Source organism: Nicotiana tabacum, chromosome 23 (genome assembly GCF_000715075.1).
Source record: "Nicotiana tabacum cultivar K326 chromosome 23, ASM71507v2, whole genome shotgun sequence".
Classification (NCBI taxonomy): domain Eukaryota; kingdom Viridiplantae; phylum Streptophyta; class Magnoliopsida; order Solanales; family Solanaceae; genus Nicotiana; species Nicotiana tabacum.
Window position 1 is genome coordinate 15,304,719 of NC_134102.1, and position 72,089 is coordinate 15,376,807.

The window sequence follows — 72,089 nt, forward strand, 5'->3', positions numbered from 1 at the left end:
AAACACATGGGTTATATATGGATTTTAACATGAATAATTGATAGAAATTATGGAATTTTTGGAAGAAAACCTAGAAATTGTATTTTTAGATTTTGACCACAAAATTGGACATGGAATTAGGAATAAATTATATATTTGAGTTCGTGGTATTATGGGTAATGTTTATTTTTGAAAATGTTTGGAATCCGGGCACGTGAGCCTGAGGGTTGACTTTGTTAATTTTTCGAGTGGAGTTGGGTATCATTATAAATTGTTAAATTGTAAGCATTGGAGTATATTTTGATTGATTTGCAGGTTGTTTGACTAGTTTCGGAATGTTTGGTTTTGAGTTGAGGTGTTAGAGAGGCGTTGGAGCCGGTTATGGAACTTCGGAGCGAGGTAAATCTCTTGCCTAACCTTGTGAGGGGGAAACTACCCCCTAGACGATGTAATTATTATGTGCTACTAGTTGTGGGAGCTACGTACGCACGAGGTGACGAGAGTCCATACGTAACTAAAGCATGTTTATGTCCGGGTAGACTTTGGACTGTATCATGTACTGTCTAACCTTGTGAGGAGGAAACTACCCCTAGGTGATCTCTGTGTGTGTGTGTGTATATATATATATATGTCAAGCCTTATCACCTTGAGTTGTTGGCAAGTTATTTGAGAAACGGTAAAGGTTATATTCACTTTATGCTCATGTACTATATTGTAAGCATGTGTCTCGTAATTTGATAATTTCCTTCCTTTTTTGTGGAGTGGGCCGAACGTCTCGGCAATATAATATATGCATCTATGGTTCATGTCGCTCGACCCTCAGGAGTGTACACATTATTCTGGATCGGGCCGAACGACCTCGGCATAATCGTGCGTTATATCGCTGGCAGTCCGAATATTCACGAGATTATCCTTCTACTGATGCCTGGCATTTTATATGGTATTCCTTATCCGTTTGATACTGGCACTTGATACATTTGAGCTATTAAGATAGAATACAAGACTAAGAAATTCATACCTTTAAAAGAAATTTTTGGAAGATTATGTATTTTATAGATTTACCTCATTATTGATGTGTGCTTCATATCTGCATATGATTTATTATATTGCTTTATTGGATCTCTAGTAAGTGTCGATGTCGAACCCTCGTCACTACTTATCTGGAGTTAGGCTAGATACTTACTGGGTACACGTTAATTTACGTATTGTTGATGCACTTCTGTACTAAGTGTGCAGGATATGATAGGTTCAATTGGTAGTTATCTTGGCACGTAGGCGTAGCTGCTGAGGAGACTTTATGGTGAGCTGTATTCCAGGCCATGGATCGCAGCCCACAGAGTCTCCATCGTACTATTTACTCTATCCTGTCTTATTTACATTTCGGACAAATGTTGGATCATTATTGTACTCCTTAGTAAAATGCTCATGCACTTGTGACACCGGGTTTTGAGATGTTCTAGATGTCATTGGTGATTTTGCATAGCATTTATACACTCTTATTATCTATTCTATTTAAAGTGTAAGTTTCCATAATTGTAATGTGTTGATTTCTGTATCAAATAAGATTCACGATTTCGAAAATAATAAAATGCCTAATCAAGTTGGTAGTTCATTGTTGGCTTGCCTAACGGCGACGTTGGGCGTCATCACGACATATATTGAGTTTTGGACTATATGTACTCGTCACCTCGTGTACACGGATTTTATATTTCACAAATAGCACAACGACTCAATTCCTAAGGGGGAATTCCCCTACACAAGGTTAGACAAGATACTTACCTTTACGAAGCTAGGTCGATACTCTAAAATGGCCTTCTCGTGTGAAACAACCTCCGGGCGGCTCAAATCTAGCCAAAATAATTTTATAACATAAATAAAACTCATAGGAAACAATTCCATATAATAAAACTTTGATTTTTAATTTAACACTAAAAAGTCAACTTGAAAGTCAACCCCAGGCCCACACCTCAGAAGCTGACATAAATTCATGAAATCCGAATAACCATTCCTACATGAGTCCAACCATACCAAAATCATCAAATTCCGATATCGAATCGCCCTTCAAATCTTCATTTTATATTTTTGAAAGATTTTACAATTTTCCTAATTTCTACTAATTTAACGATGAAAATAATTATGAAATCATGAAATATAATAAATTTCGGATAAAGAACACTTGCCAAAATCAAACTAGTGAAGAATCCCTCCAGAATCGCCCAAAACCCCTGCTTCAAACCCCAAAAATGAATAAAAAAGGCAAACTACTGAATATAAGCTTTTGTCCAGGCTTCTACGCATTTGCGCACAAAACTGTTGCGCCCCGCAGCCTCGCCTTTGCGAGAAAAATCAATGCACATGTGGCCTTCACTTGAGAGCCCAGAATTCGCACATGCGACCCAATATTCGCATCCACGATTGCCCAAAAGCGTGACAAACACCGCAGAAGCAGACATCCCCTAGAACACCTATCGCGCATCTGCGATTCAACCTTCCGCATATGCGATCGCGCACCTGCGCTCCCCTTTCCGTAGAAGCGACGCAACATGGCATGTACCAATGTCACAAAAGAGACCAAGAATCACGTGGAATCGGTCACGCACCTGCGCTCCAAAATTTCGCAGGTGCGACGCACTAAAACCATACCTGCCCTCTTGACCAAAAATGATCTCAGACTCCTCCGAAATTCACCCGAGCCACTCGGGACCCCGTCCGAATATACCAACAATTTTAATAACATAATGTGGACCTACTCGAGGCCTCAAATCACATCAATAACATCGAAACTACGAATCTCGCCTCGAATCGAACTTAACAAACTTTTAAATTTTCAAATTCTATAACTCGCGCCGAAACATATCAATTCAATCTGGAATAATTTCAAATTTTGCATGTAAGTCCCAAATGACATAATGGAGCTATTCCAACTCTCGAAATTTCAATTTGAGCCTGATATCAACCAAGTCAACTCCCACTCAAACTTACGAACCTTCCAAAACTATAACTTTCCAATTTTGGCCAAAAATGCTTCAAATTATCCTACGGACCTCCAAATCCAAATTCGGACACACGCCTAAGTCCAAAATCACCATACGAAGCTATTGAAATCATCAAAATTCCATTTCGGAGTCGTCTATACAAAAGTCAAACTCCAATCAACTCTTACTGCTTAAGCTTCTAAAACAATAATTATTCTTCAAAATTGATCCCAAATCATCCGAAAATCAAACTCGACCACACACGCAAGTCATAATATATTATACGAAGCAACTCAAGGCCTTAAACCGTTGAACGGGATGAAAATTCTCAAAATAACTGGTCGGGTCATTACAAAATGAAGTAACAATTATAGAAAATTAGGACAAAGAATCAACTGATGAAATTGAAACAAGTGAGGACGAAGAATTCTCGGACTAGTAACAATACGTCGACGAGGATTAAAAAGTTGGTTTTTTAAAAGCATTATCGTGTTATAACTAGTTTATTTTAAATTTCATCCTAAATATGTATTATATTATGCAGATGGCTGGCAAGGGTCAAGGTAACAATGACCCTACTAGTTCTCGGGGTCGAGAAAAGGCTAGGAACGGAAATAGGAGGGTGGAATCTGGGGATAATACTACTCCCTCATTTCCATCCTCTTCAGAGATGTCTATGTCTTATCCTCTACCACATGGCTATACTGAGCTGCCACAGCATCACCAGGCCTATACTTTCATCCAGACACTAGATCTTCCATCACAGGGCTATAGGACTATACGTCAGACATACAGTCCAACTGCCTCGCATCTACATGGATCGCAACCATCTGCATCACAGCCACGTGGATCACATCCATACATATCACAACCACATGGATCGCATCCATCCATATCACAGCCATACAACCATTTGTATCACAGCCACATGGATCGCATCCATCTATGTCGCAGTCACAGGGATCAGAGCCATCTTCATCATCTACTCCATCAATTTCAGGACATTGCCTACGCGACTGTAACTCTAAGCCCCCATCTACACCATCTACATATTCCTTTGATACACATATTGAGAATGATGATCCAGAGGTAGTGCATTATGATCGCTATGGAAGGATCATCATAATCCCTAAGGGTAATGGGTAAGAGTTATTTGTTATTTTTGCGTTTATTATTTTATAATAATTTTACTAATATTTTCATGTATTTTTATTGTTAAATTGCAGGTTCAAGATGGGCAAGCAGACTACAAAGATAATCATCACTGCGATCAAAAAGCTTTATGATGGTCCCTATGCGACTTGGAGTAATTTCCCATACTCGCTGAAGGAGCACATTTTCAATTAGTTTAAGGTATAAATATTTTTTTAAGCAGTTTAATAATTTATATTTATGATGTTTCCATCTAAAATTTAACTTTTGAAATGCAAAGTAAGTGTGTATGGGAAGATCGCTATATCGAAAAAGTGGCTGCAAATTTTCATCATAAAGCCCGCAAGAGATTGGCGGATCATTTCTCGGATGATAGAAAGAAGAACAATAGGCCTGACTGGTATCTGCAGCATTTATGGGATGATTTGTTAAGGCAATGGCAGACATAGGAGTTCTTAAAGAAGAGCAAACTAGCAAGGAAAGCTCGCTCATCCGAGAAGGGAGGCTCCTTGTACACTAGGGGTGCTATCAGCATCGGGATAATAAGAAGAAGATTGGTAATTGCTTAAATTATTACGTCTTTACTTTTCTAGGTATATCAATTCTATTTATTAACCAAATTAATTTATTTTCAGGAAAAGAAGTATGGGCGTCCAATGAACCAAAATGAGCTATTCAAGGAGACGCATATTTTAAAGAAGAAGAATAGGGGGATGCAGATAGGTGGGTCGAGGACCGGGCAAGGACTACATATGTAAGCTTTCAATTTTCCTTAAGTTTTATAATTTACTTTTATAAGATTTTTTTTATATACTAATTTAATTTAAAATAACGTAGGGTCGCTACCAAAGTACCGTGGAGGACTTCATTCGTAGTCAGCCAGCTGGTGAATCGGGCGAGCCAACCCAACCTTCGGACAAGGATGCTAAAAGAATATGGTTGGAGGTTGTTGGCGGTCCAAAAAAAAGGGAAAGATATATGGGCTTTCTAAGAAAAATTCCATCGCTACAGGTGTGGAATACAAGGAATAGGGACTTCCTCACAGGGCGAGGCACTTAATAGGAAGAGCCTCTCGGCTATGCACGAGATGGTGACAAGGCTTACATCCGAGCTAGAAGCGGCCAAGGAAAGATAAAGGCTTAGAGATGCTCAATTCCTTGGTATGCAAGCTCATATCATAACTCTCCTTTCTACTAGAGCTTTTCCGTTGCCCCGGTCTCGTGAGTAATCGCCAGAGGCTCGACCTCTACGTGATCGTTCCTCCCGTCATCTCATGATCGTTCTGCACGTCCTCCACAAGACCGTTCTTACTGTCTTGTAGATGAAAGTTCATCAAATAGTGGTGATATTGTAGAAAATACCCCTTGGCTACTTTGATATACTTTGAACTAGACTAATAGAACTTGTTTTGAATTAGAATGAACATTTCTGAAATTGTTGTAATTACTTAGTTTTTGATTGGTTATGAATTATGATATTTAATTGAACTTGCTAGTTTTAAAGTATTAATTGGATGTTTGGTTGGATATGGATGTAGTTGGATTTGTGGTGAATTAGGGGTTGTTTGTGGTGAATTGGGGGTTGTTTGATGTGAATTGGGGGTATTGGTATGCTGAAAATATATGTTTTTTATTTGGCAGTTGGTGTAACTACCAAAACATGTATTTTTTGCCAAATTTATTCCCAGAAAATCGACCGACCTCGGTCGGTAATTAAAAAAAATTAAATTATAAAATACTGACCAATGTTGGTCGGTTAATGCGCATACAATTCCCAGAAATTCAACATTACCGACCAACTTCGGTGAGTAAGTTGGCTTCCATGTCTAGATTACCGACCAACGTTGGTTGGTACTGTTAAATTTTACTTATTTAAAAAAAAATCTAATACCGACCAACGTTGGTTAGTAATTAAAATATAATATGATTAATTTATTTTTCTTTACCGATCAAAGTTGGTCGGTAGCCAAAATTATTAAATTTAGCACACCGACCAACGTTGGTCGGTAAAATTAAATTATTAAAATAATATTCTGACCAATATTGGTCGGTTAGTCAATTAAATTGTCAGATGGTCGTGTAGAGCATACCGACCGAAGTTGGTCAGTAATTTCCGACTGACTTTGGTCGGTATGCTCTATCAAACGGTTATTTTCCATTACCGACCGAATTTGGTCGGTTTTTTCGGACGGTTTTAAGCGAATTTTTGGTAGTGAATGACACTTGGCTTTTTGTAGTTATGACACTTGGCTTAATGAGATTTCTTTTTCTTCTACTTTTAATTATAAATACTAGATAGATCACATTTGTACTTTGATATGCATTAGAAAGAAGAGGATTATGAAGGTTGTACGCGGTGCTTGCGGCGTTGTAACTAGCCGTTAGAATCAGTTAAATAGATAGGAGGTATAAGTTTCAGAGTAATACACTTTAGTCCCAATTAGTTTATTTTATACCTTTGGGTGTTTACAATTGAACCCACGTAATTATCCTTTTTATTTCCATTTAGTCCCATAGAGTTAGTTACTAGATTTGTCTTTTAGTGGAGAGTGGAAACATATATGTCCTGGTACCCACTTCGTTTGGAATCATGAATTGAAATTATTCTCTTTGCCCTAGTTTTATCTTCTTAGCTGTAGCTTTTATTCTTTTCCTTTTACTGTTTTATCGGCAGTTGCAACATACTTAATTCTATGAGTCATATAATCTTAGTGATGAACACAATTATTCTGCAACAAAAGTTTTGTGTATTAAAATATAAAATTCGAGCTTTTTTGTTGGGACCTATGTGGGCTCTAAAGGAAGAAAAGAATTTTAAAATTGAGGCGACTAGCGCATGTAAAATACGTGCTATATATAAAATGATACTCAACTCGTTTTTCATCTATTTTGATTTATTGAATTCAAATACAGTCAGATTTTCCTATAACAGCATCCTTATATAACAATCATTCACTATAAAAGCCAAGTTTTCCTTAGAACGGTTTTTTTAAGTAATATTTTACCTCTCTATAACAGAATTTTACCTATAACCGCAATATTCATATTTATAACAGAACGTTCTTTGTAGAATTACCCCTCTATAATAACCATATAGAATTTTTAAAATTACTAATAATAATTCTAAAAATATATACATAATCTTTTCCTTTAAACAAAGTTTTTATCTTGCATAAGATATAAAATTTGAAGATTTACACATGATATTTTTTTCATTAGACAAATTTCAAAGAATATTTAGATAGAAAATTTAACTATTAAGCTCTTATATTGTCTTCAAATGAAAGCTATTGGATACCTTTTTGTTAAAAATTTGGACATGAGTCTTCAAAAATTCAAGTGTTATATCACTATTAAGAGAGTGAAATCTACTAAACAAGCTACAATTACAAAGTTCTTCCATCAATCTTGAAAAAATTTATTTTTTTAGGTAGCTTTAAAATGTCTGCGTTTGAGTTTAAATCTTTATACATTTAGTTATGAATTTATTAATAATGTATTAACTTTTTTCAATATTTAACTAGTGAAATATGCATATCTTTTAAGATTTTAAATTTGAATATTTTTTTATCTTTTATACGTAACACTAAAAAGGAAAAATAATTAATTTTTGGATAATTTTTTCTATAACATCCAAAAAATATTTAAACGTCAAATGTTGGTATAGGTGTATAACAGTCATTCTTTAGCCAAAAAATATCGGAACAAACGATATTGTTATAAAGAGCGTTGACTGTAGTTGTTATTTAGGTTCCGGACTCGTTTAAAACTTGATTGGGCCTTTAGCACTGGGCTGAAAGTCCGATAGCAGGGAACTACCATCTGTATTTGGAAGAAAAGGCACTAAATGAGTGGGACTATTGTTTACTGATTACTAACATTTTTTGGCTTCATTAATGGTACAAATAAATGTTCCATGTGTTGGCTGCAGTTGGAAGATACCCTCATTTAATTTTCTTTCCTACTTTTTTCGCTTTTCTTATTCTTAAATACATACCATTTTGATGTATATGTACATAGGCGGATTAAATCTATCATTAAATTTATAACTCATTTAGTTATTGATTTGTAATTAAATATTTATATATATTTAATAAATTTTCTAATACAAATTTAAAATTTAAGCAAAAAAATTAAGAAATTCGTCGGAACACATATCTAATACTCTAGCTATACCCGAGTCATAAGCAAATTGAGGACGGTCCAACTAAACTCATTGATTTCATCTCGAATTATGTATATATGTACAAAAAAAATAAAAATAGATCACGTATTAATATTCATTCTGAATCACTAGCTTTAAATTTTGATCCCGTAACTTTAAAAGTATAGTATGTTCAGTGCTAAGAACTTTAAACAATGAACGCATTAAATTCAATTCCTGAATCTATCTCTCCTTATACATACCACTGTGACGTATTATGTATACAGTGTCACGTACTTATATTTGAATATTTGATATTTTATAGGACTTGTATTAATGTTTTCATACTGTTTATAATATACTCTCAACGTCTCAAATTATCTATCGTGATTTCTAAAATAGTTATCTCAAATTATTTGTCATTTTAGAAGTTCAAGACAAACTTAATATTTTTTTCTAATTTTACCGTTAGTAGTAATTGTTCATGAAAATTACAAACACTTCAATTATGGGGTAATATTATGATTGTTCAAATACCAATAAGACGTGAATAAGGGGAAAATAGTCAAAAATACTTCCTAATTATTATTTTCTTAAGACACGTGTAAAACAAAAACACGACATATAATTTGAGACGGAGGAAATATAGTGGAGTAGAAAGTAGTAGGCTCTCACTCAAAACTCTAAGGGGTCGTTTAGTTGGAAAGAAGTTATCCCAGGATTAGTTATCCCGGGATTAGTTATCTCGGAATTAGTTATTTCACATTTTCATGGGGATAAAAAAATACTACAATCCCGGGATAACTAATCTTAGGATTAATTATACCGCAATTTTCTCTCAACCAAACATGGGATAAACTCTTCTTAAATTTAATCTCAAGATTAATTATTCCTTATCCCTCGTACCAAACGAGCCCCAAGAGTATATCTTTTTCACATATAGTCTCAATGAATGGATCGATGGAGAAGTACATTTACTTCCTAGCTACCTAGCAAACTGGCAATACATATTAATCCTTCTCTGCTTTAATTTCCTATCTGTATTGAAATATGACCTTTACACTCTTTGGATTTATTACTACTTCCCAACTTTCCTAAGCTATCACTACTTGGACCCTTTTTTTCCTCCCATCTAAGTTGGTCAAAGTATTCAGCAGAGTTTCTTTTCTATCTGCTAATATCAAGGTATGTTACTTACTGCATATTTGATTCAAGCAAATGTACAACTATTCAAAATCTTCACTATTTGGGTGTTTTCTCTCAAGTATAAGTGTATGCAGGGGCGAAGCTATGTACGGCCAAGGGTGGTCAACGAAACACCCTTCGCCGAGAAATTATACTATGTATAGGGTAAAATAATACATACTTGTTATTGGTTAAAGAATACAATTTGAATACCCTTGCATAGCCCATTGGCAAAGGGTGTTCAAATTTTGAATACCCTTATGGAATTTCCTGGCTTCGTCACTGAGTGTATGTGTACATTCAAATGGCAATTAGGGCAGATTCTATGAGTTCAACTGAACACATTGCTTTTATCTTGAACTATATACATCTGCTGCAAAAAAATTAAAATATACACATATAATAAAATCACACTCATTTTGAGACAACTGACTCTAGATCCTGAATTCGATTTTGCATACATTGGGCTCTAGGCAATGAAGGAAATCTTGGTAGGATGTTATTCAACGAACTCTTTCCTAATCTTGACATAATAATCCTTACCAACTTTCTCCTTTTTGTTTCCAGTGTTGGTGTATATGTATGAAGTGTGTGTGATAAAGAAAGAAGGCAGGGGAGGGAACTTGTAGAGTTGAAAGGATGGGAAGTAAAGAAAGGGAAATCAAATCACCTGAAGTTCAATTGGGAGAGAATAATTCTGATTCAGGAAAACGGGGATCGAAGAAGTTGGGCATCTATTTCATTGAATCGGATAGTAGGAGAACACCTTTGGGGCGTGGTTACAGTGGCGGAGTAGGAGGAGCTACTCCTGTGAACATACATGGGAAGCCTATCCGCGATATGTCCAAGACGGGTGGCTGGATAGCTGCATTGTTCATATTTGGAAATGAAATGGCTGAAAGAATGGCTTACTTTGGCCTATCTGTCAACATGGTTGCCTTCATGTTCTACGTTATGCACCGCCCTTTCTCTTCCTCTGCCAATGCAGTTAACAATTTTTTAGGTATATCACAGGCATCCTCTGTGCTTGGTGGTTTCATCGCTGATGCTTACCTCGGTAGATATTGGACTATTGCCATCTTTACCACCATTTATCTTGCGGTAATCAATGATTTACTAATAACATTTATGCTAATATTGAGGATTTTTACATATAAATTTATGGTCGATTGAACTCATTCCTCAAGTTTTGCATCTGCAACTGCTAGTGATCACTTCAATCAAGTGAAGAAGATAAAAGGTTAACTTGTTTGTTTTCTCCTCTACTTTATGGTTATGTAGGGATTAACAGGAATAACGTTATTAGCAACGATGAAGGTATTTGTTCCAAATCAAGATGGGTGTGATCAGATTGCTCTTCTTCTAGGCAACTGCGAGCCAGCTAAATCTTGGCAAATGACGTACCTTTACACAGTGTTGTATGTGACGGGGTTTGGAGCAGCAGGGATAAGACCTTGTGTTTCATCATTCGGGGCTGATCAATTTGATGAGAGAAGCAGGAACTATAGGTCACACCTGGACAGGTTTTTCAACTTCTTCTACCTGTCGGTCACAGTTGGGGCGATCGTGGCCTTCACTGCAGTCGTGTATATTCAGATTAAACACGGATGGGGAGCTGCCTTTGGTTCTTTGGCCATTGCAATGGGCCTGTCCAACATGTTGTTCTTTGCTGGTACCCCTTTGTATAGGCATAGGTTGCCCGGAGGTAGTCCTCTTACGCGTGTGGCCCAAGTCCTCGTTGCTGCCTTCCGCAAGAGGAACGCTTCCTTTCAAAGCAGTGAGTTTGTGGGCTTGTATGAGCTTCCAGGGAAAAGATCTGCTATCAAAGGAAGCAACAAGATAGCTCATACCGATGATTTCAGGTAAATTCAACAGTTGCTCCTTTTTTTTCACTTCTTCCATGCTTTTAAATTGTGTGAGCGTCTCATCTCAAAGCTTAAGTTGTTTGTTAGAGACATTTAATTTATGAAGGAACACATACATTTAAATAAATTAGATAGCGCGTAAATGTAAAACGAAGAACTTGTTCTTCGTGTAGCGGGAGCGGAAGATCAGGAATAGACCGCAACTGGAGTTACTGGCCAGTGGTGGTCGTACGTTATGTCGGAGCAACCCCCTTGAATCACAATCTAAATCTAATGGTATGTGGTAGAGATGTGAGCGTGGGAAAATAATGTATCCCATATCTCTTTAGCCGTCCACTGTATGTGTACTTATATAGGATAACTAGGGGTAACAGTAATCACTTAAATTAATGGGTTTTCCCTAGTGGGACTCAAGACCATCCCCTTATGGGGGTAGAAATGCTATTTAAGAATTAGCCAGTGCGTCCTGAATTTCAGTTTTTCAGTTCAATTTTTTCAGGACAAAAATGTCCTGAATTGTCTTTAAGTTACGATTTTTAATTTAAAATTTCAAAACAAAATAAATATTGGTTAATCTTTGAATAGCATCCCTCATAATGATTATCTGTGCACTTTCCCCCCTTATGGGTTGAAACTTTTCCAATAATTTACTTATCTATATCTTCAACACAGTCCAACGCTCTTTATATGTGTATGCTCAATGCAGATGTTTGGACAAAGCGGCTCTGCAGCTAAAGGAAGATGATGGTACAAATCCGTGGCGGCTTTGCACAGTGACTCAAGTAGAGGAAGTTAAAATCCTACTGAAACTTATTCCAATTCCATCATGCACTATAATGATAAATGTCATCTTAACAGAGTTCTTGACTCTATCGGTACAACAAGCGTATACATTGAACACTCACATGGGACATCTAAAACTACCTGTCACATGCATGCCAGTATTTCCAGGCCTCAGCATTTTCCTACTGCTCTCACTCTATTACTCCGTGTTCGTTCCAATATCCAGGCGGATCACTGGCAACCCTCACGGTGCTTCTCAGCTACAACGAGTTGGGATCGGTTTGGCTGTCTCAATCCTCTCGGTGGCATGGGCTGGAGTCTTTGAGAGGTACCGGAGAACTTACGCAATACAACATGAGTACGAGGCTAGCTTCTTGACTCCTATGCCTGACCTCAGCGCGTATTGGTTACTAATCCAGTATTGCCTGATTGGGATAGCTGAAGTTTTTTGTATAGTGGGATTACTTGAATTCTTATATGAAGAAGCTCCTGATGCAATGAGAAGCATTGGTTCAGCTTATGCTGCTGTGGCTGGTGGTCTTGGTTGCTTTGCAGCCTCCATTTTGAACACCATAGTCAAGTCTGTCACTAGGGGAAAAGGCGAAAGACGAGAATCATGGCTTTCACAGAATATAAACACTGGCAGATTTGATTACTTCTATTGGCTCCTCACAATCATGAGTGTCATCAATTTTGCTGCTTTTCTTTACGCGGCAAATCGTTATCAGTACAGAATGAAGGATGAGATTCAGACAACCGACAGACCAAGTGAGAACGAGCCTGAATCCGATCATACCAGCACTAACGCATCAGATGCCATCAGAACTCCAAAGTTAAGCGTGTTTGGTCGGGAGTAGTACTAAAAAGTGAGAAAGGGCTCTAACGCATCAGATCCCGAACTCCGAAGTTAAGCACGTTTGGTTAAGAGTAGTACTAAAAAGTGAGAAAGGGCCAAAGTCTGCCAATATCACTACCACTATCAGTCAACAAACCATATAAAATATAGTTGTTCCTTAACAAAGAAGAAAAGAAAAAAAATCCATTCTCCAATTGTTTGAAGCATTGTGTTTGACAAGTTCTATTCTTGCAAGTGACATAGCAATAGCGTAGCAATAGAAAGGAAGAAGAGATAAACTCAGTTCCTAGATATAGGATATATTTATATGCATTGCTTGATCTTAATTTTGTAATATTCTTGAAATTGTTAATGTTCTAAAAATTCAGCTGTCAACTAAATCATTTTTTCAATGATTTAAGTTTTTTAAATCATTTTAGGCGAATTAAATAGATATGTTTGTGCTCAAGAACTAACAGAGAAGGGAAGAGTAGAGAGATTGAATAGCTAAACATGTAGATTCATTAACCGCGATAAGAATAAAATTATAAAAAGAGTACAACTCCAGGATTTATTTCAACATTAATTTCTATATATCTCAATTTTGTTTTTTTTCATCTTTTATATTTGGATGGATTTATAAATGGCGGCAACTAAAGAGTTAGCAAGACTAACCGCAATTTCAGGAATAGGTTGACTTTCTTTTATTTTTGTTATAAGTCATTTCGTTTAGTACAAGATCCATTCACACAAAGGCAGACCCAGGATTTGAAGGTGGCAGGGCACGTGAGTGAACTGCTCAACCAGTGCCCGTTCGTACTTTTGATCTAAGTAAATTCCAAGCAAAATATACGACCCTTTTTACAATATATACACTTATATATTCAAAAAATTTACCAAAGTTAACAGGGTCCGATGACCCCTCTTCTACATGCAATCATGCATAGGTCCGCCTCTGAGGTTAGCTCAACTGATCTTTTAGGATATTAACTAACAAATCTAGCCCGTCCAATGCTGCAATAAATCCATAATTCCGGAAATGAAACAAAGTTGTTCTCTTTCTTCAAGTAGGTAAAGTAAGCAAACGAGTCATTTAGTCTTAAACTCTATTAGGACAAAGCAAATAATACAAGTCTACCTTCCGCCATTAACGACCGGAAGGTAGTGCGAAATTGAATGAATTGATTGAAGATAGTTGTAGTGTTAGTACCGAATTGGGGGTGGGTTTGAAACTAAGCTTGTTAACAAGGAATGTGAATTCTAGTCTATAACTATATAGATTTAAGCTGAGAGATGGTTAATATCCAACATGGGCGGCCCAATGATATTTGGGGCCTAAAGCCATACTTCAACGAGGGGCCTTAAATTTTCGGCATTACAAAAAATAATTTAGTAAAATTTTATTTAAAATTTATTTTTCTACCTTTTTGAGATACAAAATTATTAATATTTTAATTATAATCGATCTTTTTACTAGGATCATATATGTTCTAGGATATTATTTCATTCTCTTAGAATTTTCTGATTTTCGATAGATTTCTCACCAACTTCTTCTTCTTCTTGGATTTCATTATCGTCTAGCTCAATTTTGTTAGTGATTTGTTCATCTACCATAAATTCTTCCATATTTTCTGATTCAAAATTTTTATAGTTCGCTAAAAATTTACCAATAACTCATTTTTGGGAAAGTATTAAAGTTTTAACTCTTCCTTTTTTGGTGTTTTACCTTTTTTTGGTGTTTTAAATATGGGAATTCATATTTTCTTGTTGATATATATATTAAAATTCTAATAAATAAACAAAAAGACAATATATAATTAAGAACAAAAGATGTAACGTGGGGAAAGCTTGAAATAAAAGAGTGTTGGCAATTGCTTTATGCTATCTTATTTGAGAGAATGATTTACGAGACAATAAACTTGTGAGTGTAAAGAGGCAAGTGGTAAAATTAATGTAGGCCATGTGATAATGATGATGGTGTATAAATGAGGTAAGAATACACACGTGAAGTTTATGCTGAAACTTTTCGTGTTGCAGCAAAATAGTGACTATTTTTCAATGACTTTGCAAACGTTGGCTATTTTTCAACTATCAGTCCGAAAACTGGCTAGCCCATGCTATTTTCACCCCAATATCTCTAGCGGTCCCAAATTATTCTTTTTCATGAAAAAATATACTTTTTCTTTGATATACTAAATATTTTTAAAAGAAAAATTATTACATACAACTATTTAATATTAGAAATTTTGGGAAATTTGGGGGCCTCAAGCAATTGCTTGACTTGCTTTACCATTGGGCCGCCCTTGATATCTAGCTAAGTATTATCTCCTATATACGTTACAGAATTAACATAACCGACATAAGGATAAGGCAACTAATAGCGTATTTGGCCAAGTTTCTTTTGAGTCCAAAATAATTTTTCTTGGTCAAAAGTGTTTCTTTTCTAAAATTAAGGTGTTTGGTCAAGCTTTTGAAAGGAAAAAAAGTGCTTTTGAAGAGAAGCAGGAGCAGTTTTGGAGAAGCAGAAAAAAGTAGCTTCTCTCCAAAAATACTTTTTTGAAAAACATTTTTGAGAAAAATATACTTAAAAGCAGTTTTTTTAAGTTTGGCCAAAACTAATTGCTGCTCAGAAGTACTTTTCAAATTAATCAGTCAAACACAAACTGCTTCTCACCAAAAGCACTCTTGAGAAAAGCACTTTTGAGCTTCTCAAAATAAGCTGATTTTTACAGTTTGGCCAAACGGGCTATAAATTGAGCATATTAGTACACGCAAGTTTAACTAATAATATATCTCTAATTGAGTTTTCTCTAACTTAGCATGATTTCCTATTCAAAAAGGGCATGATATTAGAAGTACTTGAGGATTATGAACTTGCATATGTGGGATCAAGCGTAGGGGAGTCTTGGAGCAACGATAAAAGTATCTCTATATGACCTATAAGTTATGAGTTTGAGCCATGAAAGCAGTCATTAATGCTTGCATTAGGTTAGGCTGTGTATATCACACCTTTGGGTACGGTCCTTTTCCGAACCTTGCGTGAAGACAGAATGCCTTGTGCACCGAGCTGCACTATATGTGAGAGCAAGCATATGCTTGCCTTATAACAACAACAACATACTTTTCTGCTTCAAATGAAAGCAAACATAATCAAGACGAACAAGTTTCAAGGAGTTTTCACTAAAATAAATATGCCAAACGATCTTTATCCGACTCAATATTTTTCATTTTTGCCTTCCAAGATCTACAATTGCGCTATAACAATAACAACATACTTCTCTTCTTTCACACTATCAACTACAAGAACAAGAAATCTAACAACTTCACACTTCTACAAAACCCGAAAGAAAAACCTACACAACATTAGGAAGTACTTTCAGGTATGTTACTAAAACTCAGAAGAATACCAAGATTTTCACCAGACATTAAGAGCTACACAAGAATAAGATTTTCTCTAACGCCATCAACTGATTAATCACGTACGAGGTCAAACTCGTAACCATAGCAACATAGAGAAACCAAGGGCACATAAAATCCATAAATAACAGAACAATTTTCAATGGCAAGAAAATCTTTAATTTCATTCCTCACTTGAAAATTGCTAAAACATATAGTACAAAATTTTTGTGTTCGACTAAATGTACTTCAATCCTGAAATATATTGTTGTCTAGAGATCAGATACTGGGCTAAAGAATATATAACTCCAAGGAGTCCCAATATCTTAACCTTGATAATGTCCGTCATCAAAACTGATGGCAAATTAAGAGGTATTGTCAGCAACGGCATAGATTCAGCCTGTTTTGTGTAGCTCCACACGAAGCGATTAAAAAGGATGTGGCTTGGGAATGTTAGAATGAGAAGTGCCAAATTCTTGACTGCGAAAAACCAATCTGGACCTCCCACATCTAATCCCCACCCTGCATTCCCGTGCCATACATTTTCCCATATGCTATACAGGGTAGTTAACACCAAGTAGGAGGAGATAACAACTACAACGGGGAAGTACCTTTGCTTGTCCCCAAAACCCGCAACAAAGTCAGAATCCTGATTAAGCAGCAGCAGGATAGGTGCCAAGAAGAAAATAGCACGGTTTGAGCCACCAGTGAGATTGACATTCAAGATCAGGCATATAGCAAAGCACATGATCGTAGCAACATTACCAACAGCAGGCATCCAGGCACCCTCAGCAGCCATTCTCTTGATTGTAAAGCTTGGAACAGCAGAGGCTTTGCGTTGCTGCATGAACCTTAATCTTGGGGGAACAGTAGTAGTAGAGCTACTTTGACCTGAATGGCTGTGTCTAACTCCACCCCTATCTACTACCTTTTCTCGCATCAGTGAAGCAAGCTCAAACTTTACTTCAAGTGCAATAAGCATAAAGATTGCAGCATATAAGCCAAGAAGGGAAGTCCTTGCACCTTCAACGGCCAGAAGGGTTGCCAGTTTGCTGTCTTCTTCTCCCATATCCTGCACTGCACTATCTCCAAGGATGGTTTTGTTTATTCTGACCTGGCCCTCCAATAAATATGTCACAGGAAAGAGAGCCACAAGAAGTGCAAATACCCATGGCAGAAGCTTTGTGCTTGAAGCAGATGGGAAGTGAGTGAAAACAACAAATACTGAAGCACAGACCATGGTGACAACAATGAGAACGTGGAGGATTGCAGCCTGGAGAAAATATTCTGCTGATATGTAAATTCCAAGAGAAATGCCTATAGCAATGGCATAAAATGTCCTCAATTCAACGACGTATTTAATGGGGATGGTGGAAGTAACAGATGCCAGGGTGAGCAGTATTGCAACAATAAGCAACCATGAGGGCCACGTAGACTTTGATGCGAAGAAGCCATAAATAGAAATGTCATCAGCAGATTGACGAGCAGCTTTGATTACGTCCGAGTGGTAAGTCCATGACAAGGGGATTGGCGGCTGCATTAGGATAAACAACAAACCTGTTGCAACCACCAGCACCAAGCATCTCTTTGCAGACTGCAAGATAAAAAGAAAAAGCTCCTAATTAGTTGCATCCAGTCAAGCCCTCCAACTAAAGCAACCAGAAAAGTGGTTCTTTACACAAAACAAGAAGATACTTATCAGGATGTTGCACTTCCACGCGTTTGTAATATAAGTATCCCTATTCTATGACCATGAAATGTTTAAAGAACAGTTAAGAGCAAAAGATAACATGAACTAGACTTCCCAAATAAGGTGTAGCAAACTAACAGAGAGTGGATACGCGTAAGCAAACAGTCTTGATTTGAAGATTCACATTATTCCATCCCAATCCCAGATGTATAAACACTTAATTATTCTGGATATCTGTAATTATAGTAAATGAATTATCTTTCTCATTAAGAGGAGGGTTCAGAACAGAAAATCAACATGTTAGCACATTTCCTTTTAGAGTAAAAAATTTTATCTATTAACAATCACTGTTCTAATCATCAACAATTCTATTAAAAAGAAAGCATCAAATACAACAACAAATAAGTTGGGGGGAATACCATAACATGTGAAAAGTGAAGTGCAACAATCGGGACGCAAGCCAATCCCGTCAAGAGCAAGCAGGAGCCTAAAAGCAAACCATCAGAAGGAGGTCTACCATGCCACCATTGAAGAGCTTCAAATACTGTTTCACGACAGAACCAAACTGATAAAGCAACAACAGCAGCATGAGCATAACCTTGCCAAGGTTTCATTTTTGAGGCAGTTCTTGACTTATCCCTGCAAGATAAACAAATTAGGAATCTGGAAGAAGGAACCCAATCTTTTTAGTGCTGGTGAATTTCGTTTTTTTTTTTGGTTGGTGGGGGGGGGGGGGGTGTTGCAGATAACATCAAGCTGGACCAGGGAGATACCTGTAAAGAAGCAGGGGAGGAGAAACAGCCAGCAGGAGGATAGCTGACACCCACAAAACTCCCTTTGATGTGATAAAAAGCACAGCCAGCTTTGAGGAGTATAGGCAAGTTAGAATCCAAACAGCCTTTGATCCAATGCGGTTGTCCACGGAAAGTCTCCTCACAACCGCCAAACCAACAAAAGTAGTTATGACTACCATATAACTTGGGTACATCACATCATCCTCCAACCCATAATAGTAAACGCTAGAGTAACTAAAGAAACAATTCTCAATATAGCATAGCAGCAAAGCATGGCCAATCAAACCAATCTCGGTCAGAAAGCGAAATTGCGCTGGGAGAATAGCTAAACCAGGAATGGCCATTGCTAGGATAACACTACCAACAATGAGCTTGCAGAAGGATTTTAAAGGCATGCCCGACATCCAAATGTTTAGATCCCAGTAATTGTGCATTACGAACCATATAACCATCAAGCTTCCAAGCACAACAAAAGCAAAGTATGACGAGATACTCTTCCTCGCGAAGAAACGAGCCAAATAAAATCCTGCTACTGCTGGGAGTGGAACAAACTGCATATTGAAAAAAGATCATTGACATATGTCAAATATTCTTTTTAGTTTTTCATTGGTTAAACAAAATCAAATGTATGGAGCACTAAAATGTGGTCTAATGCCTGAGAGCTTCTCCGACACATTCAAGCTTTATGCTGTTTCAATGTGTTAAATTTTTCGAATATCCATTTTTAATATTTAATGGCAAAGATTCCACAAGGAAAATAGATTTAATTTTCTTTCACGGCACCACAAGGATATGCAACAATAATTCGCCAAAATTTTTGCTTACCTTTTCATTTCAAGCTCACAGAATTAACATTGGGTTCAATTATATCCAGTACTGCCATAGAGTTGTATCTGCCACTAATCAGTGAACTGGAGGTTTTCCTTTTTTTTAAAATAAAATTTTTTGGTTTCACTTAACATTCATCAATTTGGTTTTAAATGCACAGCGGATATGCCACAGCGCCGCAATTCTAGGGGAGAAAAGAAAAGGAATGACTTCCCTCAAGTGACTCTCCAATAATGCTGCAATTCTGTTTCACAACACTAGTGCAACTAGACACCAAATGCAGTCACAAGCCTTAATATCCTGGTCATTATGGATTGACCAAGACATAGGCCACATAAAACCTTTTTTTTTTTATGAAGTAATAATATTATCAACATATTTGGGCACAAAAACACCCGTATACAGGAAGTATACCAACAACAACAGCAACATACCCCGTATTATCCCACACCGTGGGATTTGGGGAGGGTAGTGTGTACGCAGACCTTACCCCTACCTTGTGAGGATAGAGAGGTTGTTTTCAATAGACCCTCGGCTCAGGATATTATAAATACCACATTGATGAAAATATAGGCAAAAAGGGACAGTATCAAAAAGCCATATAAAAGCAGAATAAAACAACAAGACAATAAAGTGATCAACAATGAAAGAAAACAACGGTTAGTCATAAAAACCTACTACCAACAGAAAACGAGACCGTGTGCCAATACTAATGTTATGAACACTCTGCACTACCTACTCTACTACCCTAATTCTCGACCTCCAAACCTTCCTATCAAGGGTCATGTCCTCGGTCAGATGAAGTTGCGCCATGTCTTGCCTAATCACCTCTTCTTTGGCTTACCTCTACCTCTCTGTAGGCCCTGCAATGTCAACCTCTCACACCTCCTCACCGGGACGTCTGTGCTCCTCCTCCTCACATGACCAAACCACCTAAGTCGCTCTTCCCACATCTTGTCCTCAATAGAGGCCACACCCACCTTATCGTGAATAACCTTATTTTATACCAAAAAATAAAAAACTTACAAACATATAAGGTTTTCTACAAACAACACCCAATCTTCTATACATACATTCTTTAAGCATCTTCACTTACCTCTATTAAAAAAACATCTTCCCTTGAATTTCTTTGGATATTTCATGTTTATCTCACATTACGTATCATTTTCTCAAAGTTAGCAAAGTTTAAGAATTTATTGTCAACAACCAAATTAGCTTTAGATTAAGGCAAAGTGATTCTTTTTTTGGTGACAGGTGGTATCCAACCTAGCTTGTGTGCACCTCGACTATTCCACAGGCTACCTGCTTTCCCACCAGCACAGGTACCGGGTCCTTCAACAAACAATTTTCTGAAACTACAATGGGTTCACCATGTTGAAAGGGGTAAATGCAAGCTAACTTCACTAGTCAATAATAGAAAAGGTCAAATAACAAAAGCGCAGCATGGAAATGGAAAGAATAACAGAAAAGTAAATTTAAGAAGATCAAAAACATGCCAATACATACCAGAACAGGAAACCCCACCACGATCGCTCCAGCAGAACTTACAATGACAGCTGAAGCAGTGAATCCTAGTGAGCTAAAAGCATCAGAAACCATACCAAGAGCATAAGCACCAGCTGCAGCTGCCCCTCCCAGCATAGTTATAGTGACAAGCAGGTAATTCAACGGCGGTGGCACTTGAATGTATCGTCCAAACGAATGGAACACAACCCTAACCTCCAAACAAATGACAACAACAAACAAAGCAATAGCTCCATTCACCACGCGAATGCTCTGCAACTGATGCTCATTCTTCGTCACCCACCATAACCCCCCTCTCGTCGAGGCATACAGTTGAAACAAGAAAGGAATGAAGAAAAGCAGAAACAGATCACAAATAGAAGCCGCAGAGACAAATATAACCGAGTAATGCGATGCAATATGAAACAAAAGAGGGAAAAACAAGAGATTCAACGTATGCACACAACTCTCAAGCTGCCCAAGGATAAAATTTTCATCTGGAACCCTACCACCGTGGTAACTCACTTCTTGCTTCAGTTTAAACGACGATAAACGAGGCACCGAAAAAAGCCAATAGAAAATGCAGTTAAACACCATAAGATAATAAGCAGCATTAACCATACCAACTGCAGAGACAGTTGCCCAGGTAAAAACTGTAGAAGCAATAATCGGACAACAAGCGAACAATAGCCGCTCGAGAGCAAGCACAATCGTTGGATATTCAATTTGAATCCACTTGAACTGAAGCGATACCCACACACCGATTAAGAAATTCGCTAAACTACAAACTGATACAGCGGATAGGCCGAGAATGATCGAATTGAAAGTTCCGAACAGTGATGAGCTGAAGAAGAAAGCAAATTGAGAGGCGATGAGTGAAAACCATACGGCGAAAAACGAACCGGACTTGAAATTGAGTGAATCGAGGATGTAAGCTATCATGAGACCTAATGTGAGCGTAGCGACGACGGGAGTGCCGCCAAGGTCAAGAAGGAAAGCAGCGCAAGGAACTAACGCGACAGCGATTCGAGCGTTGTGAACGAACGCCGACGGCGAGAATCGAGAGCTTCGTAGAGATCTACTGTTCAGGGAGCTGCTGCTGCTACCACCGTTAGGGTTTCGTTCGGGACTGTAAATGCCGTCGAAGGAGGTGGGGAGAGACGGAGCACTAGTTGAAGCGGAGATGTACGGACGGAACGTCCGCGGATGGAGCTCCGGCGGCAACATTTTCGTCGTCCGATCTTCCGGCCGGCGATTGTAACAGAGATTTTGCACTGAGTTTTCGTGTGTGATCTGCTAAGGGTTTAGCTGATTGAATGATCTGCGTTACGAGTTTCCGATTACTGAGTTACGAGTGACAGTGTGTAAAATTGAGTTGACGTGTTTGAGACTCTAAGGACCGTTGGATCTTTTATTCTCGAATTTGATTGGCTGATTCAATGATCGAACCGTTTGTGACACCGATAAGATCAACTATATAAGGCTGGATTTGACAAGTTTTTTAATCAAAACGGCTTTTAAACCACTTCACTTGAGCTATTGGTCTTTCGCATAGTAGCCCTCCCCCTCATTTTATGTTACATTATTTTTATTATATAATTCCAAAACAATAGATATATTTTATACTATAGAATAATTTTAAATTTTAAATTATTTTACCCTTAATAAAAAAAATATTATAGCCATATAAATATTAGTATGATTTATTTAAAAACCACAAATATCAAAAAGTTATATAATCGCACTAGTATCATAATACGTTTATGACAACGAAGGCATCATGATATCTTATTGAGGTGATCATACTTTTTTTTAGTGGTGGATCCAAAATTTTAAAATAATGGGTACTTACGGGTAAAAATATCGAAAAAAGAGGAAAAATAAATTTAGTAATGGGTGCTCACTCAATACTTATCTTAAAAAAATTATAATTACCTATGTAAATCTATTAAGTTTGATCAAAGGCAATGGGTACTCACAAAACTTCTTGTGGATCCGCTATTGCTTCTTTCGGTAAATATGTTCTTCATGCATTTGAACTTGCTCCGATTGCATTTATACAAATTGTAAGCACCTAATTTTTTACTATCCAAGCAAAGAGTGGCAGTTGTGAGCACCTAATTTTTGACTATATTTAAATTTTTATCACCTTCTACAATGTAAATATTTTTAGAAATTTAATATATATATTTTTAGCTTTGTTACATTTTTTTAATATAGAGTAAGAATTAAAAATAATTTAAAAGGTCAAATTATTATTATTAGTAATATTTTTATATTTATATCTTTATTTTAAAATAAAATAAATTTTAAAAAACGAAAAAAAATAAATATATTTTTTAATTTTCGGATGGGAATAAAATAATAAGAAAATTAAAAGTATGGAATAAAAAAAGTAAAAGTAAAAGTAGGTGAAAATTGTTTTTTAAAAAAAGTAAAAGAAAGTGGAAAATTAAAAAAAATAAAAGTAAAAGAATGTGGAAATTTAAAAAATTAAAAAGTAAAAGAAGTTGGAATTAAAAAATAAAAGTAAAGGTAGCTAAAATTTTAAAAAAAAAAGTAGAAATTTTAAATTAAAAAAAAGTAAAATAAGTGGAAAATAGAAAAAGAGTAAAGTAAAAAAAGTGAGAAATTAAAAAATAAAAGTAAAGGAAAGTGGGGAATTATTATTTTTGTTAAAAGAAGAAAAATGGGAATTGGGAATTTTTTTTAATTAAAAAATAAACAACAACATCAATAACCCAGTAAAATTCCACTAATGGGGTCTGGGGAGGATAGTGTGTACGCAGACCTTACCCTTACCCCGAAGGAGTAGAGAGGCTGTTTCCGAAAGACCCTAGGCTCAAAAACAAAAAGACAAAAGGACAAAAAGGGGAGACAATATTAGTATCACAACAACAATCATAGGATAAATAGGAACACAATGAAATCCAGAAGAAAGATGCAAAGCAAAGGGAGACAATATTAGTAAATATTAGTATCACCACAACAGTCAACCACTCCAAACCTGCTCTCCCCACACACTTCCAAAATTCCACCGGAATCTCATCTGGCCTGGTCGCTCTGCCCCTACTCATCTTACGCATAGCTCCCACGACCTCCTCAACCTCGATACGCCTGCAGTACCCAAAGTCACGGTGACTCTCGGAATGCTCCAATTCGCCTAGTACAATATCCCGATCCCCTTCTTCATTCAGAAGTTTATGAAAGTAAGCCTGCCATCTCCTCCTAATCTCGGCATCTTCCATCAAAACTCTACCATCTTCGTCCTTGATGCATCTCACTTGGTCCAAATCCTGAGCCTTCCTCTCTCTCAACTTGGCCAGCCATAATAACTTCTTCTCCCCGCCTTTTTCCCCCAATTCCTCGTACATACGACCATAAGCCGCAGTCTTAGCCTCTGTGACCGCCAGCTTAGCCTCCTTCCTAGCTGCCTTATACCTCTCCATGCACACTCGCCTCTCATCCTCACCTATGCTCCCCACTAACTTCAGGTACGCCGCCTTCTTTGCTTCCACTTTACCTTGGGTCACTTCATTCCACCACCAGTCTCATTTGTGCCCACTAGAGATGTCCGTCGAGACCCCTAACACCTCTCTCGGAGCCTCCCTAATACAGTCTGTTTTCGCTGACCATATAGTGCTCGCGTCATCACTGCTCCTCCAAGCTCCCATAGCCGACAACCGCCCCTTCAACGCTTGGGCTTTTTCCTTAGTTAAGGCTCCCCACCTGATTCTCGGTCTTCCTCGAGTAGACCTTTTCCTCCTCTTTAACATAATACCAACGTCCATCACCAAGAGCCTATGCTGCGTCGCGAGTATCTCACCCGAAATCACATTGCAATCCTTGCACAACCCTCTATCACACCTCCTAAGGAGAAGATAGTCAATATGGGTCTTCGCCACCACATTTTGAAAAGTAACCAAATGCCCCTCCCTCTTCCGAAAGCTAGAGTTCGCAATCACCAACCCAAAAGCCTTAGCGAAGTCCAACAACGATGTACCTCCTCTGTTCCTCTCCCCAAAATCGAAGCCTCCATGCACCTCGCCATAACCACCTGCGGTCGACCCAATATGCCCATTGAAATACCCTCATATGAATAGTTTCTCAGCAGGCGAAACCTGGCGCACAATTTCATCTTACCCTTCCGAGAAGCACCGTTTAACCTCCTCATCTAGGCCCACATACAGCGCATAGTCATCAATCTATCATTCACTCGTCTAACCTCAACCACAGACTCTCTAAGTTCCCTATCCACCAAGATGCCCACTCCATTCTTACCTTTCTGGACTCCTGAGTACCAAAGTTTATACCTATCCACGTCCCTCGCCCTCGACCCTACCCACCTTGTCTCATGGACATACGCTATATTGACCCTCCTCTTCTGGAGGATCTTCACCAACTCTATAGATTTACCCGTCAATGTACCTACGTTTCATGACCCAATTCTCAACCTACATACACCCTTGTTCCCTTTACCTCCCTTGCCTCCATCCCCACTCCCTAAACCCTGCCCTACCTCCCGCCCCACCCCCGTTCCCCCCGAGGACATGACCTCACTCGACCATCCCAGACCACAGCCACTCTACCTACGGCAGAGTAAGGGGAATCATTATCATACAAGGCAACAGACCAAACTAGAAGAATATAAGTTGCAACAACAGGCATACTAATACGGTAAATAAACTAGCACGAGGTAAGATGTCAGCAATTTAACTCACACAACAAAGGGAAACTGGAAAACGGGAGGTACCAACTCCCGCGAGCAGAAATAATACAATAAAAATACCGATACCACGAGTACCAGATATAGAACGAAAGAACCCGGAGCAAGTTTTCCTGAAGCGTGCCGGATTTGCTCAAGAGCACTGGCAAGTCCTGCTGTGTCCCACCGGAAAGCTGTTCGGAAGTCGCCGGAATTTACGAAACTTGCCGGCAATCTGAACACACCGGAAAATAGTCTGTCCTCGCCGGGAAGATGCTGCACCTGTCCAAAGAAACAGATGCACCCACACACACACAAGGGAGGGGGAGAGAGAAAGGGAAAGAGAGAGAGAGGAAGGAGAAGATGGAGCGGGGGTTGCCGGAAAAAACAAAACCAGAAGGGTCGCCGGAAAAAGCAAAACCAGAAGGGTCACCGGAAAGTAATACAGGTAACTGGTGCATAAAGTGTTATTTCCAGAACAACAAGTAAACTATAAAACTCCTTTTTTTTTTCAAAATATCAGCAAAAAGTTAAATGAAGCCTGAAAAGTCAAACTTTAATAAACTAACATAAAACAGGCACAAAATTGATATTGAAACAAAAATATTATAACAACAAAAAGCTTTAAAAAAATTATTTTAACAATAGAACACAATATATAGCACACATTTACACCAAAACATAAACATAAAACTAACATAAATATCAGAGACAGATCTTCACACTAACACAATGAAACATTAAAAATATATGTAAAAAGGGAAAAATAAATCAAATCTGGAATGAACAAAAGGAAAACAAGTGAGAAAATATTTTAAAAAGCTACTATACCTGAAGAAAAAAAATGATTTTGGGCAAAAACCCTAATATCAAAATTCGATTTTGAGCAAAGCCCAAATACCAAAATTCAATTTTGAGCAAAACCCAAATACCACAATTCGATTTTGAGCAAAACCAAGATAACAAAATTCGATTTTGAGCAAAACCCAGAAGAGAAAATTCAATTTTGAGCACAAACCAGATAACAAAAAATTCGATTTTGAGCAAAATCTAGATAACAAAAATCCGAGTTTGAGCAAAACCCAGATAATAAAATGGAGCTTACCGGGATTTTCAGGCTCCGATAGTGAACCAGATCTAGGATTTCAGCGGGAGAGGGAGACAACTTGGAAAGAAACTTAGTCCCCTTTTCTATATTTACTGTCTTCCAAGAGGGATGGTTATCAACAAAAATTGAAAAGCAGAAATTGAAAAGAAATCAAACCCTTTTTGCTGTTTGACTGACTAGCGGGTGAAGAGAAGACTCCCCTTTTCCTAAACAAAGAAAGAAAGGTGGGGTGAAAAGAGGGAGAGAAAGAGAAGAAAAAAAGAGAGGAGGGAATTGAGAGAATTTTGTTTTCTTCTTCTATGCTAAGAAAATTTCTACTCGTGTCATTCTTTCTTCGTCTTTTCTTTTCGAAACACCTAGCTATTCATCAACCAAAACCCAACAAAAATAGTTCATAACATCCCTTTTTACACGCCAAAAAGTGAAGTCAATAGTCGAGGTCGAGGATTCCGTTAGAGCTCCGTTCACTTGCTTTGATGTTCTTCTTCGCTTATGCTTGTTCGATATTTGTCTGAGTTACTGTACCTGTTCTTGAAAACTCATTTAATTAAAAATTTTGCATTTAAGGTTTATTCTTTCCTCTATTCTTTTAATCTTATTTCATGTGATTTTATTTATTTGCCTTTAAAATTTATAAATAATAATGTAAATTAGTATTTAAATGCTATATACTTAATCATGTTTCTCGAAATATGGTATTCAAACTTGCTTTAAAGTTAGAAAGATTTGGACCCTAATAAATTTGGGCTTCAATTGTTGGATTGTAGGGTATTGGTAGATGATGGTTTATTTATTCAAATATATAAAATCATACACTTCTTCCACAAGTAATTCCATAATTCATGACCTTACAATAATCTCAAAAATATAGGAAGAATAATGAACACCGATAGAGTGCTTTAGGCACGCCTTTAATTAGTTTATCGCGATTATGTATACGTTCGCGTGGCATAATTGTGATTTTTAAAAAAATAAAACCGAAGTATGTGTTAACTTTGGCCAAAACAATCTTAATAATAAAATGCTATTAATTGTGTACACGTACGCATGACAAGATTTTGGCATAATAAACAAAACGGATTCACACACGTGATTCGTTTGAAAGATAAGTCCATATTTGAATAATTAAAAGCGGATAGATAAAACATGAAAATCAATAAATCACAGTTTATCCAAAATTAATTCAAGCCAAGTTGTAGTCAATAAAGCGACCGTGCTGCAATCAAGGGACTTGGGGAATACCTTACACCTTCTTCCCAGTCAATAGAATTCCTTACCCGGACTTTGTTTTCGCACACCAATAATAAAAGAGTCAAATCTTTCATTAAATATGGATTCAAATAAATGGTGACTTGAAACACCCAAAAAATCAATTTCAAGTGGCGGCTCTATAAATAAAATAATCCTTATTCAAATTTGTCATTTTAATTGAAAAAACTCTTTAACCCACAACAATCCATATACATATCTTTTGGGGGGGTATAAAAGGGGTGTGAAAGCTCTGTCGAATCTGCTTGGGAAAATAACCGAGAACTTTTGGTTCAGGGTTCGGAATTCGAACTTGTAATGTGATCTATACTTGGCTTTCTTGATTTTTGATATTACTATATCTATGGGCCTAGTGTGCTAATCGCCGTTCATTTACCGCTTTGATATTATTTGAACTATATAAACTGCCTTCTTACGCCTCCCTTCTGAGTCTTCTAAATTTATGGTGCATACGTGCGCGTGGCCCACTATTCTGTTAGAGGTCATACCAAATAGAACAAGGCTGGATCAGTAACTAGGCCGGGTAGACTTCCGTGCTCCTGGTACGTTTCCCCCACCTCGGCTCGAGCTGTCCGCTTGGGTAAGCCTGGTCTAAAACACTCCCCCAGGATCCCCCAGAATTTTAAACCTTGAATAACATAGCCTCATGCCGGATCCCTAGTAGGAACATTTGTTTGAATCACGTGCATTTGACTTTGGGGACTCAACACAGGGGTTGGGTCCGTCTAGGACAGGTGTACCCAAAAATAAAAGACCATCATGATGCATCCTACGTGTTATTTGTGCATTTTGTTTTAACTAATTTGCATGTTGACCGACTGCTAGAATAAATACAGAAAATTGAGAAAAGGCAGAAGTGAGAAATAGGAGAAAGAAAATTTATCCGATTTCCAAGAATTTCGGTATTTGAAAAATCTAGAAACTCTGCCGAAATTTTGAAAAAAAAAAAGAGAAAAAGAAAAGTCATTTCAAAATGAGTAAAAAAAACATGTTTTCCCTGTTGTGTCAAAACCGACCGAACTATGCGGGTCTGATTCTCATCGGATGTGAGATATGTAGGCAAACCTCATCGGTTCCGGCCCCAATTTAAAAAAAAAATTAAAAATATTTTCCCTTTCCTTGATTCCCTCTTTAGAATTCTTTCCTTAGAAATATTTTCCTTCTTTTCCGAAGTCTTTCATTAAAAACTAAATGCAAAAATATTTTCATTTTTTTATAAAGTCTTTCATTCGAAAAAAAAAGAAAAAATAATTTCAAATCAAAATCCAAAATATTTTCTTCCTTCTTTATAAAAAATTCTTTTTAAAAATAAAAATAAGAAAAATTCAAAATTCCATAAATAAAAAAAAACTCAAAAAAATAATATTTAAAGGTCTTTATATAAAAAAAGAAAAAAGAAAAGAAAAATGGGTCAGTCTATTCCCGATCTCCCTGAACTACGTAATGATCTGATTCATGCGACGTCATGATACGTAGGCAATCCCCATCGGATTCGATCATAGCCATAAACAAATTGAGTAAAAAAATAAACCGAAAAAAAGAAAAATAATTGAGTGAAAAAGAAAGAAAAGAGTGACAAAAAATAACAGAGAAAAAACAAAGAGCGAAAAACAACAATAAGAGAAAGAAAAAGAAATCAAGATATGAAAAAAAAAAAAAAAAAAGAGCCTCCCCAAAAGGAATCAGTTCACCCCTGTTGGTGAATCATACTAGAGCTTGTTCTAAAAGCTAGTCAGGCTAGGTCTACTGCAGCCAGTAGCCCCGAACCGGCCAAGCCCTGAGTCCCCTTCGCACCGGGCTAATTCTAGATGTGAATACCACTCTGGAGCAGTGGGTCATGATACAGAACATTGTTGGACTCTTAAGAGAGCAGTGGAAGACCTCATCGACGTCAAGACAATAGTGCTTAGGGATGAAGAAGCACATAATATGATGAACAATCCTCTGCTTACTCACACCAATGGACCAGTAGTCGGAATGATCTGTGAAGATGAGGAATTTGATCTGGCACTAAAGGCCATTGTAGCCATTGCCGAGACAGAAGAAAAGCCAAAAAATAGTCGCCAAGCCTGAAAGTCCTCCATCATACGAGAGTCTCGGTAACCAGTCTTGCTATCCTTTCTGTGTTCGGATTATCTCAGGGTGTGATCCAGATGTTTTACTTTATTGTCTTACTTTCTAATGTAAACCTTTTTGTCTTTAAAATTCAAAAGAAAAAAAATCAAAAACATAAAATAAAAATCAAATGAAATTAATATTTCGTTGTCGAGGAATGTCTCTTTTCTTAATCTTATCACTTTTCTTATTCTCTTTTCAGTTCTATTAATGTAGATTTTAATGACATGACATGCTTGCGGACTTCATGCCCAGATCCTAAAATGCTGTCAGACTTTGAAATAATGATTCAAGAGTCAGGATGCAATGAAGATAAGCTTAAGAAAATAAAACAATGAATCGGAACAGCTAAAGAAAAATTGGCTATATATTGGAAAGGTCCATACATTGTAACAAGAGTACTGCCAAAAGGGAGCTTTATATTTGGGGGATATTGAAGAAAATGTATCTGTGCCAGCTGTCAATACAGACGCGGTCAAAAGGTATTATGTTTGACCCTTTTATGCCACTTTAATGCTCTCTTATTGGGATGACGAAGGCTTTTATTCTCGCTACCCAAACACTATCAACCTTTTGCAAACCCTTTGAGTCGTTTACCTTTTCTTTGATTACCCTCTTTGGAACCTGAAAGTGTTATTAAAACAAAAAGAAGAAAAAAAGGAAAAAAATATAGACAAAAGAAAATTTAAAAAAATGAAAAAAGGAAAAGGAAAGAAAAAAGAAAACAAAACAAAATAGAAGAAAAAGAAAACAAAACAAAAATCCAAACAAGTTCTTGTTAATTAAACTACGTTCGACTTGATTCCGAAAGGATATGTAGGCAACCTCTCTCTGGGGTTCAGTCACACCAAAATAAAAATTCACATTCCCCCAAAAGTTGAAACTGGGGCAGATGTTACAATAGTTCAGCGATGGTCTCGCCTAAGAAGTTCCAAAGTTGTAATTCTATCCAAATCTTTTTTACCCAAATCCTTTTCAAGTCCTTCCGATCAATCAACGAGAATGTTGAAAATTGGAGGATACAGTCACTTGGATCTGGTGCAACCAAAATCAGAGAAATAAAATGAGAGAGTCATATTGGTGAAAACTCTCATGGGCACCGTAAGGAAATGTTGAGTAAAGAAACTAAAATGAGAAAGTCTTGTTAGGAAAAACCCGCAAATGGCCACTATAAGGCGATGGTAAAAAGAGAAATGGGAGAGATTAGCTGGTGAAAACCCGCTAATTGAAAAAATTCTTTAACTCACAACAATCCATACACATATCTTTTGGGGGTATAAAAGGGGTGTGACACAAATTGAAGCAGGTCGACGAGCAATGCTAGTTGTTGGCTCTAGCGCATGTCAAATTTACCCATTTATTATCTGAAACTGGGAAAAAAGTTGTTTTGCATTAGCCTTTTTGTCTAATATTACTCCCAATTGTTTCTCGTAATCCTCTCACAAAACTATAGCCGTTTAGCGTGAGTAATTTTTACTTGTAATTAAAAATTAAGGTATAAAATTTGACTTTATTCTCAAAGATGTGAATACATAGAGTTCTGTTAATAATAATAACAAAGATAAAAAGATTTGCTAGTGGTAAAGATATGACGAACAACAATATTAAAAGTAAAAAAAATAAACAGTTTCGATTAAGTAAATTTGAATCTTTTCTCTTTCGTTGAGGATGTATATCTTATGGCAAATTAAACTACATCATTATACAGAGGGAGTATATATTTTCTAAAAACTAAAATAAACCTTAAAGTAAATAAGGTCATGACATTGAAGGATGCAAAACTAGAGAAATGTTACAGCGAATCAAAAAATTTATGATTGTTTACACTATTTATAACAAGTATTGTATCATAAACCTAAAAGAAATATCACACGAAAATTATGATAATTTCTTGAAGTCATCCTCTTAAGATGTACCTAATTCATAGAGTGGTGGCGTGGTACTTTCATTTCTAAAGGCAACATTCATCTTAAGGATCATAATGAGACTTTTTTATGCTCCATTTTAAACAATAATAACAACAAATACAGTATTATTTCATAAGTGGATTCTAGGGAGGATGGTGAGTACACAAATTTCACACTTGTTTTTTGAATGTGCCTACTCAAGACAACTATGAAACTTTTTCCTGCTCTGGATGGGAGAAAACAAACAAGTAGGAAGCTGAGAGGAGGAAGTTGAATGGATAATGACAAAAAAATGCCGCAGTAAACCTCACACAGAGATTCTAGGATGGATGCTTGCAGCGACTGTCTATCACACTTGGAACGAGCGCAATGCCATAATATTTCAAGAACTGAGCCAAGATCACAGACTCAGAATTAGAGAGATTGCTACCCAGCAGCATATCAAAGGACAACATCGGAGCAGATGGGGAAAAAATACTAGATAGTTTAAATTCCTACCCAAAATTAGTATAGGAATATATTGTAATAACACCCAACTGATAGAATTAAGTGTCAACGTAGAGTGTTACAAATATGAGTACTAGTTCTAGAGTCAACAATGAACTAGTGGATGTACGTATCCATATTTGGTTAAATAAAAATTTTATTGTTTGACCAAAAAAATAATAAGATAATCAAATCGAAAGAGACAACATCCTCTCTCTCTATATATATATTCCTAATTTGACTTGCTTGTGCTCCATGGGATAATAAGATAATCGAAATCTTTTTGAACTATATTTGAAATTACATTCTCCTTTAGTTATTAAAGTGCTTTGTTTAGTTTTGGTTTTTTTCTTTTCTGTAGAAATAATACTGATATGAGTTATATCACAAACATCCCGTTACGTCTTCTTTTATCAACTCTCAGTTTGTTCTTAATGATGCTTACAATATTGATTTTGAAATTATAAGTATCATTTCAATTCACTATTGGTCCTAGTATAAAGTTGCTACTCTAATTCAAGTAATTACACATTTCATTTGCAGCCTCTCTTGCCCATTGAACATTCGTTTCTTTTGTATTTGCATGATAAATTTCAGTTAGAGGGATAACAAGACAAACCAAAGAGATTATAACATTGTTAGTTACCAACTTAAAATACTGGAGAGCATGTGATTAAACAAATTAAAAGAAAAAAATGAGAATAATTAGATTATTTCCTATAATGGATGAGTAAATTAGTCGAACTGTCAAATTTATTTTTCTAAAAGAAAAATGATCTAATTCGTGTTAGTATACTGTATTCGAAAATATATTAAAAAATAAAACGATATAAAACCAGCAACATAGAAGAACAGAATTATTTCGAACCCACTGAATTCACAGTGTTTCCTTAAGGAACTTAATCCCCTCCTAGTACCCGAGGTTTAGGATTATTTTCTCCCATGAAAGAACGGATTACCCTTACCGGTGTAGCGGTACTTCAAACCCCAATGACAACGAACGCAAAGAACAGTAGTAAATCACACTTATTGCTTTCTTTTCTGTTAAAACAATGCAGAAAGAAGAAGGATAAAATCAGAATTTTCATAAGAAAAATCTGAAGGAGAGCTCATGTATTTATAGCCAAAATACGTTGGGTTATAATGAAGAGTTACAACTCTTCATGTAAGGTTGTACCTCAAAATGGTTGTTATATAAAACGACCATGTATGCAAACCGCGAAATTCAAATTATAACGGAAAAATTAAAACGGGGGAAAATTGAATTACCGTTATAGAACGGTCTAATTTGGATTAATTAATATTGCGTTAATATTAACAAATAAATTTGCTCCAAAAAATTAATCAATCAATCGATCATTCGACTAAATTTGAAGCCACAGCCAAAGCCGAAACCGAAACCGAAGTAGAGCGAGCGATGACGACGGCGCGAGGCTTGCCTTCTCCTTAACTCTTTAAGAGCTAGAAGAAGATCAATTGTATATATACTCGACAAAAGTCTTTTGCTCCTCCAATATGGGACAATGTCCCTTTGTCAAGGAGGGAAAATCAAATTTTCATTTTTCCCTTCATTTCTCATTCATCCTCTTTTAAGCTCTAAGAAGCTTCTTTTAAGCTCTAAGAAGCTTAAACCCAGTAATCCCCCCAAATGAATGGAGAATGGCTATATCACGGAAATATGCATAAAAACTGTGTGATTTACAAGTAAGGATTAATCGCATCTGGATAAGTAGGTTTCCTTTTGAACTTTCCGTAGTGAACTTATGTCGGATATACTCGATCAATCGGTAGATTTAATATCTTTGAACCGTCGAACTTTGGTGTATACCTAGACAACCATAAGTCACACAACCAACCCTTAACCGTCTTTGATTCTCATTGTTGTATTCGTTTCAGCCATGAACACCGCCTGGTTTCATAAGTGTGTAGAGAACTAGCCTTGCAAAATTCTCCTTGAAGCGGCTAACACTTCTCACTTACATAGGTGATTCCTAAACGTGTCATCCCGTAGATACACTTTTTGATATACCCCATATCAAATTTAGAAACCATTAAAAAGCCTTACTGTATTATCCTTGGTACTGAACATTGTCTCATCACGAAAATGGACCAAAACTTTAGTTGACAATGTTGAACCATCATTAATGACTTTGTTTGATCTCCTTAAACCTATATCTTGGGATCTCCAGTATTCTAGGTAGAGTTACCGCCACACTGACTTGTCCTCGGCCATAGTCCCATTCCCCTCAATGATATTTCAAATACCTCTCTAGTTAGGCCTTTCGTAAGTGGATCTAATACATTGTCGCTTGACTTTACGTAGTCAATTGTGATGATCCCCCTAGAGACTAGCTGCCTAACGGTTTTATGTCTTCGTCGTATATGACGAGATTTACCGTTATACATAACGCTCACAGCCCTTCCAATCACCGCTTGACTATCGCAATGTATGCATATTGGTGCCAACGGTTTGGGCCAAAATAAAATATCTTCCAAAAAATTTTGGAGCCATTCAGCTTCTTCACCGGCTTTATCTAAGGCAATAAATCCAGCCTCCATTGTAGAGCGGGCAATACACGTTTGTTTGGATGACTTCCAAGATACCGCTCATCCACCAATAGTGAATACATATCCACTTGAGGACTTAGAATCAGTTGAGTCGGTGATCCAATTTGCATCACAGTATCCCTCAATCACCGCAGGATAATTACTGTAGTGCAAAGCAAAGTCTTGGGTATGTTTTAAATATCCCAAAACCCGTTTCATCCCCATCCAATGAGATTGACCTGGATTACTTGTGTATCGACTCAATTTACTTATAGAACAAGCTATATCTGGTCAAGTACAATTCATGACATACATTAAACATCCCAGGACACGAGCATAATCCAATTGTGATATGCTTTGGCCTTTGTTCTTTGCAAGTGCAAGATTCACGTCAATTGGAGTCTTTGCAACTTTAAGGTCTAAGTGCTTGAATTTTCAAGTACTGTTTTAATGTAATGAGATTGAGACAATGCCAGACCTTGAGGAGTCTTATGGATCTTAATACCCAGAATTAAATCGGCAACTCCCAAGTCTTTCATATCAAACTTGCTAGTTAGCATACGCTTAGTCGCATTTATGTTGGCAATGTCATTACTCATTATCAGCATATCATCCACATATAAGCAAATAATGACTATGTGATTTGTAACATTTTTAATGTACACACATTTATCACATTCATTTATCTTAAAACCATTTAACAATATTATTTGGTCAAATTTCGCATGCCATTGTTTGGGTGCTTGTTTTAGTCTGTAAAGCGACTTAACAAGTCTACATACCTTCCTTTCTTTACTTGAAACCACAAACCCTTCAGGTTGTTCCATGTAAAAAATTTTCTCCAAATCTCTATTTAAGAATGCCGTTTTAACATCTATTTGATGAATTTCAAGACCATATACCGCAACTAATGCTACTAACGTTCGTGTGGACGTAATTCTTGTAGCTGGAGAGTATGTATCAAAATAATCAAGACCTTCTCGTTGTCCATATACTTTGACCATAAGTCTTGCCTTGTATTTGTCAATAGTACCATCATCTTTCATTTTCCTCTTAAAAATCCATTTAAAACCCAATGATTTATTGCCTGGAGGAAGATCAACCAATTCCCATGTATGGTTGTTCAGTATGGATTCTATTTCACTATTGACTGCCTCTTTCCAAAATAATGATTCGGAAGAAGTCATAGCTTCTTTAAATGTTCGAGGCTCATTTTCCAATAAGAAAGTCACAAAATCTGATCCAAATGAAGTAGATGTTCTGTGACGTTTACTCCGTCTTGGATCCTCCTAATTATATGTACTTTCTTTTGTTTCATCCCGAAGTCGTTTAGATCCTCCACCAATCGACTCACATTCCTTTTTATAGGATATATACTTTCAAAAAATTCAGCATTATCTGATTCTATAATCGTATTATTATGAATGTCGAGATTTTCTGATTTATGAACCAGAAATCGATATGCTTTACTATTTGTTGCATATCCTATGAAAATACAATCAATATTTTTCGGTCTTATCTTTACCCTTTTGGGTTTAGGAACTTGCACTTTTACCAAACACCCCCACACTTTAAAATAATTCAAGTTAGCCTTCATTCCTTTTCATTTTTCATATGAAATGGATTGCGTTTTGCTATGGGATACTCGGTTTAATATCCGGTTAGCCGTAAGAATGGCTTCCCCCCCCCCACAAATTTTGTGGCAAACCATAACTTATCAACAAAGCGTTCATAATTTTCTTTAATGATAGATTCTTTCTTTCCGCAATCCCATTGGACTGGGGCGTGTAAGGGACCGTTGTTTGATGAATAATTCCATATTCTAAACATATTTCTTCAAGAGGAGATTCGTATTCACCACCCCTATCACTTCTTATCATTTTGATTTTCTTGTCAAGTTGCGTTTCAACTTTATTTTTGTATTGTTTGAATGCATCTATTGCTTCATCTTTACTATTAAGAAAGTAAACATAGCAATATCGAGTATGTCGTCAATAAAAATTATGAAATACTTCTTTCCACCGCGAGATGGTATTGACTTCATGTCGCAAATATCTGTGTGAATTAAGTCTAAAGGATTTTAATTCCTTTCAACTGACTTATAAGGATATTTAACATACTTAGATTTTACACATACTTGACATTTTGATTTGTCGCATTCAAATTTAGGTAATACTTCCATATTAATCATTTTTCGCAAGGTTTTATAATTGACATGTCCCAAACGTATATGCCATATATCATTTGACTCAAGTAAATAAGAAGAAGCTGAAATTTTATTATTGTCAACAACCATTACATTCAGCTTAAAAAGGCCCTCAGTAAGGTAATCTTTTCCTAAGTACATCTCGTTCTTACTTATTACAACTTTGATGAAACAAAAACATACTTAAACCCATTCTTGACGAGAAGTGAAATAGAAACTAAGTTCTTCCGTATTTCTGGAATATGACAAACATTGTTAAGAGTCACCGCCTTGCCAGAGGTCATCTTCATGAATATCTTTCCATAACCTTCAATTTTGACCGTTGCAGAATTTTCCATAAAAATGATCTCGTCGGTTCAAGCGGGAGCATATGAAACAAATGCTTCTCTAACAGCACAAACATGGCAGGTGGCACCAGAATCAATCCACCACTTCTTAGGATTTTTCCACTAAGTTGCATTCAGACAACATAGTGCACAAGTCATCAATATCATTATTTGTTTTAACCATATTTGCTTGTCCCTTTTTCTTCTCTTTCTTTGGAGCACGACATTCTGCAGCTTTGTGTCCACCCTTTCCATAGTTGTGGCAATTTTCCTTGAATTTTTTCTTGCTGGGATAGTTGTTTGGTCCAGAAGACTTCTTTCGCTTCTTCGGATTAGTTGGAGCAGTTTCAACAATATTTGCTTCCATAATTGTTGAGTTCCCACATGTCTTCTTTTCTGCAGCTTTATTGTCCTCTTCGATCCTCAATCAAACGATGAGAACTTCGAGTTTCATCTCCATGTTCTTGTGTTTCAGGTAGTTCTTAAAGTCCCTCCATAAAAAGGCAACTTCTCAATCATTGCTGCAACTTGAAATGCCTCATTGATGACCAAACCTTCAATGAACAATTTGTAATTAGTAACAAAATTAATACTTTCAACAAAAGTATCAATTCGGATTATACCTGCAGCAAGGAGATCGTGAATTATAACTTGCAGATCTTGAACTTAGGTAATGATATGATTGTTGTCTACCATCTTATAGTCCAAAAACTTGGCTGCAATAAACTTCTTTAAACCGGCATCCTCGGCTTTATACTTATTTTTCAATGCATCCCGTAGTACTTTAGAAGTTTTTGCATTACTATAGACGTTGTAAAGATCATCCTCCAGTCCGCTAAGAATGTAGTTCTTGCACAAGAAATCTGAGTGCTTCCATGCCTCAATCACTATAAAACGTTCATTATCAGGAGATGATTCCGGCAGAACCGGAACGTCCTCCTTGATGAACTTCTGTAGACTCAAAGTAGTCAAATAGAAGAACATCTTATGTTGCCAACGTTTGAAATCAATCCCGAAAAATTTTTCGGGCTTTTCCGCCGGTGGTGGCACAAAACGACTGAAAGTAGCAACATTGCTCGTAGAGCCAACCACGGGGGTTACTGGTTCTATCATTTCTGTTAACAACAAAACATAAACAAAATTATTTAACGGTGAAGTATTTAAAATATTCAAACCGAACAACTTTAACAGAAACATATTAAATGCTACGGTGAATATTTTATTTCTTCAAACCGAATACAGAAACGAGTAGAAAATCACAGAAATTTTAATCTCGTAATGTCAACCAAGGAGTAAAAAATCCGAAGATTTTAGTCTCCAAACTGAAAGTAGTTAGTCTCCCACAATCAGAATATAAAATGAATATTCAAAAAATAATAAAGTTCCTTAAGCTTGTTAGTTTATTGTATTCGAAAATATATTAAAAAATAAAATGATATAAAATCAAAAACGTAGAAGAACAGAATTATTCCGAGCCCACTGAATTCACAATGTTTCCTTAAGGAACTTAATCCGCTCTTAGTACCCGAGGTTTAGGATTATTTTCTCCCAAGATAGAACGAATTACCCTCACTGGTATAGCGGTACTTCAAACCCTAGTGACAACGAACACAAAGAACAGTAGTAAATCACACTTACTGCTTTCTTTTCTGTTAAAACAATGCAGAAAGAAGAAGGATAAATCAGATCAATCAATCATTTGACCAAATCCGAAGCCGAAGCCGAGCCGAGCGAGTGACGACGACGGCGCGAGGCTAGCCTTCCTCTTAACCTTTTAAGAGCTAGAAGAAGAGCAATTGTATATATACCCATCAAAAGTCTTTTCCTCCTCCACTATGGACAATGTCCCTTTGTCAAGGAGGAAAAATCAAAATTTTATTTTTCCCTTCATTTCCTATTTATCATCTTTTAAGCTCTAAAAGGCTTCTTTTAAGCTGTAAGAAGCTTAAACCCAAAAATTCGTCCTAATAAAAAGCTTGCTTTCTAGTTCAAATTAAAAAGTTGCAACCATTCTCACCCTTTCGTTTGTATTAAGGGATGATAAAATAAATTAAAGAGATTAGGACCAATGGGAATGAGGCTGAAGATGGAAGATGATAAAAGAGAAGTCAACCTGTACTTTAATATTTTAAATCACAAATATAATTAAAATTATTCAAGGCATAAATAGTCCTTTTAACTTCTTTATGTTTTTTTTTAAGTGGTGAGTGGTAATCTTTTTTTAATTTTTAAAATCATTCAACACATAAGTAATTTATATTGACAAACTTTATATTGATTGTCCTTGACCATCAATTGATGGATAAAGAAATTTTTATTTCATAAGGACGATATTGTATGATTAGAGTACTGCAGGTGATAGGATATGATTATAAGTTATTATGAAATGTGGTTAAATTTAGGTTGGGATAAGTAATTGAAGTGATACTTATAAATGATAATATAATTCTCGAGGATGATATTACGTTGTTGGGAAAGTATGGTTTCAAACTTTCGATCAAGTTGTTTATTAAATTAAATATTTATATTTGTGATTTAATAAAAAACAATTAATTAGCTCATGTGTAGCGCGACAAATTAACCGATAAATTATGTGTTTGCTATGTCTATCATGTTTTAATTTAAAAAAATAATGTTGTAGGTATCTAAAATTTATTGAATTTAAATCCAATAATTATTTAGATTATGTTTTAAATTCAATATATATATATATTAGTCCAAATAAATATTATGGGCTAATATAATTGGATTGATTACTTAAGTCCAATAAATATTGATTGGGCTAGCCCATTTAGTTTGACTACAAATAATGAGCCAACTTTATTAGGCTCAATAAGTCATCTTCCTAGAGGCCCAGTTTGGTGTCACATGTCAAATGACGTGGCACGCCAAGTCAAACGGAAGAACCAATAGGATCATGCCACATGTCAAAATGACAAGGCATACCAAGTCAAATTAAAAGACCAATGAAATCGCGTCACGCGTGCAAGTGACTTGTTCTGGCCAATCAAATGCAGCCTTGTCATACTTTAATTTTATTGGTCGGAAAGAGTTTGTTCTTATCATAACTCTTCACTCCCACAACTATAAATATGAGTCTTCATAACCGAGAAAAGACACCAGAAGTTATAACAAGAAGCAAGAAAGAGCTCGTGGATCAAACGCTGCAAATTGCTCCACAAGTTTCAAGCTTCAAGCAATCAAGTTCAAGTTCAAATAATCAGTTTCAAGCTCAAAAAACATCATATGCATGAACATTGCTGGGATGTTGGTCAGCAAAAAAGACATCACAAGGAATTCATAATGGCCATATCGAGTCCTGAAAGCTATCTTAAGAATATCTGAGTCCCGAATCTTCAGCTGGTGATACCCTGAACTCAAATCGATCTTGGAGAACACCATCGCTCCCTGAAGCTGGTCAAACAGATCATCAATACGTGGCAAAAGATACTTGTTCTTGATTGTGACCTTGTTCAATTGCCTGTAATCAATGCACATTCTTATAGTACCATCCTTCTTCTTTACAAATAGAACTGGTATACCCCAAGGTGACATACTAGGCCGGATAAACTCCTTATCAAGGAGTTTATGAAGTTGTTCCTTCAATTTCTTCAACTCCGTCGGTGCCATACGATACAGTGGAATAGAAATGGGCTGAGTGTCCGGCACTAAATCGATACCGAAATCAATATCCCGGTCAGGCAGCATGCCCGACAGGTCTGCAGGAAACATATCCGAAAAATCTTGCACCACCGGAACAGAATCAATAGCAGGGGTCTCTGCACTAACATCCCTCACAAAGGCCAGATAAGATAAACAACCCTTCTCAACCATCCGCTGAGCCTTCAAGTATGAAATCACTCTACTGGGAACATAGTCTATAGAGTCTCTCCACTCAACCCTCAGCAACCCCGACATCGCCAACGTCACGGTCTTAGCGTGACAATCTAGAACATCATGACATGGAAACAACCAATTCATACCCAAAATCACATCATAATCGACCATACTAAGCAACAAGAGATCTACTCTGGTCTCCAGACTCCCAATAGTCACCACACATGACCGATATACACGGTCCACAATAATAGTATCACCCACTGGAGTTGGATACATGAAAAGATAAAACTAGAGACTCACGGGGCATATCCAGATAATGAGCGAAATATGAGGACATATATGAATAAGTGGAACTGGGGTCAAATAATACAGAGGCATCTCTATGGCAAACTGAGACAATACTTGTAATCATAACATCCGAAGCAATGCCATCTGGTCGAGCAGGGAGGGCATAGAAACGGTCCTGGCCGCCCCCTAATCGGCCTCCTCATCTCGGGCGGCCCCTAACTGACTGAGCTCCATCTCGAGCTGGCTGAGCGGGGTGGTGAAGAAACTAGTGCTGATGTCATAGACTGGCTCCTCTGCTGAGCTGGACCTCCCATTAGGCGGGGACAATGCCTCCTCTTGTGACCAAACTCTCCACTCTCATAGCAACTCCCCCGTGTTGGTGCTGGGGACTGAAGGGACCCCGGGCACCGGGATAAGTGGTAGAAGGACCTGGCATAGACGAGCCCTGACCCGATGGAGCACGGGACGAACTCTGAGCTGGGAAAGCACTGAGAGATGAATGGACCTGCTAATAATTGTGTGAACCATAGCTAGATGATGCACCACGGTGAACTGGGCGAGCCGTCTGAGCATGTCTAAAAGCACGACCCCTACCATGGTAGAATTGACCCCAGAAGGAACACCGCTAAATCCACCCTGTCTACGAGGCCTCTTGGCCTCCCTCTCAACCCGCTTCTGGTTGCGAACCATCTCAATCTGACGAGCAATATCGACAACCTCATCAAAAGTAGCACCAGACACTCACTCCAGTCATAAGCAATCACAATTGAAAAGTGAAGCCATCTATGAAGCTCCTGATCCTCTCCCTGTTTGTGGGAACCAACCAGATAGCATGACGGGCCAACTCAGAAAATCTCATCTCATACTGCGTCACAGACATATCACCCTAATGAAGCTGCTCGAACTACCTTTGTAGCTCCTCTCTACGGGACTGAGGTACGAACTTCTCCAGGAATAGACCGGAGAACTACTGCCAGGTAAGGGGTGCTGCGCCGACCGGCCTACGCCTCTCGTAAGCCTCCCACTAATGGAAGGCAGCCCCAGAGAACTGAAAAGTAGTGAACAAGACCCTACTGGTCTCTAGAATACCTACCGTACGGAGTATCCTCTGACACATGTCCAAGAAGCCTTGTGCATCTCTCCCTCGGTACCACTGAAAGATGGAGGCTAGAATCTCCCAAACCTCTCCAATCGACGCTGCTCATCATCGGGCATGATAGGAACCACATAGTCCTGAGCAGCTGCAACCGGCTGGGCTGGTGGTGCCCCCGATCTTTAGAGTCCCTGTACCACCTGCTCTGGTATGCGTGCGACAGGAGTCTAGCACCTCCTCCGGCCTGAGAAGTGGCTGTTGCGGCCTGAACAGAGATCGCCTGAGCAAGACTGGTGCACATGGTCAGAATCTGATCTAAGGCCTCCTGAAGGCCTGGAATCACAATGGGCAAAGGTGGTGCCTGAGCTGGCCCCACAGGCTCATCCACAACTGGAGCCTGCTCCTGAACTGGGGCAACTGGTAGATCTGCAGGTGCTGCCCAAGCTACGGTACGAGCTGCACCTCTGCCCCTACCGTGACCTCTTGCGGCCTTGACTAATGGTACTGGTGGATGTCTATCCTGCCCCATAGCATGCGTCCTCACCATCTCTGAGAGAATAGAATAACAGAAATTCAGTTACCAGAATCAAACGATTCGCACGACAAGAATTCAAGAATGTGAAATTTCCTAAGGGTTTGATAGCCTCACGAAGATAAGTACAGACGTCTCCGTACCGATCTGCAGGACTCTACTAAACCTGCTCATGACACAAGAGACCTATATAACCTAGGCTCTAATACCAACTTGTCACGACCCCAAATCCTAACCTGTTATGATGGCGCCTATCGATGGTACTAGGCAAGCTGAGTTTTCAAAATACTTCAATTATTTCACAAAAATAAACCAAAAGCTTGATATGACATAGGTTTCATAAAGACAAGAGTTAAACTCAAAATACAACGCGGAAAAGTAGCCCCAAATATCAAAGTGTCACCAAGTCATGACAACCAGTCTAAGAAATAGTGTCCACAAGAATCTGTGTCTAAATGCCAATATAGAAAATAAAGATAACAAGAAAGGAGAGACAAGGACTACGAACGTCGGCAACTACCTCGTGAATCTCCAATACTCAACCATGCACGAGATCAATGTCCTCCGTGACCGGATACACCTGGATCTGCACATGAAGTGCAGGGTATAGCGTGAGTACAACCAACTCAGTAAGTAACAAAAATAAATAAGGAGCTCAGAAGTTGTGACGAGCTATACAATTACCGTTCACTTCAGAAATTTCAGCAATGAAAGTAGACATTATTCAATTTCGGCAAATATAAGTTCAGTCAGTTGTACATTTACTAAGTTCAGATAAACCGGATGCAATATTTTCCAGAAGTTCAGAACAATGACATAATTCAGCTAAGTGCAGCAACAAAGAAAACAAATGTAACCTCTTAGGGTAACAATCACTCAAGCTCTCAATAGCTTAACACTCGGCTCCCGGCCCTCAATAATCACACTCAATAGGTACCTGCGCTCACTGGGGGTGTACAGACTCCGGAGGGGCTCCTTCAACCCAAGCGCTATATCGCTGCGGCATGCAGCCCAATCCAATCATATAAGTAGCCATAAGGCTCGTTGCGGCATGCAACCTGATCCACAATCCATAAAATAGCCATAAGGCTCGTAGTGGTATGCAACCCGATCCATATACATTCAACCCTTAGGCTTATTGCGGCGTGCAACCTAATCTATATACCTCACAAACTCACAGCTCGGCACTCAGGCCCTATCTCAGTCACTAAGCTCTCTAGCCTCTCGGGCTCTTAAAAATCATACAAAACATCCCAAAAGAGATTATAGCAAGTATCAACAAGAAAACAAGAGGAAAACGGAGATATGACACACAAGTAAAACTGTGATTGAGTACAAGACATCAAATAACAGCTAATTCAACAAGTACACGACCGTTGTGGGTCCCAACAGTGATATCATATGGCCTAAGCATGGTTTATAACATGAATGACATTCAAATTTCTAGAAGATAGAGGGAACATGTAATTAACAATAAGCTATTCGACTTTACAGTCTAATGGGACGGACCAAGTCATAATCCCATACGGTACACACCCACACGCTCGTCACCTAGCGTGTGTGTCACCTCCAAAATAATCACATCATACCAAAATCCGGGGTTTCATACCTTCAGGACCAGATTTAAGACTGTTACTCATCTCAATCCGAGCAAAACTCTACTCCAATATGCCTTTGCCTCGCGAATCAGCCTCCGAACATCTAGAATTTAGCCACAAACAGTACAATATAATTAATACAGACCAAAGGAATCAATTCCATAAGAAAAATACGAAATTACAAGCCAACATCTGAAATTGGTCAAAAGCCGGCCCCATGCCCACATCTCGAAATCCGACAACAGTCACAAAAACCGAAAGCCCATTCACTCACGAGTTCACTCGTACCAAAATTATCCAAATCCGATTTCAAAATCTCAATCAAAACTCAAAATCTTAGTTGAAGAACTTCTTCCCATTTTCCCTAAATTTTCCACCCAAATGCGAAATTAAAAGATGAAAGTAGTGATAGATTAGTAGGATATAACCAAAATCAAGTGAAGAATCGTTACCCAATTGATATCTCTGAAAATTCCTCAAAATCTCGCCCAAATCCGAGCTCTCAAACTCAAGTTTTAATAAAAAGGGCCAAACCCTCGTTTTTGAAATCTTATATTTTGCCAAGGCAAAACCTTCTTCGCGAACGCGTCCCAACCCTCGCGTTCGCGTATAACAAAACCCCACTGACCAAAATTCCCCCTTTGCGAACGCGTACCTTTCACTTCCTGTTGCTTCGCGAACGCGTAGAATAAATCCTTGGGATTCCCAGCTGCTCCACTTCCTCTACGCGAACGCGATGTCCTTCTCGCGTTCGTAATGCACTGAGCCTCAAACCTTCGCGAATGCGTCCCCATCTTCGCGAACGCAAAGAACAACTCCAGCTGGCTTCTCAAATGCCTTACGCGATCACGAGACCTCTCTCGCGGACGCGATGAAGAAAAGTCTGCAACAAAAATACCAGAAAATCTGCTATCTCTCCTAAGTCCGGAATGATCCGTAAACCATCCAAAATCAACCCGAGGCCCCCGGGACCTCAATCAAACATACCTACAAGTCCTAAAATAATATATGAACTTAGTCAAGCCTTCAAATCACCTCAAACAACGCTAAAAACATGAATCAGCCTCCAATTCAAACTTAATGAACTTTGAAACTTTAAACTTCTACAACTGATGCAGAAACATATCAAACCACGTCCGATTGACCTCAAATTTTTCTCACAAGTCATATTCAACATTATGGACCTACTCCAACTTCCAGAATCGGAATTTGACCCCGATATCAAAAAGTCCACTTCCAGTCAAAATCTCCTAAAATTCGACTTTCGCCATTTCAAGCCTAATTCTACTACGGACCTCCAAATCACATTCCGGATGCGCTCCTAAATCCAAAATTACCCAACGGAGCTAATTGGGACCGACGAAACTCCATTCTGTATTCATCTTCATACAGTTCCGGCTACAGTCAAAATCATAAGACTTAAGCTTCCATTTTAGGGATTAAGTGTCCTAAATCACTCCGAAACCACAACAAAACCTCCCGATAAGTCTCATAAGCAGAAAAAGATACATGGGAAGTAGAAAATAGGGGATCGAGGCTATAATTCTCGAGACGACCGGTCGGGTCGTCACAAAACTGCAAGTTATAATGCTCCTCAACGCACGAGCCTAAACTGCAAGTTATAATACTTCTTGGCACATGATCCTACTCTGTATGTCATGAATCTCCCAAAATTTGAACTAAAACATAAAGCTCTTCAAATTTGAGCAAAGTCTTCAAATTATAAAGCTCTTCAAAGTCGAGCAAAGACTTCAAGTCGCAAAGCTTTTCAAATTAGAGCCAAACTTTAAGACGTAAACTATTAAAATTCCAGCAAAGTCTTCAAGTTGCAAAGCTCTTCAAATTCGAGCAAAGACTCAAGTCAAAATCTCTTCAAAGTCGAGCAAAGACTTCGAGTCGCAAAACTTTTCAAATTAGAGCCAAACTTTAAGACATAAGTCTCTTAAAATTTGAGCCAAGTTTTCAATATGTAAAGCTATTCAAATTCAAGCAAATTGTTCAAGCTGCAAAGCTCTTCAACTGTGATCTAAATATTCAAGTCACGAAGCTCTTGAAATTCGAGCGAAACTTCAAATTGTAAGCTAAATCTTCAAGTTGCAACGCTCCTTGACGCACGAGCCTAAACTGCATGTTCCAAGACTCCTAGCCCGTAGGAGTATAAATTGTGTACGGCCCAAAAAAAGTCCGCTAAGTTGAAAACCTCGAAATAGGCGGCCTAGGCAAAAGTTAGGACGTAAAAAAATAAAAAAACCACCCATTCTGAACTACGGTATGACTTAATCCTCTTCACCGAGCTACGTAGGCAGCTTAGAGTTTCATTCTAAGTTGAGTCGCATAAGTTCAAAAGATACATATTGCCCCAATCGTTGTCCAAATGAAGTATGATGGAAGTAATTCATTCAACCAACGCTTGAAAGTCGGTCTAAAATATCATTTATCTATTGAAATTTGGATCTCATATGACTTAGAGGGGGCAAGCCTCCATGGTAAACCAATGTCTTCAATGGGACGATTATAGTCTTTTCGGAGGCTACCAAGTATTTGTGCTGAAGTCCGGGGGTTTACTATATCTTCATGTTCGCCAAATCTTTAAGTCTGCCGGTCTTCAAGTCGAAATATTTAAGCCTCCAAGTCTTCAAATCTGTCAGTCTTTAAGTTGAGATCCTCAAACTCGCCAGTCTTCAAATTGAAATATTTAAGCCCTCAAAGTCTTCAGGTTGAAGCGTCAAAGTCCGCTGAAACTTCAAGTCCATCAAATCTTCAAGTTTGTCGGTCTTCAAATTTCTGCAAAGTTCGCCAAGTGTTCAAGTTGATGTCATCAACTCCACCAAGTATTCGATTTGAAACTTTCTAATTTTCCAATCTTAAGGTGGATATGTTAGTACCTTTGCACCTTAAGTTGGCCTCTTCGCGAGGTTTGCCCTTAAAAGGAACTATAACTTTTCAATCTTAAGGTGGACATTTAAGTCCCTTTGCACCTTAAGTTGGCCTCTATATGGATTTACCCTTCTATATGGTGCCATGGATTTGCTCTCCATACGGTGTTAAGGATTTTTCCATCTATTTGTTGTCATGGACTTGTACTTCGATATGTCGTATGAACCTTTGCGTCCTGAAATGGCCTCCGGTTTTTGGGTGGGGATGAGTATCCATCCTTTCACACCTTGAGAGTAATCTCTCCGATAGTCGGGCCAACTTGATAGTAATCTCTCCGATAGTCGGTTCATCTTGAGATTATGCTAATATAATAAATATTAAAATTTTCAAAGCCACCCGAAAATTATGTCATGTTTAAGATAACAAGTCAAAAAGTCTTTTTTTTAATTTTTTTTTTTGTGATGAGTCAAATTATTTACTTAAGAATATCAAATTGATAGGTGTAAATGCAATCATATTAAACTCAAAGCCCTTAAAAAGAAGTAATATTTGAAGTCGGCGAATGGAAAAAAAACCTAAACTCAAAGCCCTTAAAAAGCAAGAAACCTTAAATGACGGCCCAGATTAACACCTACTACAAATCAACGGCCCACAACATTCGCCACGCACTATATATTCCACAAAACCCTAATCCTTACCCCCTCTCACACCATCTCCATCTTCGCTGCTTGTGGCGCAATACACAGCCTCTCCTCGCTCTCGTTTCATCTTGCGAAAATGGTGAGTTACCGTTTCGATCTCGATTTCAATTTTCTTAACGATTATATAATTTGCTTAATTATTTTTGCTAATTTTGAAATTTATATGTGCTTCCAAATGATTACGATTATAATTTGCTAAATTATATCTGCTAATTTTGAAATTTATAGGTTCTTTCAAATGATTACGATTTGTTGAACCCACCAGCAGATGTTGAAAAGAGGAAGCATAAGCTCAAACGTCTTGTTCAGTCTCCTAACTCTTTCTTCATGGTACATTCTCTTTTTCAATGTTAAAATGATTTTCCTGCTTATATATGCTTTTTGGTTTTATAATTTATGTGTGGCTTTGTTTTTTCTATAGGATGTTAAGTGTCAAGGCTGCTTTAACATGTAAGATCTTTGTCCTTTGGCTTTTATATTTAGCTTATTATTTCCCCGTGTTCCAGTATTTTTGTGTCACTATTACTATTTGGGAGTGAGTTTTTCATTTGATCATATTTTTTCTAAAATAGTTTTAATTGTTTTGAATCAATAACCCATTGGGACTAATAACTAGTATAGTGTACAACCTCTGATCCAATTTATGTCATGATATTTGCCAAGCTTTAAGAAATAAACAAAGACTTTCGAAATATTTGTGTCTAAAACAAATCATAGACATTTTTTTGCTCTAAATCATTGTGTTAAGGTAAACAGAAAATCTTATGTGAAATTATGTTTAAAATAGAAAGGCGTCATTCTTGTTGGTACTCGCTAAAAAAAAGCGTGTCACACAAAATAAGACAGATGGAGTATTTTAATTTTAGTTTCTTATATGTTAATTTTATTTCCATAAACTCGTAAGAATTTGTATTTGAATTCACACTAAAATTTAATAGTTTGAATCTCGTACACCTTGATCCGCCACATAAAATGGAACATAGGGAGTATATTCTAGGAGTTCACTGATTTTGATCGTATGTTTAAATCATGCAGAACAACTGTGTTCAGCCATTCTCAGACGGTGGTTGTTTGCGGAAACTGCCAGACAGTTTTGTGCCAGCCTACTGGTGGTCGTGCTAGACTTACCGAGGGATGTTCTTTCAGGAGAAAGGGAGATTAGAGAGATAGCATTCGATTTATATTGAAATGAATCTTCATATGGGAATTTTGATGCAGTACTCTATTTTCATTTTCACTATCTAGTCTTAATTAAGAACAAGTGTTTTTGAGTCTACTATGACTTGATTATGTTATGGTTCTAATTTGAGTTTATCCCTTTTGGAATTGGATTGTTACTACAATGTTATTTCTATGTGGTGGTTCCCTGAAAGTACTTTTCTATTCTTTTTATTAAATTATGTTGTAGTGATCGATATTTCCTTGAACTTGCATGTTTTTTTATAACTTGAACGTATCTGTTAGCCTTTGTGGTCATTGTATGTATATCGTGTGAATTCTACTGGCTTTGTTATAGTTTGATTTGCTGTCTGTTACTGAACTGCTGTTTTGATTCATTTGCGAACATAACAAACTTTACTTTGTGAAACTGAATATTAATAAAACATGTGGTAGACAACAAATGGAACTAGCACTATTGCAACAAGGAGGTCAGAACTTATATAATTGAGACGTAGCTGTTCGCATTATCTGTTCTCTAGTACCTTTATTTGGTGATTCACCAGTGTTTTTGCCATACTCTACTATGTCATGCTCATAAATTTCTAGCAGAGCTGAAACTCGTGGTAGGATTTGTGCATCATATTCAGCCGTAGATTTCCTTGAACATGGCAATTAGAATATGGGTCGTTTGGTTGCTGGTTAGAGTATGCAGGATTTAATTATTAAGAGATTAGTTGGGTAAGAATTAATAATGTATGGATTGTAATGTAGAGATTATTTTTTGTTAAATGTTTACTTTATTTTATTTATACAATGTGTAATTTAAAATAAATATGAGGGTTTTTTGATCATTTGATTATTTAATCCATGTATTACTAATATATTACCTCGCAGAAATATTATATAGATTTTGTTGGATAGCTTATTTATGTATTACTTGTATTCCCAATCTAAAACAACTAAACATTAACATTAGTTATCCTGTCTTTTGTACAAAGGCTACCAAACAAATTCAGTCCAAAAATCACTCAAAATTGGCTAAACTTTAAATAGTTTTAAAAAACTAAATATATTTTACAAAGGTTATCCTGACTTTTGTACATATTACTTGTATTTTACATATACTTTACATAGGCTATCTACTGTCGTTTTGACGAGTCAAAATAGGATCGGGCTTGTGTCAAATGTTTGTAACATTGCCATTTTTGGGTGATTGACAGGAATGGCCCCGTAAGAGGCTGGTCTTTCAATATTGTCCTCATTCCTTTATGTATTTAAAAAATGACATTCACACCCGCGCAACTCTTCAAGAATTTTCGCTACCGCGTTGGTGGAGTTTACTATTTTAGGTCTAAGGAAAGGTAGGTCGAAAAAGTATTGGGGAGAAGTGATTAGAAAGTAAATGGCATATCTTCGGCTTATTGAAGACATACCCTAGATAAAAGGATATGGAGATCGAAAATTAGGGAAAAATTTTAGTAGGTAGTCGAGTTTGGGACACCGTATCTATTTCTTGTTTTTTCATATAAGTAGTATTATTATCATCTTAGCCTTCGATGTATATTGCTACCTATTATTTCCTTAGCGTCGGTTTTCTTATTGCTTTGTTATTTTGATGTTGTCATTGTTCTTGCGTTCATTATTTTTAACATGGCTTCTTCACTGTTGTTTTTCTTTTTCAACATAAGGCGAATTGCTTCTCTTAAGCCTAGGATCTATTAGAAACAACTTCTCTACCTTCACAAAGAGGTAATAAGGTCTGCGTATACATTATCCTCTCTAAACCCCACACTGTGAGAATATACTGAGTATTTTGTAGTAGTAGTAGTTGTTATTACTCTACCTATATTATTTATTATTCACAAAGTGTACCCGGTTGGCCTGACTTTGTGCTTGTTTAATTATTCACCAAACTCAATTAGAGTGGTGTAACTTTGTATTATCTGCAATTAACCAATCTGTTAATTGTTCGTAAAGTCTATATCATTAGTATGATTTTTCTGTGTTGTTCAACATGTTCCTCTATTTGCAATTTCAATTTCGATCAAACCATCACAAACTGCTCCAAATGATCTCAAATTTGAACCAAATCATCCAAATACCAACACAAATGATCCCCAATTATTAATTTAGTCAAATAACACTAAATCAAGAAGATCACTTTATCTTCTTTAACACTTTCTAAGGACTAATAATGAAGCTTTGAGATTTTTAAAATAAATCTCTAGATCAATATTTAAACTAAAGTTTAAGATTAAATAATTAACACAAACAATTTTAATATTAGTTAACCATCAACTTTAAATTTTCAACCTCAAACAAGAATTTTAAGCTTAAAAATTTGAAGAATTATGGTGTTCTTGGTGAAGAAGAAAATATGGAGAAGAAGAATTTGAAGGGACTGAAGGGACAAAGAGGCAGAGTTCATTTATTAAATGCCACCGATTACAAGGACATTAAGCAAAGGCCAATCTTATGGGGGCATTTATGTATGTGGGTTTATGCATGTGGGATTATGCTTGTTTTGAAATTCATTATAATCCAGAAGAGAATAATAATAGTACTTCTTTAAACCGTTACCATCTTATTTTGGACTAAAAAGAAGAAACGAAACATAAGAAACAAAGAGAAAATTTTGAATAAAATAAAGTTTTCTCCTTTTAAATGCAACTATTATTGGAGGGATGGAGTCCACTTTGTTTGCATTTAAAATTTTGAATAACGGTTGAAGCTTTGAGACCAATTAATTAATCTCTAATGATCGTGTGTACTACTATAACACGCCATGTTTCTCACACGTGACTAAAAATTAAACACAAAACCCATTTACCCTCTCTTACCTTTACCATCCCACCATCACACGGTGGCTTCCGCTTCTGCCTCTATCAGGCGACGAAAGTCCTCCCTCCACGCCAGCGGCGAAGCCACGTGATCATAAGGGTGATCAAATAACCACACTTCGTCGAAAAATTGCACTGTGTACATATGTAAAATATTACGTTTTACAAGTATATAACACATATTAAATACCATTTGTCGGAATTTTTTTTTTCTTCTTTTAAATTTAAACACCCTTAGAGAAATTCCTAGCTTCGCCACTGATCCACACCCACATAGCTACAACCAATAAAAATGATTTCTACTTTACCTCCATATCATTAGTATCATGTGCATTCTCGTGTTCTATCATCTATGCAAATAATTGCCATTCAGATTAGGGGTGTACCAACCGAATCGGAAAATCGCACTTAAAAAATTTGATTAGGTTTGGAATTGAGTAAAAACATCCGAACCAAACCGACATATAAATATATAATTTTATATATACTTTTAATACTTTTCATAGATTTTTCTTTAAAAAATGTCTAGAAATATTTGTGATTCTCTTATGGAATGTAATACGTATTTAGTTAAATATGAAGTGCTATATTTTTATTAGCTTTAAATATGGGTTGTATGATCACTTTCTTATCAAGTGTGAGTGAAATGCGTCAATCTCTTTGTTTTTCCATATTCATATGTCAAGATCTATTAAATTCTTATATCTTTTTCGAATTTGAAGTGATATTTCGATAATTTAAAATTAAATAGAACATCTCATTATATGGGTATCATATTTATTTTTATGTTTAATTATTAAATTCAGTTAAACTTGAAAGTGTACCATCAACGAAAAATTATTGTCACACGACTAAAAAAATTACTATCATATGCTACTAAGAAAATTTTCCCATAAGAATATGAGGGTTTTAGGCTTCCATGGTTTTTTACAATGTTGAAATTAAGAAAATGTCTTTTTTAGATCTCTTACGTGTAAAAGATAGATCTCTCATGTGTAAAAGCACATCTCTCATGTGTAAAAAAAGAGATAGGTCATAAAACTAAAAGCAAGTTTGTAATGGGCCACAAAACCATTTGTTAATAGATCATATATTTATAATTTTTTTAAATTTTACTAAACATATTTTTTTATAACAAAAATTTAACAAAGTAAGATTGAAACATTATTCATGTAACAAAAAAACCCGAAAAATCAACCAAATCAAATCAATCCAAATCGATATAATTAGTTTTGTTTGCTTTTGATAAAACCGAACCAACCCGGTTTATGTACACGATAGCACCCCCAAGAAAGAAATAATATATTAGAAGAACAATTATTATACAATCAATGAGAAATTTCTTTAATAACAAAAACTTTTCTTAATTCATTGCGTGGCCTTCAAGTCATCAACTAAAACCTTATTCCATACCAGAAGATACAAAACAGAATTAATTAATCATATCAAATAATTTTCATTCTGACACAGCAGTGGACAACCATCAAATTAAAAAGGTAAAAAAGCAGGTGAAGAAAATAATTAGTGTTTGCAAACCAAACTGCAATTCCAATTCCAACATGTTGATACAAGTACAGGTACATTTAAAAACAAAAGAAAAAAAAAGAACAAATCCGTCATAGAATTAGCGGTTCAGTTGTAAAGCGCCTTCATCTTCAAGACTTCAACTTATTAAAAAAGGCAGCCCGCTACACTAAGCTCTCGCTATGCGCGTTGTCCGAGGAAGGACCGGACCACCAGGGTCTATTGTACGCAACCTTACCCTGCATTTCTGCAAGAGATTGTTTGCACGGCTCAAACTCGTAACAACTTTACCAGTTACGCCAAGACTCCCGTTCAAGACTTCAACTCGAGGAGTTTATGAGAACCAACAACCCAAATTGTTGTTGGATTCATTTTGCATAATGTTACTGCTGCAATATTGCAGTGGTTGTTGTGGCTGCAACCAATCATCAAAACCGAAATAGTTATTATTATTATTACAACTCCCAGTCACAGATGTTGTATTATTTGTTGTAGTGACAGTATTTCCTCCTCCAAATTGATATTCATACGATGCTGCTTCTTCTATGATGTTGGCACCACTGTCTAATTGTTCATCATTTGCACGAAAATCCATCGGCAGCATTTCATTCAAAAGACTACTTCTGCTGCTATAATATCCCACATTTGAAACTGATGATATTGCTGTTGTAGCTGAAAATTGAGTGTCTTGATCAACTTCCTCACTGAAGTAGTAGCAGTTGCCGCTGCTTGTTATATCCTCCGGCAATGGTGGCAATTCTATTGATGTTGTGTTATTACTATTGTTCCTGTTGTCAAAAAACATTAATAAATAATTAATATCTTATTAATTCGGCACACAGGTCCTAAGTTCAAGTTTTATCATAAAGAATTTTCATGTATTCGACCCAAAAAGGCAGGCCCGAACATTTTAAGACAGTGCTCTCTCCGTCCCATTTTATGTAATGCACTGAGACTGGTTTTTAAACTTGTGGTTTATGCAGCTCTAAATCATCTTGTCAAGGATCAAACAAGAAGTTTAAAATTAAATTGTTTCTAATATATAAATATATCATTCTTTTCGGAGTATATTACGTAAATTGGGACAAATAGAGTAATTAAAAGTATTTTCTCTAGCAACTTAAACTTTTAGATAAAAGTAGAAACATAATTCAATACCTGTAACCGTCTTCCATATGCACATTGTAGTTGGAGTTATAGAACTGTTGTAATGCAAAATCTTCACCACCACCATCGCCATTACTATTATTATTATTCATGTTACTGATTGAGAAGTGACTGAAGTCTGTGTAATTCACAGTAGGAGCTGCATACTGATCAGCCTGATTAAAGAATTGTTGTTGTTGTTGTTGATGAAGTTCAAATTGGTGATGATATTCCTCATCAGGGGAAATCATACAAGTGACAGAAGAACCATGTGGCATGTCGGAATAGACAAAGTTGGTGCGAATGGGTTTGTTAGATTTGTTGTTGTTACTACGCATAGAACGCGCAGCTCTATCATAGGCCAAAGCAGCTTCCTCCGCAGTGTCAAATGTTCCCAGCCAATGCCTTTCTTTCGTATTCGGATCTCTTATCTCCGCAGCATATCTACCCCATGGCCTTCTTCTCACACCTAAATATCTGCAATTGTTCTGTTGCTCCTCTGCATTTTGTTTGCCACTTTGAGTACTACTTACACTGCTGCCAGCATTCTTTCTTGGTTTTGTGCTTTTGTTAGTTGAAGAAGAAGTGGATGATTTGATGATATTCATAGTTACTGTTTAAATTCTGGATGCGCCTTGTATCGACGGATAGAGATAGCAGAGATTTTCTGACCAGAAATTGAGACAGATACAGATTCTCTTGATTTAGTACTAGAGTACTGAATACTGATGATTAGGATGTTTTTCCTTGACTGAACGGTGGCTATTTCATGCAAATATATTTAGTGTGAAGGTAGAAAAGGATGTCAGTATTTTAAACTATAAAGTACTTAGTAGAAATCTTGTCAATCATGAATAATGATTACCTCAAGTGAGGTTGCAAGTGTTAGTACTTACTGATGTTAATCATGTTGTGAGCTTAAATCTTATCTTGTGGTTTAGAATTTTACTTTTAGTCCGCGCCAAAAATTATTTATATTCGTTAGCAGAAAAAATATATAAAATTTGTATAATTTTTTTATATAACATAGATAAATAAATATATATACACAAAAAATATATAATTTTTTGATTTTTATTTTAAGACCGACTATACAACGTCATTTTTTTAAATTAAAATAATTTAAATTTGCATTATGTAGCGTTCATTAAAGGAGAATACACTTTCTATTAGGAATTTCTTCATTCTCTGTACTCCAAATTGAGACGTACGCTTAAAAGTGGATCAGTACAATAGAAATTAAATAGAGGGGATAATATGTTAAAAACGGTCATATCACCTCTTAACTAATCCGAAACTAAAAAGAAATAAGGAGTCGCAACGCAACGTATAAAGTAATCGTAATATGATGAATTTTCTGAACATTGAATTCGTGGGACATGACTAAAATTAGTATGAGATACGTTCATATATATGAGAAGAGTGTTAAATAAAACTCAAACTGAGTTTGGGACTGACATTTATATTGACTAAAAGGTAAAATCCTTTTCTGCTATTTTTTATCCTAAATGAAGGTTGCCTGAAGTTTGGGAATGCCAATTCATTTTAGAGCATCTTTGGCCAAACTTATGGGAGGTCAAAAATATATTTTTTTGGTCAAAAACATACTTTTTGAAAATTTAAAGTGTTTAGCCAAGATGAAAAAGTGTTTTTGAGCAGCTAAGCAGATTTTTTGCGTTTGGGAAGAAGTTACAAATTTTAGCTTCTTCCAAGAAGCAAAAACAGAATCAGAAAATTAATTTATTCAAGACAAAAATAACTTTACAATAAATTTATATTTTTCAAATTAGTCCTCATTAATTTAACATTTTTCTTTTCCTTTTCGTTTTCCTTATTATTTCTATTATGCCTTTCTTCTCTTTTTTATTTTAATCATATTTTTATTCTCTTGCTCCTATTCCTAAGAATATATTTTAAATTTATATTGAATGATGTATTTTGATATATTTAAATTATCATGTAAACAATAAGTAATATCAAATACTCAATGTTATTTCTTTGGAATAACTATATTTTATATTGATTGTAATTTTTAATTTATATTTTACTTTACATTTTATATTTTAATTGAATTTCTTTTATAATAAATATTTATTTATTTTTTAAATAATACTAATTGCAAACTGAACCTTTACTATCCTTTTTCGTAATTTGATGCTTAAAAGTACTTGTTGGAAAGATTGGCCAAACACAATGAGCTTGCAAAAAACATTACTCAAATGAATTGGCCAAACACTTATTTTGCAAAAATACTTTTAAACAAAATAAGCAGTTTTTGGCAACTTGGCCAAACGGGCTCTTAGTTTGCCGATTCACTTGCAATTTTCTATATTTTAGCCCTTGTTATGATTTGTCCATATGCATTCTTGACTTCACTTCAAAAATAGAAACAGCAATACTTCAGTTGTCTTAGTTCAGTTCAAATTAGTTGAACCAGTAAATACTAAATACCACATGATTAACAAAAAAAATCCGGATTGTTCTCTCTTAAAAGCCATAGAAAATAGAATTATAATAGATTTAAGCCAATGAGCTCAATTATTGTATGCTCATCAAGCTCTATATTCCAAATGATGACTGAAATGTATGCTCTTGTATTTAGCAATCATGAGTTGCATTTAGCTATCTTGGAATTTATCATATCTAATTAGTTTTTTAATAAAAAGGGTTTTAATTGATTATTTTAGAGATGGACTCCTTGTTTATTCTATGGAGTGAGTGGGTCTTGGTTTTCAAGAACTTTGTATGATTAATAGTATCTGGTCAAGTTTACTAATAAGAGCTATATCACATTCACATGTCACACAAAAATCAAAGTAAATATGCTCTTTAAATGAATGATTAGTGGAGTCGCTTATTTTTAATCACACAAAAAGGAGAATTAGTTACGAACTTCGTCGCTAGTCTGTCGCTAAATTTCTAATAGCTAACAAAATTTCTTGAAAATTTGTCGGATTTCTTTGTTTAGCTATAAAATTTATCTATCGCTAATTCCAGTTATTTTAGTAGTTAATGTAGACCCAAGATTCTTAATTATAAATATAGAAAATTTATGTTCAAATTTCATTTTATGTGGCCATATTATAAGTTAATCATGTTCTTGATAGGTTGCTTGATTTGTGCTTCATGTGGACAAAGTATATGTTAATCTCTTGTGCATGTTATTCTAACATGGCTCAATTGTTAGTTAAGTTAGTTGACCGTATCTTTGAAAATCAGAAAAGAAAAAGAAAGGATTAGAATTTGTTTTGTAAAATCTCTATTTGTTTTAAATGGAAAAGTATGACAATGAGTAAGCTACTCTTTGGATATATACACCTAAAGGTACATAGGCTATAAAAATAATTTCGATTTACTTAAAGGCTTGTTATACTGTTACAAATAATTATTCCATCTGTTCAATTTATGTGATATAATTTGACTTGGCATAAAGTTTAAAGAAATAAGACAGAGTTTTGACTCGGCATAAATATGTTATAACGTTTGTATGGCCATCAAAATTTCTCTACAAAAATGTGTTATTTTTTTTCGAACGACTTATTTAAAAATAGTGTCGTATAAACTGAAACCCGAGGAACACTACCTGTTATTTTTCCAATTACTTTGCAAATATTGTACCATAACTTCATTGGTTGTGCGTATAGGTGTCAAGTGGAGATTTTGGGCGGGTTAAAATGGGATGAGTCCATAAATTGGGCTGAGCTGGGTCAAGTTAGGCTAAAATTTGGATCATAGCGCAACCCGCCCAACTCTTACCAAACTTTAATTAATGTTTATTATTTTCTTATGAATTGTTTAATTATCAAATAAGACTTTTTTATTTTGTTATGGTCATATAACATATCAAGCCAAAAAAAGAATTAGTTTTAAGATATTTTAGCAAAGTTACTCATGGATAAATTTGGGCTAAAAATCAGTTCAACTTTAGATGTATTGAAATGAGCTGGGTCAAGATAGGTTGCGTTCAACAAATTGACGGATTAATTACCAGCCCAACTTTGAATGGGTTGGACGGATCAAATGAGTTTGGGCTCAAAGAAACTTCTCATTGATTACATAATATTTTTTCAAACTTTCCTTCTAGTTAATATTTTTTTCTTGGGAGGGGCGGTGCTAGTTGAATGGCAATTATTTGTTGGCATGCATAGAACACGAGAATGCACATGATTATAATGATGTGGAGGTATTATACAATCATGGTTCTTAGTATAGGGGTATGATATATATATGAGTAATAAACATGATGATCAAATGAGTACTTGACCAAGGTTTGTGGAACCCATTTGGATTTAGGACTGCCAACTTAATTTATGGGAAGATAAATATACTATTATATTTTATTTGCCAAAAAAGATTTATTATTATTATTATTATTATTATTATTATTATTATTATTATTATTATTATTATTATTATTATTATTATTATTATTATTATTACTACTACTACTACTACTACTACCCAATTTACTTAAAGCATTTCACTTATTGGTAGTTAACTTAAGCAAGTTGGAGTTGCGCCGTTGAAAGCATAAAAGGGACATTAGCCCTTCCTATTCAATAGAACTTTATTTCCAAGACTTAAACTTGAGAAATTTGATTAAGAGAAAAATATATTTATCATTTAATCGCATCCTTTGGTGGTACCTTTAACAATTTGAAATGTAAAAAGATTAGAACTCATATATTCGATTTATAATAACTAGATTTCCAAGATCTGTTTTAGTCCAAAACTTGAACTTCAAGTCTATGGACAAAATTGAGACAAATGAAGTAAAGCTATTTCAACTTTTGAAGTGGAACTAGAGTTTATATAGTTTAGTCATAATAAAGTGAGTAAAAATATGTGTCATTTATTTATTGAATTGATACAGATATTTTACCCTCCTTATTTCTCTTAACTTGAGCTGATTTTGTTTGACCGAGAAACAAGTTATTTCAGGATTAATTATACCGGGATTAATTATCCCAGGATTATATCCCACCATCCCATAGGGTCACATGGATAAAAATAACACAGGGATATCGGGATTAAATTTGAGATGAGTTTATCCCGTGTTTGGTTGGGATAAAATCATGGTATAACTAATTAGTTATACCATGATTTTATCCCAACCAAACACGGGATAAACTCATCTCAAATTTAATCCCGATATCCCTGTGTTATTTTTATCCATGTGACCCTATGGTCCCAGGATAACTAATCTCGGTATTAGTTATACCGCGATTTCATCTCTACCAAACGCGAAATAAACTCATCTCAAATTTAAACCCGAGATTAATTATCTCTTATCTCTCGTACCAACGAACCTATAATTTGACTACCCGCTCTATTTCTATTTTGTTAGATCGTGATCCATAGTGTGAACTTGCTATTAACTTTTAGTTCAATTGATTGTATAAATAAATTTTGCCATCATTAGTGAATCTAACATAAACCTAGAGCACAAAATAACTTGATTTGAGCCCACAACATTATTAACATCAGTAAGTCCTAATATCTGCAACCTCACATGATGTAATGATTATTCATGATTGACAGATTTCTACTAAGTACTTAATATTTTAAAATAATGACATCCTTTTTTGACCATCACACTATAAATACTCACATGAAACAACCACTGTTCAATCAAGAAAAAAACATCCTAAATCCTAATCATCAGTACTCAGTACTAAATCAAGAGAATCTGTATCTCTGTCTCTGTCTCAGGTCAAAAAATCTCTGTTATCCCAATCTGTCAACTAGGCGGATCCAGAATATAAACACTTACTATGAATATCATCAAATCATCCACTTCTTCTTCAACTAACAAGAGTACAAAACCAAGAAAGAATATTGGCAGCAATGTGAGTAGTAATGGCAAACAAAATGCAGAGGAGCAACAGAACAATTGCAGATATTTGGGTGTGAGGCGAAGGCCATGGGGTAGATATGCTGCGGAGATAAGAGATCCGAATACGAAAGAAAGGCATTGGCTGGGAACATTTGACACTGCGGAGGAAGCTGCTTTGGCCTATGATAGAGCTGCGCGTTCAATGCGTAGTAACAACAACAAATCTAACAAACCCATTCGCACCAACTTTGTCTATTCCGACATGCCACATGGTTCTTCTGTCACTTGTATGATTTCCCCTGATGAGGAATATCATCACCAATTTCAACTTCATCAACAACAACAACAACACTTACTGGTCTTCAGTCAGGCTAACCAGAATGCAGCTCCTACTGTGAATTACGCGGACTTCAGTCACTTCTCAATCAGTAACATGAATAATAATAATAGTAATGGCGGTGGTGGTGGTGAAGATTTTGCATTACAACAGTTCTATAACTCCAACTACAACGTGCATATGGAAGACGGTTACAGGTATTGAATTATGTTTCTACTTTTATCTAAAAGTTCTTCTAAAGGGTACCGTGGTGCACTATGCTCCTGTTATGCGCCGGATTCGGAAAGGGTCGGACCACAAGAGTCTATCATACGCAGCTTTACTCTGCATTTCTGCAAGAGACTGTTTCCACGACTCGAAATCACGTGGCAACAACTTTACAAGTTACGCCAAGGCTCCCTTCAAAAAATACACTACTAATTAAATTTAATTATGTCTTAACATGTTCGAGCCTGCCTTTTTTGGGTCTAGTACCTGAATTATGTCTTGAAAATTCGTTACCACAATACATAATAGTAAAACTTGAACTCAAGATCTCTGCGTGCTCTGAAATTAAGTTGTTAAAGAGAATAGTACAATTTTAACTATTTAATTATGTTTTTCGCAACAGGTACGATAGTAATAAAGCTACATCAACAGAATTACCACCATTGCCTGAGGATATAACAAGCAGCGGCAATTGCTATTACTTCAGTGAGGAAAGTGATCAAACTACTCAATTTCCAGCAACAACAGCAATATCATCAGTTTCAGATATGGGATATAGCAGTAATAGTACTAGCCTTTTGAACGAAATGATTCCAATGAGTTTTGGTACAAACAATGAATATCAATATGGCATGACATGTGGAGAATTAGGAGGAGGAGGAAGTACTGTCACTACAACAAGTGGTACAATATCTGAGAGCTATAACGGTTTCGGGTTTGATGATTGTTTACAGCCACTACAATATTGCAGCAGTAACATTATGCAAGATGAATCCAACAACAGTAATTTGGGTTATTGGTTTTCATAAATAAAAAATTGGTGGGCTTCCCAATTTTTTTTTTCTTCTTCATCATTTACTTCAGTGTGTCTTCTGATAGGGAGAGGTTCCTTTCTAGTGAGCTCCACGTGAGTTCGAATTGGTCGGACCAGTGAATTTCTACTAGACGGTAAAAAGTGATAATCTTGGATCTGTTTTATAAGTTGAAGATAGACGCGCTTTACCACAAATAACAACAACAACAACAACATACTCAGTGTATTTCTGCAAATGGGGTTTGGGGATGGTATATACGCATACCTTACCCCTAATTTATGGAGCCGCTTTGTCACTAAATTATTAATTCTCCTCGTGCTTGTTTGTCTCCTTAATTATTTGGTCTTGCTAATTACTAAAGAAATTTCCTACTATCCTTACACATACCTTGTTTAACTTGTATTGAAGTGAAGTGACGGATGTGTAACAAGTTTATAATTTATCTTCAATTTTCGTCTCCCCATCTTTTTAATTCTGATGTTACCTGTTCCTGTTGAACATTATTATTGTTGATTGTCGTTTTTTTTGGTTACTGTATTGGTAAAAAAATGGACTGACTACGTGGACGAATTAAATCTTAACACGTGTCAAGAATAATTAGGAAGACGTGAAAAGAATGAGTCTGGGACATGACAAACCGGGAGTCATTTGATAACAGGACCGTTCGTACTGGAATTATTCATTAGTCAAAACGAGAAGACTTTCCAAGAAGATTCACGAGTAAAAGAGGAATGAGTCAATCCCGAATAAGGGATTTGGTATAACTCACTGAGCAATTACAGAACGACAACGTAACGTGCGAAAAATGCAGTTAATATAGGTAACGAATAGGCAAGATATTAGGAAAACACTTGCATATAATCTTTACTTCCCTCACATTATATCACATCTAAAAACCATTCCACAACTCCTTTTATTACTGTATTCCGTTCAAATCAATCAGCGCGAGATCTAGAAGAGAAGCTATCTGATGTTAGACCAAAATACTATACTTTTAGCACATTACTCGGCTTATATTTTGTTGGTTTAGTGAGTTATTATGCGACAATTGTGCTAAATTATGTTGTTTTATGTGTAAGAGTATCGGAATGAATCATCGAATGAAAGTTGCACAAAAAACGTGGACAAAAAAACTCAAGAAAAGAGCCAAAAGCATCAAGTACCCAAACGTGCTACAGGCCAGGCTTTGCGAGGTTTATAGCCAGGTTGACTGTGCTATAGACCAGGCTTCGCGAGGTCTATAGCCAGGTGACCGCGCTATAGACCAGGCTTCACGAGGTTTATAGTCAGGTTGACCGCGCTATAGACCAGGCTTCGCGAGGTCCATAGCCTAGTCGATCGCGCTATATACCAGGCTTCGTGAGGTCTATAGCCAGGTCGACCGCGCTACAGACCAGATTTCGCGAGGTCTATAGTACGGTAATTAAAAGTCACGGGCTAAAAGACCCAAATCCGGATTTGAACGAGGGATTGACATAAATACTCCCCAAACGAGTTATTCTAGGGTTGGACATTATTTTGGAGAAGTAAAAAGCTGCCAAGCATTGTGGAGCAAGAATCAAACGAGTGTTTCCTTCCTTTATCTCTTATTTTGTAGTTTAATGTCTTCGAACATTATGTTAATTGTTGTTGTATTTATGAGTAGCTAAACTCTCTTATCTAAGGTTTGATGGAACCTATTAGAGAATGATTTTCTACTGCGTTTAATATAGATTTGCCTTTGATTTTTCTCTACTTGTTCAACTACATTTTCATTGTTGTTAATTGAAGAGCTCTCAATTAACTGTGCCTATTTAGTGTGTATATTGTTCGAGAGAGAGTACACATTTAGGTAGTTGTTGAACAACACCACTCCTAACGTAGTTGAGAGATCAATACAGAGGGGTTAAAGGCGGGATTAGAGATAACAAAGTCTTGGTGCGATCGTAGTGAGCGGTAAATTAATACCAGCTAGCGTAGTTCGAGAGAATACGTCTAGTAAATTGTGGTAGTTACTTGAGAGAGAGCTACGCCAATCAAAGTACTCACCATTGGTGGAGAATGTTTAGGCAAATTCATAGAAAACGTAGCGGGAAAGATTCCGACAATAAAGAAAATCATAACCTTAGACTTTTCCAAATCTTGTCTACAATATTTGCTTTGTTAGTTATAAATTACTGCATTTTTAGTTACTTTGATCTTAGTTAGTAAACTCTCAAATCGTTATATAATATTTCTGAAGGTTGATTACTTGAATTCGTGTAAAACTATTGGTTGTACTTAGTATGTTATTTTCCTATGGGATTCGACTCCGAACTTGTAAACCAGATTATATTTTCAACGACCGCTAGACCTCTTAGGAGGCATAGTTGGGCGTGATCAAATTTTGGCGTCGTTGCTGGGGAAAGCAACAGTGTTACTAATTACAGCTATAAGAATTGTTAGGATTCTTAGTTTAGCCAATTTTCTCCATTTTCAATAATTACATTGAAATTCTAACGTTTGTGGTCTTATGTGTTATAGGTGTATGCCTAGAAACTCTTCAAGAACTAGTGAATTGTTTGAAGCATTACCGGATCCTGAAAATACTTTCAAGGCATTAAATCATACAAACAAGAAAGACAAATAACAACATCACCCAAGAGAACAAATTGAACCAGACATGGGTGACACTTTGGTTAATCAAAACAATCGAAACAGCTGATAGGGCACAACCCACCGCTGAAATAATCAGGGTGTGGCACCTTTTGTGCCAGAAGCAGCTTTGTATGATTGGGCACAACCCACCGCTGAAAATTTGGCAACTGCAATTGCAGTCCCTCAACTACAAGCGGAGTCATTCCAAATCACAAACAACATACTACATCTGCTGCAAAACAAAGGACTGTTCTGCGGGTCTTACATTGAAGATCCACAGCAACATCTGAAAAATTTTCTGTCAATTTGTGTCATGCAAAGGCAACGGAATGTGACACCGGAAGCAATAAGACTGTTGTTGTTTCCATTCTTAGTGACAGGAGAAGCCTAGACTTGGCTTAATTCACTTCCCATAAATTCCATCACCACTTGGGAGGAATTAGTCAAGCAATATTTGAATAAGTTCTACCCACCCAATAAGACCGCCAAGCAAGTTGATCAAATATTGAGCTTCAGGCAGAAACCAGCTGAAACATCGCAAGAAACGTGGGAGAGGTTCAAAGGTATGCTGGTTAAGTATCCGCATCATGGCATTCCAGATCAGATGTTGGGACAACGGTTTTACATGGGATTAACAGATAGCTTGAAGTCCAATATTGATGCTTCAGCAGGTGGAGCATTTTTGAGCAAGTCATTTAGAGAATGTAAGGTTCTGCTAGATAAAATGGCTCAAAACTCAATATGGATGACAAAAGACTCCACAATCACTCCTATAGTTCACTCAGTAGCATTGGACCCGAACAATTCCATAGCCGAAAATATGGTCACTTTGATGACGCAAATGAGTATCCTTACCAAGAAGATTGATGAATCAGGCCAGAAGTAGGTTCACGTAGTTGACACGACTAATGGGGGATTATGTACACCATGTATTAACCAACCATATGTGTATTCGTGGAATGGTGAAAGTGACAACCAGAACTATCAAGAGAGCATAAACTATGTGGGCAACTATGGAGGACAGAGACAAAGTGGTCAGAATTGGGGGCAGCAAAATCAGCAGTATAGACCAACATAACAACAGTACAATAACACCAACAATCCTGGAGCTATGCGACCACAGGGTCAAGTAGTACCTTACCAAAGGCAACAAGGATACAACCAGCAAAATCAGCAGCTAACTTATCAACAACCTCAACAACAGCAGATAGTTGAGGCAGGATGATGGGTTATCTGAAATTAAAGGAATATTGCAACAACTCATTGGGGCCAGCGGGAATATGGAAGAAAAGGTCCACCAAATACAAGAAAAGGTAGTGTCACACGACTCGACTATCAAGGGTATTGAGATTCAACTAGGGCAATTATCCATGGCCATTAACAATCGTCCTCAAGGGACGTTATCTGCGGATACACATGTCAATCCAAAAGAGCATGGTCCAAATCCGCTTATGGCGGTGAGCTTGAGAAATAGTAGAGATCTTGATTTAGAGCAAGAAATTGCTCGTGAGAGCTGGTCAATGGAAACACTTGTGTCAGTGCCAATTGAGTTAGATGAGTCAACTGAGCTAACAGAAGTAAGAGTGCAACCAGCCTAAGAGGAAATATACAAGGAAAATGAGGTTACGGAGGAGACTGAGAAAGTGCAAGAGAAGGCATTAGAAAAAGTGTCTGAGCAAGATCTAACTCAAGATACAGGAAAGAAGCACCCTTCTCGCAGAGGTTGGCCAAATATCATAAGGATGAGCAGTATAAAAAGTTCATGGAAATGCTGAAGAAAATTAAGGTAAACATTCCTCTAATCGATGCTTTAAGGGAGATGCCCGGTTATGCAAAAATGATGAAGGACTTGATGTCTCGTAAGTTCGACTTCCAAGACTTGGAAACTATCACATTGACACAAACTTGTAGTGTTGTTATGTCAAGACCTATAACTAAGAAGTTATCCGACCCTGGAAGCTTCACAATTCCATGCACCATAGGTAGCTATGCATTTGCCAAAGCATTATGTGATTTGGGAGCAAGTATAAATCTGATGCCATTGTCTATCTATAAAAAGTTAGGCATTGGAAGATCAAGGTCCACATCCATGTTACTGCAACTAGCTGACCGAACGGTGAAAAGGCCATCAGGTATACTTGACGATGTACTTGTGCAAGTTGGAAAATTCGTGTTTCCAGCAGATTTTGTCATTTTGGACTGCAAGATTGATGAGGAGATTCCCATAATTTTGAGAAGGCCATTCTTGGCCACAGGGAGAGCTATGATTGATTGTGAAACAGGGGAGCTGAAGATGAGGCTGAATAATAAAGAAATAACATTTAATGTGAAAAAGTCTATGCGGCGACCCAGTGAGTTTGAAAATTTCTCTTTGTTAGACACAATGAATGTAATCATGGAGGAAGATAATAGGGCACTTAATGCAAAAGACCCTCTAATAGCCTGCCTTATGAATTTAGAAGAAGTAAATGATGAGGACTTGGCAGAATGGGTGTTGGCTCTTCAAGGTCAAGGGTACTAGAAAAGAGAGCTCGAATTCGAGCCTTTACACTCGGAAGAAAGAAAGACCCCTCCAACCAAGCCATCGATCAAAGCACCAGCACAATTGGAGATGAAACCGCTACTATCTCACCTCAGGTATGCTTTCTTGGGACCTAACTTGGCTTTACCTCCGGTTATTATCTCATCTGGTTTGTTAGATGTGCATGTATAACAACTTTTGCAGGTGTTGAAAGAGTGCAAGAATGCAATTGGTTGGACCATTGCAGATATTAAGGGTATCAGCCCGACCTTCTGTATGCATAAACTTCTACTGGATGATGGGCACAAACCTTCTAGAGAACATCAAAGAAGGCTGAACCCTAACATGAAGGAAGTTGTAAAGAAGGAAGTGATCAAGTGGTTAGATGCAAGAATTATTTTTCCCATCTCAGATAGCAACTAGGTCAGCCCAGTTCAGTGTGTGCCAAAGAAAGACGGGATGACTGTTGTGCAAAACGAGAACAATGAGTTAATCTCAACAAGAATAGTCACAGGATGGCGAATTTGTATGGGCTACAGAAGATTGAACAAGTCCACCCAAAAAAATCATTTCCCCTTGCCGTTCATTGATCAGATGATAGATAGATTGGCAGGGAGGTCCCAGTTTTGCTTCTTGGATGGATACTCGGGGTACAATCAAATATCTATTGCCCTAGAGGATAGAGAGAAAACGTTATTCACCTGTCCATATGGCATTTACGCTTTTCGAAGAATGCCGTTTGGCCTATGCAATGCACCCGCCACATTCCAAAGGTGCATGATGGCCATGTTCACAGATATGGTAGATGACATAATGGAGGTTTTCATGGATGATTTCTCAGTGGTGGAAAACTCTTTTGATGATTGCCTTAGAAATCTGAAAAGAGTGATGCGGAGATGTGTGGACACTAATCTGGTGCTAAACTAGGAAAAATGCCATTTTATGGTACATGAAGGTATAGTCTTGGGACACCTAGTGTCAAGTAAGGGCATTGAGGTAGACCGTGCGAAGATTGATATAATAGAGAAGCTGCCACCACCCACTTCCATCAAGGCAATAAGAAGTTTCCTTGGTCACGCTAGTTTTTACAGGCGGTTCATAAAAGATTTTTTCAAGATTGCTAAATCTTTGTGTAAATTGCTTGAAAACAATCACCCTTCTGATGACTGCAGGGTAGCTTTCAAAGGATTAAAGAAGAGGCTAATGTCTGCACCTATCATAGTTGCACCCGAATGGGAGCAACCATTTGAGCTAATGTGTGATGCAAGTGACCATGCCGTCAGAGCAGTACTTGGACAGAGAAAAGATAAAATCATGCATCTAATCTACTATGCAAGTAGAACACTGAATAACGCTCAACTGAATTATACAGTGATAGAAAAAGAGATGCTAGCAGTGGTGTTCATATTTGACAAATTCCGGTCCTACTTGATAGGCTCGAAGGTAATTCTTTATACTGACCATGCTGCTCTCAGGTACCTAATTGATAAAAAGGAAGCAAAGTCGTACCTGATTTGATGGGTTCTACTGTTGCAAGAGTTTGACTTGGAAATTCGTGACCGAAAAGGAACGGAAAACCAAGTTTCCGATCACTTGTCCAGGCTTGAACTAGCTGAAATAAAGGTTGAGGTGGAAGAGATCATGTAGACTTTCCCAGACGAACAACTGTTAGCCACGAGCCTTAAGGTAGCGCCATGGTATGCAGACATTGCAAACTACCTGGCAAGTGGTATTGTTCCCTATGACTTATCTTCTGTGCAGAAGAAAAATTTCTTTCGTGATTATCGCATGTATTTCTGGGATGAACCATATTTGTTTCGAATTTGTATTGATAACATGATCCAGAGATGTATTCCCGAGATAGACCAAGCTTCTGTTTTGCAGGCATGTCATGCTTTGCCTTATGGAGGTCATATTGGAGGAGTAAGGACAACTGCTAAAGTTTTGGAGTCGGGCTTCTATTGGCCGACGTTGTTTAAATATGCACACTTTTGGGTCAAGAGCTGTGATGCATGTCAAAGGACGGGGAATATTTCCCGTCGACATGAGATGCCCATGAACCCAATTCAAGAAGTGGAAGTATATGATGTATGGGGAATCGACTTTATGGGACCTTTGTTAACTCATATAACAAGTATATACTCGGAGTAGTGGACTATGTCTCAAAATAGGTAGAAGTTGTAGCACTCCCAACAAATGATGCAAAGGGAGTTATTGGTTTTCTAAGAAAAAATATCTTCACCCGATTTGGAACTCCAAGAGCGATCATTAGTGATGGAGGAACTCACTTCTGCAATCGAGCCTTTGCAAAGCTGCTGGAAAAATATGGTGTACGCCATAAGGTTGCCACTCCGTATCACCCACAAACAAGTGGTCAAGTTGAGGTGTCAAACAGAGAAATCAAGAGTGTTTTGACCAAAACTGTAAATGTTACTCGGACTGATTGGGCGAGAAAATTGGATGATGCACTATGGGCCTACCGCACTGCATTCAAAACTCCGATTGGTATGTCACCGTACAAATTGGTGTTCAGAAAGGCATGTCACTTACCAGTGGAGCTAGAGCTAGAGCATAGAGCTTTTTGGTCATTAAGGCAATTAAATCTTGACATGGAGGCCGCTGGTACGAGTAGAGTCACAGAATTTCATGAACTCGATGAGTTCCGTTACCATACTTTTGAAAGCACTAGGTTGTACAAGGAAAGGATGAAGATCATACACGACAAACATATTCAAGAGAGGATTTTCAAACCCGGAGATGTCGTGTTATTGTATAATTCAAGATTGAAACTATTTCCGGGTAAGCTGAAATCTAGATGGTCGGGACCATTTAGAGTGGTGCAAGTACTCTCAAGTGGAGCTGTAGAAATTGAATCCGAGGATGGAATGAACAGGTTTAGAGTCAATGGGCAAAGGTTGAAATATTACCTTGGCATGGAGGAGGAAAACGTTGTATCGGTGATTCATTTGAAGGAGCCTCAATTGTTGAGTGAACCTTAAGTTTGATCACCTGCATCGTGCTGCGACGTTAAATCAGGTGCTCGTTGGGAGGCAACCCAATGCGTAGTTTATTTTAGCTTAACTAGAATTTTCTCTTTGTTTTTACTCACTAACAAGTTTTAGTTAAGTTTTGGTGTTTGAACAGGTAATGGAGCACTTTGGGATGTCATTGCGCTTAGAGTCGGGCACAACACAAAATAAAAATCACATGAGTACGTTCCAGAACTCGACGTCTACCCCATGTCAAAAATACTAAGGATCAACGGACCTGGAAGCAGACCTTGCATTGTAAGGGATGAAGCTCGCGTTTAGCCTCACGTCGCCAGGTAAGTACCTAGTGTTATGCCTCGCGTCGCAAGGTATACAACGAGCAAAAACTAGCTTTAGCCTCGCATCGCAAGGGATGCAGCGAGCTGGAGCGTGCGTTTGCCTCGCATCGCGCGGGTTATAGCGAGGTCAAATTTTTCTTTGCCTTTTAATCCAACGCATTAAAAAACTACACATACAAACATATTAATTAAAACCTAACATCACACTCTCTCCTGCCAGCCCCAATTTTTCTCTCCCCTCTCACACAAAACCCCATTGAAGACAATTTTTATCCATTCCTTCACTCACTTGCAACGTAAATTGAAGAGCACTCAATCCTCCTAAGCATCCAGGTTATGTTCTAACTCTTTCCTTTGTCATAAATTCGAATTCAGTTAAGAAATGCAATTCCACTACTTTTGGGTATATCTTCATAGCAAGAATGTGCTTGCTAGACCTAAGCCCATCAATCCTATAGGATTGGTATTGCTGTTGTTTATTAGGGTGATAACATGAAATCTCCAAGCCGATTTGGGGAGGGTGAGACAATCCTTCATCCCTACATCCATTTTGACAACACTAATTCACACCAAGTGTTTGTCTAAATGTCTCAAAGGTATTATTTGCCCAAATGGAGTTCTAGTCTCCGAGATTGTTATACTACTGCTATGTCGCCTTGAACCACTCTAAATTGCAAGTTTAGGTTGGTTCACCGGTAGCTATATGCATCCCAATTGTAGTAAATATTATTTTTCCATTACTTGATTCTCATGCTAAAATTCAAAAGGTGAAGTCTGAGTAGCCTAAAAAATGGTTGAACATCATGTCATGAACTCTTAAGTGTGGGGTCGCAAGACCATGTTTTGAATTGATTCATATGCTTTATCACTGAGGAACGTTCACTTACGCAGGTACGAATATGCCTCCTAAAAAGACGATGGTAAAGGCAAGGGCAAGGCTACTGTTCCGACTAAGGCCAAGGCTTCTTCCAGACCTCCACCGAAAAAGAGAAAAGGTGGGGTGGCCACTTCAAGACAAGTTAAAGGGTTGCA

The 72,089-nt window shown here is 36.9% G+C and overlaps 5 protein-coding genes across 5 annotated transcripts; 4 read left to right on the top strand and 1 right to left on the bottom strand.

Moving 5' to 3' along the window:
- Positions 1–9,284: 9,284 nt before the first annotated feature.
- On the top strand, positions 9,285–13,318 carry LOC107784452 (protein NRT1/ PTR FAMILY 6.1). The gene is made up of 4 exons (XM_016605583.2): positions 9,285–9,434; positions 10,002–10,535; positions 10,716–11,296; positions 12,006–13,318. Exons 2-4 carry the CDS (start codon positions 10,074–10,076, stop codon positions 12,937–12,939), a joined length of 1,977 nt encoding a protein of 658 aa, XP_016461069.2. The 5' UTR covers positions 9,285–9,434; positions 10,002–10,073; the 3' UTR covers positions 12,940–13,318.
- Positions 13,319–16,477: 3,159 nt separating this feature from the next.
- LOC107821185 (uncharacterized) lies at positions 16,478–22,694 on the bottom strand. Its single transcript, XM_075245444.1, has 4 exons — positions 21,132–22,694; positions 18,777–19,348; positions 18,423–18,642; positions 16,478–17,907 (listed from the first exon to the last, which is right to left on the bottom strand). The coding sequence occupies exons 1-4, from the start codon at positions 22,353–22,355 to the stop codon at positions 16,552–16,554; spliced, it is 3,372 nt and encodes a 1,123-aa protein (XP_075101545.1). The 5' UTR covers positions 22,356–22,694; the 3' UTR covers positions 16,478–16,551.
- Positions 22,695–48,673: 25,979 nt separating this feature from the next.
- On the top strand, positions 48,674–50,098 carry LOC107784453 (small ribosomal subunit protein eS27y). The gene is made up of 4 exons (XM_016605584.2): positions 48,674–48,805; positions 48,955–49,056; positions 49,148–49,176; positions 49,762–50,098. The coding sequence occupies exons 1-4, from the start codon at positions 48,803–48,805 to the stop codon at positions 49,886–49,888; spliced, it is 261 nt and encodes an 86-aa protein (XP_016461070.1). The 5' UTR covers positions 48,674–48,802; the 3' UTR covers positions 49,889–50,098.
- A 10,769-nt stretch (positions 50,099–60,867) lies between these two features.
- LOC142177535 (uncharacterized) lies at positions 60,868–62,986 on the top strand. The gene is made up of 2 exons (XM_075246596.1): positions 60,868–61,767; positions 62,181–62,986. The coding sequence occupies exons 1-2, from the start codon at positions 61,172–61,174 to the stop codon at positions 62,584–62,586; spliced, it is 1,002 nt and encodes a 333-aa protein (XP_075102697.1). The 5' UTR covers positions 60,868–61,171; the 3' UTR covers positions 62,587–62,986.
- Positions 62,987–66,970: 3,984 nt separating this feature from the next.
- On the top strand, positions 66,971–67,729 carry LOC107784451 (uncharacterized). Its single transcript, XM_016605582.2, has one exon. It carries the CDS (start codon positions 66,971–66,973, stop codon positions 67,727–67,729), a length of 759 nt encoding a protein of 252 aa, XP_016461068.1.
- The last annotated feature ends 4,360 nt before the right edge of the window (positions 67,730–72,089 follow it).

Bases quoted from the DNA above. Each gene is read 5' to 3' on its own strand.
- LOC107784452 (XM_016605583.2), top strand. From the start codon at position 10,074: ATGGGAAGTAAAGAAAGGGAAATCAAATCACCTGAAGTTCAATTGGGA. The intron at 10,536-10,715 runs GTAATCAATGAT...ATGGTTATGTAG, and splicing joins TTACCACCATTTATCTTGCG to GGATTAACAGGAATAACGTT. The intron at 11,297-12,005 runs GTAAATTCAACA...TGCTCAATGCAG, and splicing joins GCTCATACCGATGATTTCAG to ATGTTTGGACAAAGCGGCTC.
- LOC107821185 (XM_075245444.1), bottom strand. From the start codon at position 22,355: ATGTTGCCGCCGGAGCTCCATCCGCGGACGTTCCGTCCGTACATCTCC. The intron at 18,643-18,776 runs GTATCTCCCTGG...TTTATCTTGCAG, and splicing joins CCTCCCCTGCTTCTTTACAG to GGATAAGTCAAGAACTGCCT. The intron at 17,908-18,422 runs GTATTCCCCCCA...TTTATCTTGCAG, and splicing joins TTCACTTTTCACATGTTATG to TCTGCAAAGAGATGCTTGGT.
- LOC107784453 (XM_016605584.2), top strand. The intron at 49,057-49,147 runs GTACATTCTCTT...TTTTTTCTATAG, and splicing joins CTCCTAACTCTTTCTTCATG to GATGTTAAGTGTCAAGGCTG. The intron at 49,177-49,761 runs GTAAGATCTTTG...TAAATCATGCAG, and splicing joins TGTCAAGGCTGCTTTAACAT to AACAACTGTGTTCAGCCATT.
- LOC142177535 (XM_075246596.1), top strand. From the start codon at position 61,172: ATGAATATCATCAAATCATCCACTTCTTCTTCAACTAACAAGAGTACA. The intron at 61,768-62,180 runs GTATTGAATTAT...TTTTCGCAACAG, and splicing joins CATATGGAAGACGGTTACAG to GTACGATAGTAATAAAGCTA.
- LOC107784451 (XM_016605582.2), top strand. From the start codon at position 66,971: ATGGAAATGCTGAAGAAAATTAAGGTAAACATTCCTCTAATCGATGCT.